Here is a 72,089-nt window from a genome sequence, read left to right as displayed (position 1 = left end):
CACAAATCCCAATATTTTCAGTTACTCGAGAAAGATTGGAAATCCCAATTTTCTCAGTTGGCATTCAGCAAAGTGGCACAGGAGAACATGGCTTTGTAAGTCATACAAATATTATGACCGCAGCGAACATTAGCCTAACAGTTGTGGTTTTTACTACTCAATGGCATAAACCATTGAAATTGGATGTCTGCTGAGTCATTTATCTGGTTAACACACCTCCTGCCTTTGCTACAGAAGATTGTACTGGTAAAATATTTGTTCACTCATTGCATATTAACCACAAACCTTAAGTCAAATTGTCTTCCTCAATCCCTAGTTACTCTCCAGACAGCCTTTTGCTTCAGGCACTATTAACATGGCACATATATAACTAGAAATTGTATTTCATATCATTAATTACTCAATGGATTAAACTGGATATTTTTCTGTCGATGCCTGCCAGTCAATCACCGTTCACGCTGACATTAAGTGCAGTCTAATTGGTGCTAGCAGATACTAGATAAGAATGAGCCTGAAGTAATATCTTTGCAAAGTTAAGTATAATCCTCTACTTTTCCCCAGTACCTCCAGTCACTTACGGTTGACATTTCTTCATTAACCACCTCATTTTTTACTCTATCCCAGTCCCCAGACATTGCTGCACTTGCTAAATCACATGCTAATTTACCAAGGATGCACAAAAGAAAGATAAAAATGGACACATTATGTCCATGAAAGGATGCACACCTGGGACCCAGCATAGCAGGAGGCTGGACCTCTGGACACATCCTCCAGTTGAAGCGCCCCCACCAACGGCTGTCATTTTCTGAAGCCATGCCAGAATCGCTGCAGGAGCTCTGTAACTTTGGAACGTGGACTTTGGTGAGGCAGCCCACTGCAGGAGTCGAGCTCGGGCAGGCATGCATATAGGGCTCTACATCACACAGCACAGGCATTTCAAAAAGGGAAAGCGGAGAGGTCAAAGAGTCCGCCCTAAGAGAAGTGGGCCAGATAGAGGCTCATTTGAGGACTGAGAGGGCGGGAAGTGAGGCAAGTGTTTGAGGAAAAAAAAAGTAATGAAGGGCAATTATTAATATGCACAGAAAGAGTCTTTTATTCTTACAAACCAAGTACAAAACACTTCATATACATTTCAAAGACCACAGCGATCTAAAAGTGGCACATTTCTGTTACCGCCATATTATGCAGATGGAGAAAGGACAGTACTTGTCTCTATTCAAAGAGATAAAAGATAGCATCTTTTTCCAATATTTTACTGTTAATGTATTGTGCAGGAAATATGCAGTTTTACCTATTACTTGTAAGGCTGGGCAACGCATTGCTTTATCAAAGGTTTTAAAATATTTTTGCCTGTGATTCTCATGCAGTTTGGCTCCAAAATCTGTATTTTTCAGTCAGGGCCCCTATGATGTGGAATAACTAATAATAACTAATAATATCAGGATTGCAAAATGTGACTCTTACAACTAAACATATACACTTTAGGGCTCTAATGTTCACTTTAATTTTAGATGAATGAAGTTTTCAATTATTTGATGAATCATTTCCAAAAATTTTCAAGAATACCATCACTCACTATATTCAATTGCCAATTCATTTTCTGTCAATCAGCTACTCGATTAATTGAGTCATTGTTTCAGCTCTATACATTTTCATAACTTTTTTATCATGATGTTTGTATCCCTATTCTCATCTATTATATGCTATTCCATTTCAAATAAAAAATTTTTTTTTACAATTTAAGGTTGCAGTTTCCTTGATTTTTAAAAATCTTTCAGTAAGTCCTTTTGTTTTTGAAAAGCTGTCCAAGCCAAATAATTGGTCAGGTAGAACATATTGAATTTCTTCTTTGGTAAGAATTTCCAGCAACTTGCTGTTGATTTATCCTCCAAGGTTAAAGGTAGCCTTTGTTGTTATGACTTCTAGTGTGAAAGTTGTGTAACCATTTCACGTTGCATGCTCAAAGTGGGCAAACTATGAAATGGAAGCTGGTTTTTAGACCCAAGCAAACTGCCTCTGCTTGAAAACAGGCCCCATATGGAAACAATCTCCAGCCTACATTAGAGCTGTTCAGATTGGTTACCACAACGAATACCATTGCTGCCTTGGAGGGCTCCTCCAGAACTGAAGTGATGAATGACTGCTTCATGTGAAATCAGCCAACCTGAAGAAAGGTTATTGCACTTAACTCACCCTGCATAAAAATAAACACGAAAGAGAAATACAGTTTAAGAACACAAACATGGCTGCTGAGTGACCTGATGTTTGAGATTTATGTGGTTCATTTCTGCTGAAATAATTTCCTTGGTAAAAATCTGGATGTCAGATCTCTGCCATGTAGTCATCATGGATACTTTGTAGGCTGTCCAGTAACATCACATTCATCTTCAGAGAGAATAGTTTAAGACCTTAATGGCATCATGCAACCTTGCCGCTTGGCCTGAGCCAGTGGAGTAGAACAAGAAGACATAAGATGTGCAACTTGCAAACGGAGGCTTTAGCATCACAAATGAATAAGTGATTCGAATCAGCAAAGTGGTTTGCAATTTCCACCTCTCCAAACACTTAATAAATACAACGTCACAGAGCTGCAAACGTTGCTGTAGAATTTGAGAATTTTTTGCAAACAAAAAAGTGTACACAGATTGAAGGACAAGTAAGCCTACATCATTGTTGACTCTGGAAATACTGAGCTAAGTATTTTGTGTCTGAAATCTCGTTTCGAAAGCTTTTCCAAGCACAGCTAAAAGGCTGTGGGTTTTTCATTCTCGCATGGGTAGTTGAGTTTGTGTTCTTTTCTTTCCCTCCCTCAGCGGTGGTTTGAGACCTCCAGGACGTGTACATTTTATTTTCTCAAACCTCTGAGTTTGAGGCTTGGTCAATGAAAATATGACCATTGTGCTATATGTGAAAGAGGTCAACTGTGATGAAATGCAACTGCCTGGATGAATTCTTTCTCTAAGGTCAAGCCAGGCATTCCCACTGAGAGCAAACATGGTCTGACTCATGTTGTGCAAATGAGGCATTTGAAACACTTTGGCTATTCAGTTTTATCTCTCACTATCTCATTTTCACATCTCTTGCAGGACATTCAACACATCCTTGCTGGATGAGGCTAATGCTTTCTTTTGGCTGTGGCATTTCAAAACCGGGGATGAGAAATAAGCAACAGTATCCAATTATGTGCAGCTTATTCTTGCTAGTCAGAATCATAAGCATTCAAGCAAGATAGCGGTGCTAGATAAGACACTTTTCAATATCAAGTGCTACTCTTACATCTTGTGGGCAGCTGGTTGATGGACTGCTCATCATGCAAAAGGTCACATTCGTGAACCAATTACAACAGGAATATTTTCATGCAAAAAACAGAAATAGAAATGAGATAAAACAATTGTGTCATTCAGCCAGTTTTTTCACTTAGTTTTATGAAAGCTGATTGAGATGACTATCTCAACTATATATAGGCTATAAAAATATAAACAAAATATAAAAAATTATTCAAACAACATAATTCAGCAAAAAAAAGTAAGTTTCAACGACAATTTTTTAAAGAGAGTTCTGTCCACCTGATCGAAGGATCTTTTCAAACTGCAAATCAGTTATCTCAGTTTGACACCTCTTAATAAATCCAGAATGTCTCACTGAGTACCTGTATTTTTGCAATTTCCACCACAGTAGGAAAACATTTTTAATTTTAAAAAAATCAGGAAATTCGCATGTCTCCCTGTGAAGAGAGTGGCACTGAGAATAGTTAGAGATAGACAGAGGAAGCTATTTTGGGTGTTGATGATGTTAACTTCCTTTTTTCAAATGGTGGCAAATAGTAGCTGCTCTTACTGATGCCAGTGAATGCAGTTATAATTCATTAATTTAAACAAATTTGTCCAGTCAGAATTAGAGCTGACAACTAACTAAGTTATTTACATTGTTGATTAATCTACCAGTAATTCTCTGGATTGATCAATTAATTGTTTGGGTAGACTGATAAATTGAGGATAGAGACACTATAGGACATTATATAACATTAACTCTAACATAAACTATACAATGATGATGCCCAGTAATGTACTATAGATTAGTGCAAGTGAAATAGGTAATGCTAACGACTGTACAGTAAAATGCAGGAGTGTCTGTAAAGTCTATAAAATGTCACATAATTATGAAAAATGTATATATAAAATATAATTTCCCAGAGCCCAAGATGAAAAATGTCCTACCAAACAGATCACAACCATGATATATTCAGTTTATCATCATATCGAACAGAGGAAAATTCTCACATTTGAGAAGTGGAAACTATTAAATGTTCGTCATTTTCCCTTGAAAAATAAATGAAATGAATATTCTGTAATAATAAATTGTTGATTTTTTTGTCCATTTCGTAATCGATGAATCGTCTAATCATTTCAGCTCTAGTTGGAGAGTCAGTATCCTTTTGACTTTTACATATTGATCACTGGCCCCTGTTTTGTGAGCCCCTAGAGGATTCTGTCTTCCCATCTATCTGATAAAAATGCCTGCAGGTGGCACTCTAAATGGACCCTTTCACAATTTATGGTCTCCATGTTTGAATTCAAAAGAAAATGATCCTTCATCTGTAAATTTCATTGTTCCGTCCCAAATGAAATGGCCTGCGTGTGAAAGTGAGCCGCACTACCCCCTCCCATATCACCATATACCCTCAGGACACACTTTGACCAGCATGGGGGTAGAAAGGAAGCCCCTGCCTAATGCTTTGTGTAGTTATTTGAGTTCTTCCATTGATTACACATACAAAGACTACATAAGAGCCATGGTTTCACAAGGCCCCTTCATTATGCTTTCAGGGTGAGATAATCCAGTGAGCAGTTTCTCCATACATGTAGTGTTAAATATGCAAATATCCACATTGTTCATTTCCGAGTTAAGCCATTGATTTGTAAACACTTTTGTCCACACACAAACAACATTTGGTATGCAAAGGTTGTTTTGACCTTTTGATTAGTTATTTCAGTGTAGTTTCTTATGAAATATTATGGATAAATAAATAATTATCTGACTTTATTGTACATCCTAAGCTTTGTGCTACAGGCAGGGCCTCTTTTATTGGAGAAAACATTGTTAGTCATCAATATCACCTCAGGACATCATCTAATTACTAAGCAACATCTTGGCTGGAATAAACAATAAGCATATTATCTAGCGCTGGCTTCCTATTACAACGTCTGTTCACTAAATGGGACTGATTTTGCAGCACACAACACGAGTACACGTGTGCCACAACTTAACAAATCCAGAACTTGCTAGATCACTCACTGTGGTGTTTCATACACAATCCTCCAGAGACCAATCCAACACAGATGAATCACTGCATCAGGTGCTTCTGTCTATACAATGCAGCAGTGAATGTCTTGTCCTGGAAGTGCCTCTGAAGGCCCCCGTTGTCTGAAACGGAATGTTCCAAAAAGTTTCATGATTGTGCTCCGAGGTGCAAAATCCGCCAGGACTGAAAGTTGGATACGAGCACAAGCTGGAAATGTGATTAAGGCCTGAACCACTGTGGTAGGGGATCCACCCAACAAATCCCATACCCAACACCGTAATTCTGCTGTGGATCCTCAGGAGACATTTAGCATTTTGTTTCCATAAACCTGTTTAGTGTGACATGGGATGAAGGCCTCTGAAGTGACTGTTTCTGTTTAAAGTGATGGGAAGTTTTTTTTTTAAGATGGGGGAGGGGGAGGGGTACTTTGTGGGATTGAGTGAGAAATGCTCAGGTGGCTTCAGGCTGTTTGAAATCCTGGGCTGATCCAGTCTTTCTTGATTGAAAGGTTTGCATGCTGGTATAGATACACCTTCTATGTTTCAGCAAATAAACTGCTCCATCTCTTCTTCTTTCTTCTCCTCCTTCAGCATGGCAGTGGAGCATGGCATGGCATGGAGTCCACAAGTTATTTCAAATACTTGGGAGTTAAGGGTCATTGTAGCCTCAAGCAAGGTGCTCTCAAAATGAAATGGTTTCACATACTAAGTAAAAGAGGGACCACTTTCTGCCTTTACAAAGAAGAACTCTAATATGCAGTCTGAAATTGGTTTTAGGTTCATATGAGTAATTTGTCCTTAAACTTAATTGCTTCTGGGATTTGTGAAAACACTTTTTAGCTATTAAACTGCCTTGAATGAAAATAGCCTCACTCTATGTTTCATGATGATGCCCCATCTTCATCTGCTAACTGCAAGAATTGGATCACAGATTTTGCAACACTGCAGTGTTTGTTCAATTGTAATGGGACAGCTCGAGCATTGTAGAGGAAGAGAAAAAAAACAAAGGCCTCTCTCATGAAGCTGGCGGTCTGTTTGTGCGGCTGGTTGAAGAGTCTTGAGACACCAGAGGGAAATCCACCAGACCATCAAAGGGACTGCGCAGCAGGGAGTGTTGGCAGACCGCTGGTTTGGACAGCTTGCATATCTTACAACACAACCACAGTTAACAGACCACTACACATAAACATAGCACTACCCACCACTATGGATGAGCAAGCAATGTACAGACTAACATACTTACATTTACAGCAGTGAATCCCAACCCACCTTATACCCAAGGGGTTAATTCCTCATTTGCAACAGAGTACATGGAAAGATTGTAGAGTACTGTGGACGGCTGTGGCTCAGGAGGAAGAGCGGAAGATTGGAAGTTCGGCAATTTGATCCCATGCTCCTCCAGTCTGCATGTCGAAGTATCCTTGGGCAAATACTAAACACCAAATTGGAGTGTGTGAATGTTAGTTTCTCTTCTGATGAGCAATTGTGTGAATGGTTGAATGTGACATTTAGTGTAAAGAACTTTGATTGGTCAGAAGACTAGAAAGGCATTATTGAAGTACAATACATTGACCATTTACTTTCTAATTTGAAAAAATCGAAATTACAATTTATGAGTCAACTGTAACATCTAAACACTGAGCAGAGACGTCTAAACAGTTATCCATCCATCCATCCATCGTCAACCTGTTATCCTGCGTACAGGGTCGCGGGGGTCTAAACAGTTAGCTAAGCGGAATTGATCCATGGTTGAAATTGTTAATAAATGGTGAAAAAGCTAAAAGTAGTGGATAAATGGTTGAAATAATAAGCTAAAAGTAATGAAACAATACAAATAGTTAGCAAAAAGAAGGCTATTGGGTACAAAGAGCAAAAAGTATTAAATAAATTATAAAAGTATTGGATACATTGTGAAAAGGCTATAAGAAGTGGATAAATGGTTGAAAATTTTGCTAAAAATAATGAAACAGTTCAATATGGTAATATCCATGTGATCAAAAGAGTTAAAATTGCGTCCACTTTAAAGTCTATTAAAATGAACACATTTGATAAATGATGGCGCCAATGAAGGTGTACTTGTTGAGTCCATCTGACAGAGCTGTTGGGAAACACTGATTTACAACACTAGTAATGTTGAATGTTTTATTACACTTTATTCTAATCGAATACATATAATGTACAAGGCAGATATTTATATGAGGCAGATCTGAATTAATATACTTAATATAATATACCCATTTTTTTCCATACAAGTACACACTCTCTTGTACACTCACACAGGAAGCCACTGAATTATAGATGCTGAAACAGGAAATTCCTCCCTTTACCCTCTGTCACTCAGGCTCCGACCTTGCACTAAATCAATTAGTAGTGCTGCAGGCAATCAGCAGACCTCCCCGGAGACTCTATGAATGTACCCTTAATTCATGAGGGCCTCTTGGACCTTTCTCCACAGTCCGTACCTGATGGGTGGCCACTGCTCCTGTTCATACAAACAGGACAGTTATTTCACGCTGTGCAAATCAAAGAGCAGTCGGGGTGAAATCGTTGTGTTTCCTCTGCTGTGAAGCATCCTGTCTTGTACATAAAGGGTTCTCTCCTGTGCAGTCAGGAGGGTCTTGTTCCACTCGGCGACCACTGTGAAGGTCCCTCACTGATTCCTCTGTAATTTGTGTTTTCTGCTTTTTGTCTTTTATAGAGCTGCTTCAAGGCAAGTGCTTATATAAAAATAATTTATAATGTGATCACCCTGGTTGAAAGTACCAGGATATATAATGTTGATCATTATTAAAGCCTAAACACAATTAAAGATACAATCTCCATTGTTTTTAATTGATTATTGCTGAAACAAGTAATCAATGAATTGATAGGTATTGAGAACCAATTACTTATTTAAGTCATTAATCAAGGGAAAATGCCAATGTTTGCTGCCATTTTCCCTCGATGTTGCTGTTAAGTTCAGTATGTGTAGCATGAAGGGACTACAAACTTATTTGTCATTATACAACTTTGTGTTGTTTAATTACAAATAAACAACCCTGTAACCTTGTTATGCATAAGTTGTATGTTCCATATTTTTACACATAGTGATGGACCAACAGACAATTATCACTGGAATCCTTTTATAGGAAGTTTCAGCTCATTGTTTAGCCTGCAACTTCACTATGTTGGTTCACTCTCACTGCTCTCACAGTGTCTTTTTTGGCCGCAGCAAGCAGCTGTTTCCAGAGAAAAAGCTCTGAAATTCCACTATACTCTACCTGCTTAGCACCAAACAGTAGACAGACACAGTTAACGGCTAGCTAGTGAACATAGTGAAACGTTTAGCAGCTAAAGAACCAGATATTTCCCTCAAGAGTTGGTAGAGACCAAACACAGAGCTAAAAGAGAGTGAATATTGGATTTACATTCATCAGGTGAAACAAACACTCCAAATAAATGATAATGTTGCTCTGTTACTGCTGGAAGTGTAAATAAGCAATTCTTTGCAAACAAGCTCACCATATCGACTTAAAAGGTGATGATACTGTATGTCAATGCAGTGTTTACAACTTGTTCCTGCTGCTACCAAGTGGCAACAAAAGTTGCCTGTTAGGTGATTAGTTAATAAATTATATGATGAACAGAAAATTTACTGGCAACAGTTTTGATAATGTGAATCATTGTTTTCAGTTATGGATTGCTGGTGCAAAACATGTACTGTTTATGTTTATAGCAGGGTTATATTACATGATTTTTCTGTATTCATTAGTATGATCATTTATTATTTTCAATAATGTCTTATTTATTCATTTATTATTGAACAGTTTGGTTCTCCAAAGGAAAAAAGCAGAAAGTCCTTGTATTTGATAAGATAAAATGTATCAAAATTTAATGTGTATCAAAATATGGTAACATTAAAATGAACCATATATTAAAAAATATATATTTTTCCTAAAGGTTACAGTGCCGTCAATCAAATAAAAGTTGCAAAAGTCTACCTAATATTATTGTACAAGACATTCATGACTGTACAGGAAAATAAGCACATTATTAAGTCTGTCTCTCATTAAGAACATGTTTCCATCAATTACATTGCAATGGGAACATTACGTAAATGTTTGGCAAATAGCACACATTAGTTCTGCTAATTTGACATATATCTGCAAGTCGTCCATGCACCGCTTCAAACTTCATCCTGGGCTGTCTTGGCGTTTCCGTTTGGGGAACCTGACACTTACTTGAGCTTCCAGCCATTCAGTGTTTATCAGCAGGATCAATGCAGCATCTGTGTCTTTCTCCCCATGAGACTCTGTGGGATGTAATCCTTCTCCAGCCGAGCAGATTCTGAATCTTCCCATTCACGCTCACTCCCCAGAGGACACAGAGGCACATTTCCCATGGACCTGAATAACTCTGCATGCTATTTTCACAATGTATAGCAGAACGGTTGTAACATAAAGTGCGTTATTACATATGGCTCAGATTACCTTGCCTTAACATGAAGAGTGGAGGCATTTCTTGAGATAGTGATGCCAAAGCATTCATATCTTTTGACCCCTTACATCCCTCTGTAGCTTTTCATACTTGTGGCGCGCACAGTAGGGAAATAGATTCAAGCTCAGATCAAAAATAACTCTGCGGTTTTCTGCATTAAATTGGGACTGCACTGATTTTCCTTGGTCATATTTCCCTGACACACATCAATGTGAATTTGAGATGAGCAAATCACCAGGGCATTCCACACTGTAAGGGGACATAAACAGAGTGGTGTTCAGGGAAATTAACCCAGTTACAAATTTAGACTTAATAAAGCAAATGATTCAATTTCAATCAATCAATTTGTATATGTCAACAACAATATGATGACCTTTACACCTTCTGGTAAAACGTTAATGATTCCTTTTACTAGAAAAAAACAAAAGTTGTGTGTGGTTTATTTAATTTGATTATGAAACTTAGCTGAAATTTCATGTTTATAAAAAAATAGCGTAACATTTATTTTGACCCAACACAGTCTCCAACCTTCTTTCAATTCTCAACAACATAATGAGACCAATCGTCACCTAAGCTAATGGCTATTATAATTATCTCAATAAGCTTTGATTGTACCTCCACTTCCAACAAGCATCTCTGTGGTTCACTGAGGTGAAGGTGAAACCCTGGAAATGTGATGAATTTGTTCTTTTGCTTGTTGAAAAAAATCCAGTTTTCTTTAAAATATTTTTTGCATAAGATGATGCAAAATGGTGGGCTTTTTATCACTGAGTGGTCAAAGCCTATAGGACGGTGTGACACAAAGAAAAGCAAATACTGAAATGAACCAGGCATAGCTGACAACTATAAGTCATTGCTTTGACACTGTCCAGTCCTTTTTATCTTCGCTGGACAATGTCGTTTTTATGATATGATACATTACAATTTCCCCATAAGTGCTCCTTTAGAACTTTGAATACAAACCTTGAAGACATGCTTACTTTAATGTGGGACAAAAAAAAGTTTTACTAATATCCTTTTCTAAGAATGCAGAATCGGTAGAAATCTATCTTGTGGAAGATTATATAAGGGGGGACACCCAACGCTTATGGTGCAAGGTAGATTCTTAAGGATGTTTTGATTTTGATTGTTTCCTATCATTAAAATGGACTATTTGCCAAGCAATACCGGATTTCCGAGGCTGACACCAATATTTATCAGAGAGTTCAAAAAATCTGATCTGTTGATATTACTTTTTTTTTACAGCTCATAACATAAAGAAACTAACCTATAACGGACAAACCAAAGAATGGTGACACAGTTTCATGTCAACTATCAGCTGACATACATACATACATACAGTGATACTGATATATGTGCAATGAGCCAATATTGGGCTCATCTACCAAACAACTATGTGGTACTCAAAATGGCTGCTTAAAAAAAACAAACAAAACACAAATAGTGTGTAGTTCATGGTAAGTAAGTCAAATGCGACCCCTCACTGAATTGTACTGAATTGTTTTGTGGTAAAAAAGTAGAGCCACGGTATACTTCTTTTCCGAAAGACACTGCGTTATTTTGCTGGAGCCCCATGCGTTGGCTTCTCCACTGCATCAATAGACTGGTCTAACTCATTTATTCTCCATGAAGGATGCAAGGAAACCGATGGTGAGTGTTGATTCATACAACCCTTAGATTTGAATGAATGAAGTATCCTCATTAATCTAAGAAGCAGTGTCCCGTCCCTGCAGAATTCACTATGACTGTTTCTCAGTATATCATTGTGACTCAACCTACGTGTACACTCAGCTGATGAAATCTTTTTAAATTGCTGCTCTACACATCAGGGCACAGATGCACAAAACTCACGACTAAAACTGTGTGTTTGAATAAAAATAGAAATATGCATTTGTATGGTTTTTGTCTGATTGATAATGCCATACGTATACATGGTTCCGTTTCATAAATAATTGTGAATTATTTTTTTGTAATTTGAAAAAAACATGATCTCTTTGTGAAAAGACAAGTAAAGTGTGTTATACTGCAGTGATTTCCAGCTTAAATATGAAGTGTGTGCACTATGAGAGTAGTAGTTGGAGCAGTTATTTATTAAAGCAGGAGGGGATGACACCTACAGCAGATTGCCTTATTATTTATAATGCTCGCTGCACATTATGTGAGAGGTTTTACAATGACAGCTTATGAGAGCACTGCTGTGAAGAGAGTAAAGTTAAAATCATGACACGACTTCTCTTGTGGCATCCATTGACAGGTCATTTATTTAGGCTGTATTAGTTTAGAGTTTTTAAGATAATGTGTGCAACTTGTATGCTGTAATTGTAGTGCTGGTGAAATGCACATGAATTTTACTGTTAGAGATTCATGATTAAAAGAGATTATCCTCATGTGTAATCAGAAACAACATCTTCACTTACAAAGTAGTGTAATGGATCAAACCCTTATTAGTTAATAATAACTGATAGCTAAATAATAATAAGAACATACTTCCAATGTTGATAACAATATCACAACATGTCAACATTTAATTTGCTTGGAATCACTCATTTTAGAAAGAGAATTGTGTAGACTGACCATGTCATGTCCACAGAATGTTAATATACTGAATTTAAGTAGCTTATTAACTGAACATAAACTAGTGATTCTATGACAAAGCAATCACAACACAAGGTCATTAGAAGCCGTTCATAATTGTGTCACCCTAACCCTAACCTTCCTCAGCAGGCACAGTTTTCCTGTGCTGTTTTTGATGACTAGTAGTACTAAGAAGAAATTCTTTTACAAATGGGCCCCATTTTGTTAATATTGCGTTCCTTGTTTCACACAATGAAACAAGCGGTCTACTGACTGATGGCAGTAATGCACAAAGAAACATAGTACATAATGCACCAACACAGTCAAGGACGTGTTGGAGGAAGACTGCAAGCTGGCAAAAATAAATGTAAACAATGCATTTTTTATGCATTCAAAAAAATCAGTTTTGCAAATGTTTTTGGATAAATAAAACACATGCAGGCCTCAAGGGACACACACACACACACACACACACACACACACACAGATGATATATAACATAGTGTAATGCTTTCTTTATAAAAAATTGTCATGCAATTTCATAAACCTCTTTGAAAATATAACAACATTTTGCACAAGTCTAAAAATGACATAGTTGTATGAACATCTCTACTTATAGTTAAGAAGTTCTGTGTAGTTACAGCCTTACGTTAAGTCATACATCAAAGAATTGAAGTTCCATACAGTGAGGTTTACAGATTTTAAACAAATAAAAAGAAAGAAGAAACATTGGTTCTGTATCTGATCAGTGTTCAGTATCAACAATACACCTAGAATCGTTATTGGGGAGAAAAAGTGATCTGTGAATCCCTAATATCAACCACACTGAATGTGAGATATCCCTCTGCCATAACCTTCATCTATAATTCATAAAGTAATGGGATACACTGTATATGACATGCCGTTTACCATAGAGCATAGTACAGTGTAATATTCATGAATACCCCAGGCAAAGCATAGCACTGAAAAACCTATAGAAGTGAATAGTGCACGAGTTGAAGGATCACATCTCTTTGCCTCTGAGGCCAAAAGAGTGCATCACCACCTGATGAAGAAGCTGTCATATGCTGAACATACATCATACATATGGCTGAGACTACGGAAAATTCACATATGGAGACCAACAAATAATCAGCCTCTCAGTACTTTTAACTCACAACAAATCCCTTCACAGCTCCTCCTCGACTCACAACAAGCAGCTGTTAAATGCCCTGTTAACAGGAATAAACATGTAGTATTATCATTCTAAGGGGAAATGAAAAGAACAACAGCACAAAGACAGCTTGCACACCGACGTGTGAATATTCACAATCGCTTCCATCTGCACTGCCAAACAGCTAATTTCATGAGTAACTACTTGGATGGAGGCAGGGCTCATTACAAATTGCAAATTCATTTTCCTGCTGAAGACAGACAACCCGACTTCCACCACTCAATCTGCAGCCTATTAAATAAAGACACAAGGTAAATTGCTACTTCAGCTCGTTTTGAGGAGAAATGAAACTGATGATGACTTCAAAGAGTTTGAACTGTGTGTGTGCAACATAAACGTGTACAGTTTTGCATTTTTTGTATATATTCATGCATGTACGCTTGTGTGGATCGTTGACAAGCAAGAAATAGAGTAAAAATAAGAAAACTATATTCATATTCGAAGACACTGTGAGAGAAAAGTAATAGGTTTCCACATTAGACTCCTAGAAATAACACTTCTGCTGAGCTGTTTGCTTTACAACCAGCATGGAAAACAGCAGTAGTTCCCCTTTTGACCTTTGCCCTCACCACATTTTGCCTTCTAATTTGGCTAATTGTCTTTTTCCCTGGCGGCACACATACACAACCAGTATGGACAGTGTCAATGATCTGTGTAGGTTAGTCTTACAGCAAATTTCATCAGAAAGACGTGTGCCTAAAATTATGTCCATCTCTCACTGTAATACCAGAAATGCATTATTATGGCTACATGTTGACTGGAAACTGCTCTTTGTAGTGTTGGCCACTTCAGGCAGTCAACATATCACTCAGGTTTCGCCCAGAACCAGAAACACTTTTTAAAACTACTATGTATGCTTTTACGCCAGCTCTTTTACTTGCACACAACCCTTAATGCCTCTTCAGGCTTTCACTGTATATTTTGTAGCTTATAGAGATATCCATGCTGCTTGAATGATACAGTCAGTGTGTTAAAACTGCTTTGGTCTGGTACAGGGATCAGCCAGGTCTCTCAAGATCATTGGCTTTTAGACCCTTACTCTTGTGTTAACCAATCTGCTGTAATTACCTAAACATAGTTGCTTAATTAACCTAATGGCCGTGTCCTGCCCTGCATGAAAAAGCACAGCCCTCTCATTCATTTGTGTGGAGCCAGTCCACTGATGCAGCTGGGGATGCCAACACGGGACAGCAAAGAAACTGGCCCCTAATCACCTTTGACAAAGCTTTAACCAGGACCAAAGTGGTAACCAGGACCACTTACAAACAAAGCAACAAAGCATTATCCAGTTGGGGAAGTTTAAGGGAAGAAATTCACACATCCTATTAGCTAAAGGCACTTAACAGAAGAAAATTAAATATCGAATCTGCACTGTTACAAAAATACACACTTTTGTTGTATGAGCATAATCTTCACATCATTTATAGCTATAGCTTTGCATAGCAACACACACGTGTCAGACTTTCTACTCATTTCACAAACTTTTCTAACTTATTTGAAGTATTATGGCATTTTTCTGGTGAGCATTCCCAACAGTGAAACAAATAATTATGACTTAAGAAACTGAAAAACTTCAGCACTGAGCAGAAAGTGCTTCAAACTGTTTTTTAATTGCGTCATCGCTTCCCACGAACATCTGCTCAGTGCTCCTAGCTTAAAAAGATGTGTATGGTAAGCAGCATACATTGTCATCGAAATGTCAGAGAAAACCACCAAACAGCCATTTATAAAAGCACAAAAATCTGCACACACTCTTGCTCTCACCCACACATATTCCAGTGTGTGCACTCACATTCACAAATCACAGGAGATGAGTTATGGATCTTAAAACACAGAGCTGTTGATCCAGGTGCCATCTGATTATTTTTGGCCACCAGGAGTGTCAGGAAATCAGTGATAGATCTTCTCAGATAACCTTAACACCCCCTTTAAACCTACCCCAGAGACAGATAACCCCTGTTAGAAAAAAAGTCATGAATTTAACATGTCACAGCCAGCGTAACCTGATCTATTTGCTCTTTTTCAAAGTCTTTACTAATGTCTTATTAATTCCCTGACCTCAGAGAAAAGGAAAGGCGTTTTATAAAGAATATGCTACAGTGAAGGTAGTCGGTATTGGATACAAAAGAAAACTTCACACCTTTGTATTTGCAGCATGTGGTGGCAATCTTCACTGTGCTTTCCATTACAAAATAGTCATCTTTTCAACACTTGGTGCTTGATTAATTCAGCAGTGCCCTCTCTTTCCTTTCCATGTATGTGTCTTTTCATGCATATGTGTGTGTTTGTGTGTGTGTCGGTTTGGGTCTGCGCCTGTGTGGTCAAAATTAGGTTTAAGACACAACTAAGCATCTGCAGAGAAGTAACATAACCTTCCACACAGTATGCATGAGACACACCATCTGCTGTAGTGAGAGGTAACGGAGTCACCGTCTGTGCAAATGCCCGCCATGCAGTCTGGCACCATTTGAGCACTGCTCTATTTGGCATGGCACCGGCTGTGAAACACCGTCATCAGATTGCCGTGACTACATGCACGCAAACTTCCCTGCATGTTTGACAAATACCGGAGACCCTCTTTGTCAAACACTGGAGATGAGGAGTTAGATTTTCTCCCCTGACATTTAAAAGGGACTCCTGCCAATGTCGACTGCCCTGCAGGAATTAAAGCTTTATTAAACCACATTAGAAGAAGTTCTTGTAAGTTGTTTCAAGGCTGTCCCAAGCTGTTAGAGAGAGGGGAGGAAAGAGAAAGAGGAAGTGTCCCAGGGGTTCACGCCGAACAACTACCACTCTATTCGCAATCAAGTACGGACATGACGTCACTATTGTGGGAGCAGTGTGTATGGCTTGCTACTTAGTCAACTCTGCTGGAGATGTAGAATGAAGTCGTGAAACACATGTCACCAGACTCATTATTGCTTACTGGAACATGAACTCTTGTCTCTACCTCTAACCCACCTTTCTTCCTTAAAAGGAGGAGTATGAAGTTTTGTATTTGTGTTTTTCTCTCACGGCCAAAACAGATGTTTCAAACATGATGACATGGAAAGAGATTACAATTTATCAGATGACACGCGTTTCAGGGAATATTTCTTGCTGCAGAGTTTTAATTTCGATTTCCATTATTCTCCTGTGAATGCCGCATGAATGACAGTAGCAGGAGTGTAACGTAATGCAACATTCAAATCAAAGCTTTATGTTTACATGATGGATTATCCTGCCTAGGAAAGTCTGTGAAACACGAATGAATGGCAGCCAAAGTTTTCTTCTGAAAGAAGCGCAGGAAGCTCAGATATCTCAAATTACAGTAAAAGCTAAAGGAAGAAAACAATTAAGACAACAGCCACCTAATTAAAAACAAACTGGTTAGGACGGATAGCAATTTAAGGCAATGTCAGTATTTAAAGAGACCCATGGTTCGCCCACACAGGTGTTTTCACTGATCTCATCTGAGCAGACCTCCTCTCAGGTTAGTGTAGGTGTGAACAGACTGCTTGATTGACATCTCTCTTACTATCCTGTTTTGTGTAAATGTTAAGGCAGGACAACTTTCACCTCTACCATTATTAAGCTCCAGTCAAGTCAAGTCAAATCAATTTCATCTAAAGCCCAATAAAGCCCAATATCACAATCACAATTTGCCTCAAGGGGCTTTACATCTGTGCAGCATCTGTCCCTTGATTCCAATGAGGAAAAACTCCTTGAATAGGGAATAAAATAGAAGAAGCCTCAGGAAGAGCAACAGAGGTGGGGTGCCCCTTTCAGGATGGACAGACATGCAATAGATGTAGTGTGTACAGAATAGATAAACAACAAAAAATCATTGTACATACAATTATGATGACAAACCACCAGAAAGTGGCAGAGCTAAATTCACCTAAGATGTAACTGATGCAAAAGATTTGTGCATAATTACTTTGTCCCCTCGAGCGAATACCCTGATGGCGACAAGTGACTGAAATGAATGGATTCTGACAGAAAATGTCACAGTTTTAAATGCTGGCGTGACTGGGCCTTTATAGATGTTTTTCTGTGGCAGAGTTGAGGCATAGTGCGTGCATGATCACTGTCATGGCTTACTGAGGCACTTTACTGGAACAGAGCCATCGCAAATGTTATACGTTACACCTGTGCCTGTTCTACTGTACCAAGACAAAAAGTTTTTTTTAAAAAGAAAAAAAAGTTACAGGCTATTTGGTGATGTCATGTAAATCCCAGCCTGGCTCTGCCCAACTGCCACCTGAATGATGGCTTAGTGTAGGAGCTTTAAAACCTCCTAGAAACTAAGCAAAAAAATCCCCCAAACAAACTAGGTGTGCATCAAATGGGATGCTCTACTTTGAAGCAGAGGGAAATGAGGCCACTATTCTTTGGTTCGTCATGCATGTATGTTAGAAGTCTGCATTTGGCAATGAGTGTAGCTGTTAAATGGCTTCAACAAATATTTCCAAAACCTCTCTTCATTCACCAGTTCTGGCGCTTTGACATAGCAATGATTATGGGTACATTAACTAATCCTTCATTAATGTTGTGTCCACACTGCTCCGGCTCACAAAGATAGGAAATCAATGTACCCATGCCTGAAGCAAGAACTGAGAGCTGTCCTTCCATGTTTAAACAGCACCTCCTCTCTATATTGAAAGAAGTGAGAGATCCTGTACCTATTGACAGCAGCTTAGTATCCCTAGGACAAAAGAAAATGTTTTACGTGGAGGGGCTTTGGTGTAAGACACTGATCTATGCTACATTTCTACAAGAGAAATCACAGCTGAGGTGATTCAGATCACGTAAGGTTGGTGTTTGTTAATTTGAGGGTAAGAAAGACAACCCCCCTGCACCCACAGCCCGCTGGGAGGCAGCCAAAGACTTTAATGGTTTGGAAGAAAATAAACATTTTCTCTGTAATTCTCCCTAAACCATTGACCGGGCTTTTTCATTCTTGCAAAATTGAATGTTGATTTGAATTACAAATGCAGATGCACATTGCAAATATGTACCCTACCAAAACATTCCCATGGCACTGAGTTGCTCTTTAAAGATTCATAAAGCATTTTCAGAGCCCATCTCGCCACATTTAAGTACTCTAAGTCCCAACAGAGATGGTAATGTATTGTTCCAAATGTTCTCATTGCAAGCTTGTTAGGGAGTAAAAATTACAACTACTGAGGCATAAAGACATTCTACAGTTACAGTCTTTCCAATTTGAGGCCTCAGCAAAAAAATTAAATAAAAACTTGAAACAACTTGATTTAATGTTGTCAGCTCATGTAAGAGTCTATGGTAGAGCAGCCATGAATGGCAGTAAAGATAACACCAGCAGGCTGAAAAGGCTCTTCATTCAGTCTACCGTACGCAGCTGGATGATCCTTTTGGACCTCTGGGTTGCTTTACAGACACTGACATACATGCACACACACATGCAGTTAAGCACACACACTGAGTCTGGCTGATCCAACATGGTGACCCTTTCTTATCTGCTGCTCGCCAGCTTTGTTTGCATGGATCATCTGGAAACTCCATTTGTTGTTACCGTTTTGGAGACACACTAAAGGGGTGAGTCAACAAACTCCAAATGCACATCCTGACCCACTGATGACGAGAAAAAGGGCTTCTGAACCATAAAATGAACAGATGGTGTGGAAGTTGAATTCTTAACAGTGAAGAATCAATACCTGCTTGTTTCAAAACAGTGAACAGCTCTGAAAATGGAGCTGTGCAGCTCTGGTAGTCAGTAGTGACCAGGAACTGGATCCACCTCTCTGGAGGTTTGCACATGTTTTTGCTTTTGAATGGAAGAATAGAAAAATTGTTTAGAGTTGTGGATACATACAAGAATCTACTTTTTATTCAAAATATATGTTGCCTACACACACAAAGGCTGTCCAGTTCCAAATGGACTTTGGTCTTCATAACAGTATTTTCTTCCTGTTAACATTAGAAATTTGGTCATTATTCATATGGCCAATTTAAGTGTCTCACCACCTAAAGCTATCTGACTTGGAAAGGAATCTAGAAGGGACTACCTTGCTGTCTGTATAACCAATTAGAGGTGTGCTGTCGACATGAATTTGGCCTAAGAGCTCTCAAACTTTGTGCACAGGAAACCAAAATGAAATAGGTTTCTTGTGGAGAGTGCCCCAAATCTACCTCCTCTGAGAGTTCTGCTGTTTCTTGAATTGATTTTAATCTTTTGTTTAACTTTCTGGGAGAACAGAAAGGAGAAAAGACCTCCATCAGCGCAAAGTCGCCACTTTCAGCATGGACATAGGCTACGCATTGATCATGAATACTTCCCAGACATGCTGCAAGTGTCAGATGTAGGCTTGTAACATATTTGATTGTGACTGACCTGAGTCAAATGGTGACATTTCACCACCATAAAGAATGAATAAATAAATAAGACCTGACTTAGTTTTCATCACTCACCCCAACTTCAGTTCAAATGCCAAATCACTTTTTAAGTTCTATCTGCATTCCTTTATTAACTCTGTTACAAAAACTCATATTTTATATTGAATAAGAAAATGTGTGTTGAACCTCGAGCTGATAATAGAGGACAAGGGAATAAATTACACAAATTATACAAACCTTTATAATCCCTCATGAAAATCGAGTACAATATAAAGTAATTTAATATACTGATAATATTAATATACTGTATTTGTTGAGTGATGTAATATTTAATGGAATATTATTGGAGCACCAGTGGATGCTATAACATCATAGAAGAAAATACAAGACAGCAGGTTAAGATCATTATGAACTAGCAACACTATGTGTAGGGATATTATTGTGAGGTTTTTGTTGCAGAATTAACCTAATACTTATAAACGCCACAAAAGCCCTGGTCGTGTAACCAGGCTGTTTAATGTCCTGTCCTGCAAAAACAGATCTCACTCTCTCCCTCCCTCTTGGCAGTGGTTGTTCCCGGCAGCACTCAGCATCTCTCCAGCAGCGGACTCAAGCACTTGTGCGACCACCTCGACGCGCAACAGAAGGCTCTCTCACACAGCACCGGACCATAAGGCGCACAGGACAACTTTCACTCGCATTATTACGCGTGGCTCTGGCTTTGAGCAAGTGAGCGACTGTCACACCGTCTTGGAAGAAACTGATGGGGTTTTAAGAAAAAAAAAGACAGCAACAACAAGCTGTTATTCAAGAGATTATTCTCCTTGTGCCAATAATGACCTCCACATGCATAACAGGATATCCTCTTCTTGCCGTGTAATTGCACAGCTGTACGTGTAGGTCCGACGCGTTGTCTGAAATTCTCATTTCACATCGAGATGGATCTGTGGGGAGTTTATCTGTTTCATCTCATAACTTTGGGTAAGCAAAGACTTATGTTCTTCAAAAATAAATTTAGCTAACATGGGAATTATCTGTCTTTATACAATCTGTATAGATATTTTGTAGAAACTCTTTTTATTGTGTGTCTTCCTTCTGCCCTTTGGGTTAGGGTACCAAGCTGCGTATTCCAAATCAAAATGTATAAAAACCTGCTTTTTTTTTTTATCACCTAATAATAATTAAAGTACATCACTTTCTTGTCAGAGCTCAGCTGGGTTGTGCAGCATTGTGTGTTGTGCTATGCAAAAAGAAGCTTTACACGTATGCGCACGTGGTTAGGTGTGTGTATGTGTTGGCGTCTGAGTTTGTGTTTCTGTGTGTGCGCATGAAAAAACTGCACAAGAACGCCCCCCCCCCCCCCCCCCCCCCCATGGGTCAGTGTGTGAATATATTTTTGGCGTCCTGTTTGCATCACACAATACTTATTAGACATTAATGCTCAATTTTCACCCTTACACCAAATAATATCTGTCACATTTGCCTTCTATCTGCATTTAAAATTTATACAAGACTTGCTTTAATGTTTATTCTAGTAAACCTTCCAAAAGTGACCATCCTCAGCAGTACATCAGTCACTGCAGTGAGTGTCACTGAGCTACCCGTTCTCCATGTAATTGAATGGAGCTGTAATATTGAATTCTGTGGCAACAATCCAGTCTTTAGAGAGGAGAGCTGTGTGTTGTTAGCTCACAGCGTCTCTTTGTCACTATACACAAATGTGACAATCTCAGTCCTGTTGCAACAATGCTAACTGTAGCTAACATAATTTTACTCATTGATGGCAATAACACCAGTGAGAATGATTCTCATTTTAATTGGCACCAGCTTTCCTGCTTAACAAAGACAGGGGCATGCATTATATCTTACCTCTTTATTCATTATTAAAATCCTCTTTGGAGAAATAAATGGAGATGCCAGTAAGAAATGTAGGATGGAAAAGAATATAGTTTGCTTTTTGAATCAGCCTCTCTCTATGTGTAATAATATGTGTCGGTCACACATTTATTTGATGTGATTTGGCCGGTAATGGCTGATTAGAAACATACAGAGACTGTGATGTACTCCAGCCATATGCCTGAAAACAACTCAAGTTTCTGTACTTACCTGTACTGTATTTTTGCAAACCTGCATATTTAAATATACTAATGAACTGAAATTTGTTTTAAATATAACACAGTTCTTTGTAAGTTAGAGATTCTAGACTTTTTAGCCATCTGTCCACATCAATTAGCCAAGAACAAACTGCAAAAGGTCAGAAACTACAGGCTGTATGGGTGTCTCAAACCATTTATGTGGCATTCTGTGCAATTTCAAATGGACAGAAAACTGAGCTCACACATCACCCAGCTCCCTTTACTGCTCCATACCTGCAAGCCAACACAGAGGAAGAAGCAAACATTATTTCTCAGCTGGGAATAGTGGCCATTAGGGTTTGGCATTGTTGGATTATTTCTTGACTTTTGTTGTCTTTGTTGGGTGAAATCATTTTTACAAGAGTGAGAAACGTCAATGTTTTATTTGCGCTCACTGGTTACCTTCTGAACACAGAGCCAAACCATGTTCAATTGAAGAAATGCCATTAATGTCAGACAGTTGGGCAGTCCTTGTACTCGATGCAGATCCCAAAATTATGAAGATGCCAAAATTATAGTACAATAACACACAAGTATAAATTTTCACTGTTTCTTGCTCTCAAGTGACAAGAGATGTGACAATTTGCTGCTTTTTATGTTTAATATTATTGTGAGTAATCTTTAGTTGCATCACTACAATACTTAAAGGATAATAAGGACAAAATAACAGCTAATTACAAATAATCATGTTTCATCAATGTAAAATCAATCAATATATTTAAACCAAGCTTGCTTTATTAAAGCATGCTCATTAGGTGTCTGACTCTGGCATGTTGGTCTGACCTAAGATATAAACCTTGAGCAGTGATGATGTTCACTACAGGCTTGCAGGTCCTGGGGGTCAGTTTATGCATTCAGAGGAGTTGTGGAGTTTAAACTGAATCCCTGTTGCCTCCAGTGAAAAATAAAAATGAATCCCAGGCAAGTAGTTGACTGTCCAAGCTTTGATCTTATCTGCATGATAAATGTGCACCGGGGCTGACTTTGACAGATCCTCACAGAGGCTCAAAATTATATAGAATTAAGCACAATTGTGCAAGTTTTTTAGGTTAGATAAGCAGTTTCCTGCAGTATTAACTTGGATTGGTAAAAAGGTCACATCATGACCGTTTTATATGAAGGCCCCAATTGTAGCACAAGGTGATTGCATTTAATATGAATGGGTCAAACTGAAAGCGTAAGGAGTGACCTCTAGTGGAACCCACACTGGTAGCGACTGTAGTGAAATATTTCTGATTTAGGCCTGTCATAGATTTTTAGTTTGCCTTCAGATTGTTTTTACTGTATAAGATCTACTATTTTTGACCTCCTTCCTCCATCAGAGCTGCTTTTTAACTGCAAGAACCTACCAGCTTCAGCCGACCATCAAGCTAAATTTTTTTATTTAATGGTTTTGACATTGTGGGATATGACCTGTGTCTTTAATGGAGACAGATAACTACTGCCAAGCATGCTATAACCTAACATATTGGCTGGCGTCTTGCAGGGGATTTGTCATGAATCTCATTTGAAGCAGGTAGCACCCATGGCGAACACAGACCATCACATGCACATGATTTAATACTGGCATCATCGGTGAGAGGAGATTGTGTAATCTTGATTATGGGAGTTTCAACAAGACGTTAATACCACTTTATACCAACCCCATGTGTGACAAGATGTATTTGACCCTTTATACTTACTGTCGGTCAGGATTAAATCACTGTTTAGTTCCATACACAGCACTACATACACATTATGAAGTGTTAATGCAACAACTGCCTTTCTACAATCATTTTTAAACACTTTTGTTATTGAGAAGATTAACATTTATGTCTGAGAGAGCTAGATCCTGGTTTCATGGCACTTTCGTTTTTTTTGCCCCATGGTTTCCAAATGAGTTCCACGAGAGCAACTGATATTTATTTTTTCTTTATTTTACAGGAACGGTCATAGAACAGATTATATAATTTGGTACTGATTGTAGAGATAATGTAGCTTGCTCATTGCCACCCACATCTCTAATTTCTTCAGCGATTCAAATGAATGAAATCAAATAAAATGGCAACTTAGTCTGATTATTAGGCAAGGGAAAATGCAGTACTCAATTGGTACTCTCTGCACATTAGCCAATTCATTTCCAGCATAGAGAGTGTTTTACTCAGTGGCAAGATGCAGAAAAATCAACAAATATGGAGCTTAAACTTTCTAACTAGATCCAGTTTATATCAATGAGGAAAAAAAAGAAAAGAAACCCCTTTCAGTATATTGCAGTACAATTCTTAGCACCACCAACTACAGTCTCTAAAATTACCATAAAGTCAAAACTTCTCTAAAATGGTTTCAAAAATAAAAAAAGAACATTATAGCCTTTGTGAAAGTAGAATTTACTGCAGGACTGTTTTATTAGACTGGTTTATTTATTTTGGCTAGATGTAACCGATAACCTGGCAACTGAGTATAAATTAATATTAACTCAGTCACCAAACTTATTTCTGTCAATACTCTGTGATTCTGTGATTAAGAATTTTGCAGTTCTGGAAATTAGCTCCTTATAAAGGTCCTTAAGTGCCTTTTTATGAAATTATTAGGAAACTAAAGGACATATAAAATACATCATATGTTAGTATTTATTATTGTGTTATTGTTATTCTGAAGTGATTACAGACATCCATGTTTACATCCATATTAAGTTGAGCAGTTACAAACAGGTACTGTAACTGTTATAGCTCAACCAATACAGATATTTATACAGTCTTTTTTAATACATAACATTGCAACATTTTTGAAAGGATTCCTTAAATTTTATTATTAAATAAATAGGATCAAGATACAATATGTGTATATTATACATTATATGTATAATTTCTGTACCGAAATTTCTTGTTAAAAAATAAATAAAAAATATATGATACAGATATATCTGCAATGAGCATATATCAGCCAATATACCAAGCTGATACAGATAAGCTTTAATAACTGGGTTAAAGCTCTTTAAAGTGTGAATCTTAATACGATGTAATAAAACAGGTAAGAAAACAAAGAAAGTATACTATGGATTTTAGCATAATAAATGATAGCTGCAGTCATGACTTAATGCATCTGTCCTAATGTTACCTTTACTGCACTTGTGTCAAAAATAACTGATTATTAGTCCCCAAGAGTTAGAGCTGCATCTCATGAGCCTCATTGTCATCACGAAATAAAACCCTATAAAGGAAATGAGTTTTCCATCTAAACCCTATCAATATAATCAAGTAACATTCACTTGCTGGCAGAGCTGAGGGTTAAAAGCTTTAGAGACAGAATGGCTGTTACACTTTTCCTGTAGGCTGACTCTGTTCTCCAGCCACTGTCAGAGCCTTTGTGTTTAATTAGTGAGTTTTTAAAATCTGCTGTTGAACGGGCACATTTCCATTCATCTGATGCCAGTCACTCTGATGGCTCTGACCTTTAATGATGACTGTATTCCATTTCTTACATAATCATCTGGCTTTAATATCAAATTATAATAACTTCAAACAGTATATAAAGTTTGGAGTAAAAGCTGCTCACAGTTGAAGTCTATAAGACTGATGCAAGCAGTGACATTGTCAGTGCCTGCTGGGGGAGGGTTAAATCCAAAGACGTACCATTGATTAGGCGTGATGAATGTGGGTGAAAAATAAATGAGCCTGAGTTTAAAGCCCTAATCCATTATTGTAGTCAAGTGCAAGTCAAGTTATATCACTATTAACTCTGTACTGAATGTGTTTACATTTGGGGATTATGTGACAGAAGGCATTCTGTCTGGACAAAATGACCAAGAAGAAGTAATGGGGAGACACAGAACATGACTCCTGTCTGTCATACATTTATATTCATGTTGTAAGAGGCTTAGTTGCATAATTTGCCCCCAAAAAAAATTATAAATCCTGATTTGGAGTTACAATAGCTGGTAGAAGCTGTAAAAACCTTACTGTCTATCAGTTCGAATTATAAAATTTCCATCATAATGTGCAACTGTCTGCATGTTGGCATCTCTTTAGGTCCAATATTTAAGCAATTTTATTATGGGAATGATAATTACGAGAACATCTTTCCCCAGTATATTGATATTTTATTAGGTACTTAAAGCTGCTGCAATTAATATTTTTATGTTAACACTGGATAAAATTACTATTATTAATTAAGTGTATGTGAAAGTTCTTGATTTTAGGGATGAACCCACATATATTTTCCCCCAACTCTGCACTTCCACTCAGCTCAACAGACCATTTCAGCATCTTTCAGCCCATTTATTAGGTTTTCCGGCCCACAGCTTAACTGTTTTGGTGCACTCTCACAGCTCTCATTATTATTATTAATGAAAAAGCTCTAAAAATTCACTGTATGCTACCCAATGGCAGACAGACAAAGTTAGCCACTAACTGATGAACATGGTGGAGCATTTAGAAGCTTAAGTTTTAGATATTTTAGATATTTATTTTGCACTAAAATTGCTACTGAAAGAGTACTGCACCGATTTAGCAAACACACTTCGATAAAACTGTGGGACTCAGAGTGGACTGTTGTTTGCTTTTAAAAAAAAGAAGCATCAAAATCTGTGCAGAATCAGCGATATTGTCTTTTTTATTCCATGCATTCTTCTTCCTTGTCAAAACCCAACGGTTACATTTCCCACAATGCAACTCCTCTGTTTGGTCGAGGATTCAAGTTTATGTTCAGGTTCTGCTAGTATCTGCTGGTCAAGCTCCATAGGTGTCATTTACAGTAGGGACGCTGGGGACATGTCCCCACCACATTTTGAAATGGGTGATTTTGTCCCCATCACTTTTTGAAAGCATTTGTTAAAAATGTTCTGAAAAGTATCTTGCACCAAAAAATGTTAACTAACAAATTAAAATACTTTGAGGTGGGTTTATTTGAAGAAAACATGCAACGCAATTTAAATATAGAAAAAAGTAACTTAAGCTAAAAAACAAGCTGCTGATTACTGCATTATATTTATATACAGTATATATGAATTGTCATATGCCAGCTGAATTTTTTGTTTCTCATTATATAAAAGAGAAAGACATTTCCACCGTAAATTGGAGCAGAAAATGTCTCCAGAATCCAGGAACTTAAGTGTTTGCTGTTCCAATTTAATGGGGGAGCACATGCTCATAAATTTCAGCATTTCATATTTCTTCAAAATAGTGTTAAAAATCTTCTCATCTTGCTCTCGTGCATTGTCACGTCTGGTGACCCAAGTGTATCATCACACCCCTAATCCGAGCCCTTTTGTCCCCACCACTTTTCAACACAAAGTGGCGACCTTGTCTATCTCACTTCTCTCCAACTTCACATCCACAGATTTTCTTTGCGGTCTTCAGTAGCATCACTTGAGGCAATTTGTCAGACCAGTTCCCTCTGGAGCTAGAAAAGGCACATCGTGTTGTTAGTATTGCATAGTACTCCACAATATCTGTAAAAAGATTTTGGTGTGTAAGATGGGCGCTTGGTATTTAAGATTCTGCATTTTGTACCAGTTTACCCTCACTCATAACGCATAATGATAATGTAAACCACGGTGGATATATTAAATGCCAAATTGAGGTTTGCAACAAAAAACAAATATAAAGTTTATGTATAAACAATATCCTACAGTGGCCCTTAGAGCTAGATTAACATCTTCCTTTAATTTACCTTTTCCTCTAAATGTGTTTTAACATTAGTAAACACTGAAATTAAGTGGTTGCTTTAGAGCAAGAAATCTTTGTTAGATTAGGTCAGGGCCATGCAACAGCAACCACTGACAAATGTTTTGGCAAGAAAACCCCCACTGTGGTTATAGTTGGAGGAACAGTCTGGCTCATGGCTAGATGCTTTGTTTTTGGAGAAAAACTTGACACTTGGTGGTTGTAATGAATCTTCCCAACAGTAGATTTGGTTTTGTTTGATTTTTTGAAATGTTTTCTGTGAACTGCTGAGCAAGCAGTTAGTTTCCCATAGTCTACTAGTTCCATTATTGGATGAAATGTTGTGGGTTTAGTGAAAGAAAGCACACTACAAACAGCTATAGAAAGATAATGCTATTCAGTTCCTTGGAGATGCTTCACGATGAACTCAATTTAACATCTGGGATGGACATGGACTTACTATACATTGCTGATAACATGCAGCATTTGCTTTCACCCAACCCACCTGCTTTTGGCTGTCACAACACTGCACTCTATTATCATCTTTCGGCTCAATATCTGAGATCTCAGGTCTGATTCTCTGCTAAATGTATTAAGATGCCCTCTATTACACTTGTAGGTTATGTTCAAAAGTGAGACAGGGAAGCACTACAAACTGACTGAATAACAGCCACTCGTGTGAAAGACAAAAGCATCCGTGGTCATTATTCTAGCTCAAGTGACTGATATATTCACAAAATGGGTTTACTTTAATCTGCACATTGGTTGAAAACTACATTCGATCACCAGGTTTAAAGATAGAAGGTGAAAATGATACAGTACTTGAATAAGTATGGCTTCTGATCAGACTAAAAGCTGCGACTGCCTCACAATTAGACCTGTTAGGAAATCCAGAAAATGGCTCTGAGGTTATAGGCATACAGTGGCCTCTAAGGGCCAAACAGAGGCTCATTAACTCAGAGTCTGTCGGTGGTTATCCAGAGAGAAAGACTGTTCCAGACAAGTAGGCACAGCCCCATTGTGACACAGTTTCAAATGGAGGGCTTAAGCTCCACTTCCTGCCTTCTTGTTGTATTTCTGGGACACTGCTAAATCTATTTGGGGTGAATGAAGTTTCATGAAGATGGATGGAAGCAAATCTTGGAAAAGTGCATGCGACAAAGGTCCAAGGACACATTTTTCGTTCTCCCTCCTCCAGTTAGCCAGAGTGTGAAATTAGTATTTTCATTGCACACAAGGTCTACAGTATGGTCACTGAGTGGACACAAGTTATTTTACTCAGATTTGTAATTTTTTCAAGGGACAGACAGACTCAAAACACCGGTGACATCAGCAATAAGCTGGAAACAGTTTTCTAGACTTTGGTGAGATTCGGAGAGATGTAATCCTCTTAAAAATCACAAGACTAGCAGACGCAGGCTTTTTTGATGTGTAAATAACTGTGCTCTCATAATCTGATGTAATAACCTTCAATTTTGAACTTTTTTAAAATTAATATAATGAGTTTTCTTTTCCTCTTTGACTTGCTGGCATTAATAACCACAAAATGCAGACAGTGAAGTGACTTTTTAGGGAACCAGTCATCTGTTCTATGCCCCCCTTCCTCCAAATAGAAATGACAGCTGCTGATATTCATTCCCCTTTTGCCTTTCTAATTTTCCGGCAGTAAAGAGCTACTGTATCATACAGTGGTCAGCTTTTTGCGTAGCCTTGTTCAGCAGTCAATCAGAATCAGAATCAGAATCAGAATCAGCTTTATTGCCAGGTATGTGTACACATATGGAATTTGACTCAGGATTGTACAGTAATAGCACTATTAACTGCTTATGAAAGTATTCTCTTATTTATCTCATTCTTGCCGTCAACACTGACCTATTGTGTTCCCCCATACGTTTTCAAATGTGTCCAAGTCTCAAATGGTGTGAGGCAAAAACTGAAAAAAAGTGAGATAAGTTTTAGAAACCAACTTCAAAGCCAGAAAAGGAGCTTAGACAACGATGTTTGCAAATGATGGATGAAGCAGCCTTGTATCATTGTGGTCCCAACACAGGTTTTATGACAGGCAGGATGAATGAGCTTACTAACTGAATGTTTTGATATCTGTAGCTGTGCATATGTACTATATGCTGTATTATTGCTATTATTAAATAAGTACAGCCTCAAACTTTATAGTATTTAATTACTTTTTCATTGTTTGTTTACATGCACTAGAAAGTGAATTACACTGCAGTTCAGCCAGCAAATGGAATAGTTTCTTATCAGTGTTCCCAGACCAGACCATATACCAGCTGAGCTATGGCACCAAACAGTTTCTCAATGAAATTTATTCGGCATCTTTATGCCTAGGAGGAGCTCTTCAGTTAATCAAATCAGTGAAATCACTTTGTGGCCTCTTCGTAGCCACAATAAAAAGGAATGACTGGAAATACTTGTTTGCACAATATAAATTGAATTATTGTCTACACGGAGAAATATGAAATACTGGAAATGGCAGAGTGGCAATAAGATCGCAAGCTAGCAGCAATCGGTGGACCTTCTCTGTCCTTATAAACCATGTCATTCCTAGTACATCCCAAGTAGTAGTCTTTACTGCTGTCCAGCATTCCAGGTGACCAAACATTAGATCTCATCTCAGTGACAAATGAAACAGTCCAACCTATTCTTACTGTATCATAACCACAGACCTATGAAATTACCATTGTAATTGGTAAATCACTCAAAGAAAGTCTGTCTCCCAAAAGAAATGCCTTCAAAACCGGGCAATATAGCTAGGATTCCCATCAGTTTTCCGAGGATAATAAAAGCATTGTCAAATCCAGATATGCCTGAAGTATCAAAAAGGTCATGAATGTTTGAATCACACAAAAATGTGAAGAAATTTGCCAAATTGTCCAATGCTAATGCCAATGGTCATCCATGAGAACTCTTTGTGGAAAGAAAAAATGAATGTATGCCTGAGCTTTATTGATGCTCCCTAACATGATATAAACCCAAATATATGCCAAACATACGCTAAAACATAATTTGCAATGCATATTTTATAATAAATGAAAAAAATCAACCACTACTGTTTGTGGTAGGGACCTGTAAACTTACAATTCAAGGATCTTTAACTAATACTGATAATAGCAATGTGTTTTTCTCAGCTCATCATCTGTGGTTACTACCGCAAACACTTGTGGTTGATTTTTCCTGACTACATGTTCATTTTGCAGTTGCCGGCATGCTTTGCAGTGCATGCTGTGTGCAAAGCTTCCTTCTATTTTTAATATATTTTATTATTATTTTATATTTCCATTATTCCAAATTTCACCTGCTTACTGACTAGCACCAACAAGAAGATCCTGGCTTCAAATCCTGGTCTTAGTCCTTTCAGTGTGGAGTTTGCAGTTTCCTCCAACAATACAAAAACATACGGGACAAGTGTAATGGAAACTAAATTTCCCCCGGCTATGAATGCAAATATCCATGCCTTAACTGTATATATGAGCCTTGTGATGACTGACCTATCCAAAGTGGGTCGAAGACAGAAGGATAGATGACAATTGTCACAGTGGAATGCTACTAGTTTGGTCAAGGTGCATCTCCATCCTAAATAAGATTAATAAAAGGCGTAGGGGTACATGAAAAGGAAAGTCATTCATGGCCTACATGTCTCAAATATAGAAGAATATGAAGTATTCAGGTTACCCACAAGCGAACAAACGCCTAAAATCTGAAGTCAGTCAAAACACTGAAAGTGTTCAAACATGTCTATTCATGTGAGACCGATGCGGCATTACACCACAAGTGGCCTTTAATGTTGTAATGTAATGTATTTGCAGCTTTATCGATAATTAAAATAATCATTAGTTACAGCTCAGTCCATAAAATGATAAAATTCATACCCACAAACAATACGATATGCTAGCCGTAATGTTCTGCCATGTGCATCAGCATCTATGAAGCCACCAATGCTTGAGTCACTTTAGATGGACATTTAGATTAGAGTATAAGAGAGCTTCTTGGTGAATGCAACCTTTTATATTTAGCACTAGGAGATAATAAAAGTCTCTTTGGATTGACTATAAACTGGAATGTCTTATTAATCTGAGATACTGTATTTATGTTCTGTACATTTTGTTCCACCAAGCACCCTGCTGGTGACTATTCAACTTGTGTTCTTCTGTATAACCATGTAATTTGGAGATGATAGAGGTTAGTCTGAGTGCTGCTGGATCCCTCCAGTGTTCCAGGAAAGGAAACACACCATTACCAAGGCAGCAGACAGGAACCGGCTGGAGGGCACCTGTCTGTGTGAGCTGCAGTGGATTTACAACATCTGCTCCATGCAGGCGAGGATGCTACTTCTGATCACCATTACTTGATTAATTATTTCAAATGCAGGGAATGATGCAGCCAACAAATTGCAAATTCTGTGCACAGAAGATGGCCATCTCATGTCGAGCTCAATAATACTTATGCGGCATCTCAGGAAGTTATTGAGTCATTTTGTTTGCTTTTCTCAACAGTTGTCATTGCCATTATCTGAACATTAATTATTCTGTATTATGATGGAGCTTGGCAGGCTTTACTACATGTTTATTTGTGGCTAGAAACCTAAGTGAAGATGTTCTACATTCACAACTTTCTTCAACACAGCAGTATTTCACATGTCTCATTAACAGCCAGTGTGTGACGAGATGTTGGCCTCGTTTGTAGAGGCTTTTGACTCTGTCACCACCCTGTAGATCCAAATCCCTATCCCTCTCCATGCCTTGTTAGGCTCTAATTAATTGGATCAAGACAATGCCACTAAGCGTTTGACAACTCTGAGAGTGATAACTGTGAAACTAGAGCCACATTCCCATGGATATGCCTCTGGAGAAGAATCACTCCATTTTAGGTCCATTGAGTCTCTGACACACACATCCTGGGGGATGGGGGAACACTGCTGCTGTGACAAGAAGCAGGAAGACTCTGCTTTGAAAGCCAAAGTGAATGTTGTTATTTTTAGAAACTTATTTTCTGTGGTACTGTGTCATGATAAATACATCTTCATAATGGTTGCCATTATAGAGCAAAATGGACAGTATGTCTTCAAAAATATCTCATTGATATCAGCTAAACTGCTATATTAAGTTAGTGCAAATGCAAATGGAACATCCTATTGCTGCTGCTTCACATTAAAGCGTGCAACTGGCTTTTTATTGCTAATTTTCATAATTTATTTTGACAGTAGACTAATTTCAACTTTTGCATGGGCATAATGGCACAAGATGGAAAAGCCACAGTGAGCTGTTAGATGAAGGGTTACAGCCAACAGGCTTTACACCTCTAGCTCCTTAGCAAGCTAGCCAACCTTACTGTATCCTGTGTGGGGAAACTTCTCGAATGTGCACGTGCAGCACAAAATGAAATTGTGGTTGCTTGTGAAAAAAAAACCCACACCAATTATTGACAATGAGAGTTTGTTTGGCTGCACTGTAAACAGATATACCAGTTGATCTTCTCTTGTATTTTTCACAAAGTAGCAGCATAATGAGTGTTTCTGTAGCAATAGACCACACTTGCTGTTATCATGGTAACCACATGAGTCCCCAAATCAACCAGGACTGAAATGTCAAGGATTACAACTTTTTGGGCTGCTTAAACTCTTAGCACTAAGGGTGGTATGGTGATATTAATCTGTGGGTTTGTCACTATATGTGACAGTTTTCACATTTGATCAACTGTTTATTTAAAAACATTGATTAGAGCAGCTTTAAATATATATATATATTTCCTTTCAATTTTGTTGAAATCAATGTTTAATACTTTATTTATTCTAGTACAATTAGTAATTGACACTAACGACAGCTACTTCTCGGACACAATTAACAACATTAAAATCTGCTGTAAAACTGATGTAAGAAAACTTTTTTATTAAGATGTAGTCTAAAATGAAGGGGGGTTCTGTTGAGAATCTCTCTACAGAAGCTCTATGCATACTGTCTGACGGTCTAATAAACCAATTATAGAAATATAGGATCCTTTGCTCACTAGTTGAGAAAGATTTAGAATCGTTAACAGTCTGGGGCTGTGATCTCATGCGTGGACATTTCTTGGGCCAAATTACTCATTAATGTGGCAAAAAAAATTGTAGTAGAAGGTAGAGAAGCAGGGAAGTCTCAGCTTTTGGCAGCATTGTTATTGCGTTTGGGATGCTGATCCATTACCCCACAGTTCTCATGGTCTGCATCACAATGAGATTCAGCTTAATATCTCTTACAGCATCACAAGTTTGGCCTACGGTAGAAGAAGAAAGCTTCAGAGCCAGGTTGGAAGGGAGGGGGCAAGAGGAGGAGGGTGTCTGTACGGCAGCTGCTGCCTGAGATTACCTGCCTCAGTACTTTTATACATGCCCTTCGAACCTGGGATGAACACCTGTTTGGGGTTACAGAAACAACATATGGTGATGTTGTGCAAAACAAAAGGTCATGTAAAAGCTGATGTTGCTCCTTTCAAGTCATTACAAGGCCACAAGGCTATTTTAGCACCAAAAAAAACAAACAAAGGTTGTTTCAGGATTAATATCACTTCCTAAGTATCTCTTGAATGCTGTTTGAAAAGTTACGCAAAGGGTCAAAACAGAGGACTACACAGAGGACTAATTGCAATCAGAAGCTTATCCACTGTCTCAAGACTCTTGATAAAACGAATTTGGAAATTATTTTATGGTATTTCATGTGATGAAATTATAACTGAGTAACCTTTCGAGAAATTACACCACTGAAGTCAACTTGACATTTTCAAGTTTGAATATTGTAAATTCAGAAAGTCGTCTAATTGCTATTCTCAGGTCATGTGTCTTATGTCCTTTATTTATTATTTATTTCTCCTGTGAATATTCTTAAGACATTTAGGTCTAGCATTCCCTGAGTCTCAACTATCAGTCGGGGAAGTATGTTTTTTATCAAGCAGGTTAATCACATTAATGGGCCAATATACATTCATTTTTAAACAGATTAACACACCAGGAATCCTTGAACATGCTGTTGGGGAATGACACACATTGCATTCAGTATGAGCTAGCCTTGGCGGTCTTGGTATTCAGGGACAATGGATAACAAGGAATGCAATCTATGTGATTATCATACAAATGATAGTAGCACATAATAAAATCAAACCATGTAACCCACTGTTGATAAAGTTCCATAGGTTTTAAGTACAATCCCAACTAAAATGTACTGTGTTGTAAATATCCATTTTAATTTCTGTCTTACTTCCCTTCCATGCTTCCTTATTTGTCTTTTTCTCCATCATCATTCCTTGCAGTTATTGAAACCCCTTTCAAGAGACGCACATATGATGTGGGTCTACTTAATGTGCATTGGACCCGCTCATGTAAGACAGCAAATTAATCTCTGGCTGTCACTCTTAGCAGAGGCTCAAGTCTGCAGTATAGCTCTGTACACTTCATTGCTGAACCATATTTATACTTAAATACAATGAAGTTTGTTTCACCTCTTTCTTGGAAACTGCAAAAAGAATTAATTCAAAATTGAACCACAGTCCGAAACCGAATTCGTTTATGTGGCACAATGTGTCAGTTTTCTCTGTTTTCCAGCTTCCACCTGATGTTAGTGACGCATATAACAGATATTTAAGCTTCAATTTGATGTTTCTTACTGAAATGCAATCTCTTACATTACCTTTTTATGTACACAGGCTTGTACCTTTTGACTTTTTTTTATCAAAGAACAAGATGAACACAGTTTTTCATCTTTTGTGCTGATGATTCAACCAGGAGAGTTTCATGTCCATCCAAGCTTAAGGTGCTCCAACTGTGAGTAAAATTTTCTATGGAGAAAATGAATGTGACTTTTACTTCTGTATGCCTGGCTGAAATCCCTCCTCTGACTTTGCAACTTTATTCAGATAGATGACTGATTCCTCTATTTAAATAGGATATACGAAAGCAGGGGAGAAACACCACAATAAAGAACACAGCTGCAAAATATATCAGATGGTGGTGATGTGATATGGCAGTATAGCTCCCTCTGTTACTACCCTTAGAGGAGGATTCTGTTCAATGTCAACCATATTTTCATAGTTCTTGCCATCAACATTATTTTTTCACTTAAGGCGGGCTAGCTGGGAGCGCTTTCCTCTTTTTGACACTTAGGTGACTTCATAAACGGTAAAATGTGTTATGTTGAAAAATTGTTTTCAAACACTGTTGAAATGTTGCAACACACCTGTCTATACGTATTTCAGAGCACTTCTGGCAAACTACAAGTGCATAAAAGCTGTACAATGAAGTGGGGGTGAAATTTTGATTACAGGCCACCATTATGATGGCAAAAACCTAGGAAAGGCCTTGGATGAAAGCAACTGGAATGATGCTGGAATTACAGTGCCTGTCATGCTAATTTTGTCATTCCTGAAACACAAAGCTTGTTAGTCTGTCTCTGAACATTTTTGGATTCTTTGCCATTACCTTTACAGAAACACAGCAAACATGGTTAATGAAGCCACTTATTCAATTATACTTTAGCTTCAGACATGTTCGCCCTGCAAGCCATAATCCAGGCAGTTTGTTTGACTGAGTAACTATGAATTTGTTAGCTGAAATTAATTAGGACATTGTAATGGTTTATTGCCAGTGGAAGTTAAATTGAAGTGACTGAAAAATAAAATTTTAATTATTTCATGCACAGCATTGCTTTTGTTCTACAAACTGTGACAGAAATGTCTAATGAGTTTTTGTCCAAATAATGGATAGCTGTTTCAGTGAGACTGTTGACAGTGTTTCTGTTTACAAGACTGAATAAATGATAAAGTTGTAGAAGCTACTTTCAGAAATAATGTTCACCAGAGGATTTTGAGAACCAAACAAATATAATTTTATATTTTACATTTAAGGATTGTAGAACAGAACAGAACCTAAAATAATACTGAAAAAATTATAAAACACATATCGACCAATTAAAATGCACATAAATAATGGAATAATTATCATATAGATTAGCAGTGACTCAAAGCTTCTCCACAACCATGCAAGGCCACACGCTACGGTATGAATTACTCCTGTGGTATGCTAATGAGGAGAGGAAAATGTTGAAGCTTCACTCCAATCTTGTGTGTATTCCCAGTGTTTTTGCACACACTTCAGAATCTGACTGTAAATTCTATTGATCCCTAACAGTGTTGCAAGCATGACTGACAGCTCTGAAGATGACAAATAGGTGCCCAGGTATTGAGATTCTCGAGGAATGACTTTTGCACATCCTTTGTAATCATATTCAGATGTCCCAATATGACATACTAGCTTAGTTTCGACAAACACTGAAGCACTAAAGAAGAGGGTTTACAAGAAATTGTTTGTTTAGTGGTGGCCGGTGTCAGATTTGTGACTTCATACTTTTGATCTCTAGGTCATGCCTTTTGGAGTCTGATCCCTTTGTGACCTTTCATCTGAGGCTTTAAAACTGTTAATAACAAAAGGAGTCCAAAGACGCCGTGTAACTGAGCTACTGCAGATCACTGTTATAGTCTCCGGGGTCCTACATGACTGACAGAGGGCTGTGCTCTGGAGTCTACCATAACAGGTTAACATCTGGTCATGCTGACCCACATTTCACATTCTGTCATGTTAATGTTGGCTCTGGGTGAATGATTATTTCCCTCCACTGATGTTCTTTTATAAAGGGGTTTCTATGTATGAGTGAAGACACCAATTAAAGATAATGGAGGAAAATAGAGACACAAAATCAAACTGAGATTTAAGGCAGTTGTGCTTTACAAAGGCCATGCAACACATTTAATTAATTTATAGCTAAAACCAACTAGACAGTTGTTTCACATCACCAGTGTAGTATGCATCTGGACACATAAAACTGAAAAATACAGCAAAAGCCCCCTAAATTTATTACCTTAAAAAACAACACAGTATGCAACCCTTTATCGCAATGAAGGCAAGTGGAGGCAATCATCTGGAAAGCCCTATCTCAAGATTCATGTGTGGCCCTCTCATTGTGGCTGCTTCTGGTGTATTACAACACACAACAGACGCGTCTCAAGGACTGGGGGCATGCTGGGAGTCTGAGTAACAAAGAGGCTGTTAAGGAGTCTCATCAGTGAAAGTGCCCATCAATCATCGTATTGGAATGTGTGGCCCCTCCCCCCTCCTGGAATGAGTCTTGAATGACAGCCACAGCTGGCAGGTACTATGGCCTTGCCACAACATCAGACACGACAGAAGGTTAACACTTTATCACTTTGTTAAGGCGGTGCTGCTACTGTTCTGTAAACAATTACCTATTATTTGGGTGAGTGCTGGGCAAAGGCCAGCTATTGTTCTTCTGTTGGGCCATTTTGTTTTGGTACATTTGTTGGCATCTAAATAGACCTACACGCGTTGCGCTACAAACTTCATTCAAACATTAAACTGTTCAGCTCATTCAGGAGATGTGTGGTTGTATTTTTGGGGGGATTTTGAAGCATGTATCATGATTTTATAATGGAAGAGGAGTATTCAACCTCAACTGCAAATGCAACCTCAACTGCAAATGCAAATTAGGAGTGTTTCAATTAACTGACTAGCAGCGAATAAACTAGGATTCGCAAACATAGTTTCATCAGAAGTTGATGTTAAGCATGGCTGTAATAAACAAGAAATTGAGGTTGCAAAGCGGAAACAAAACCAGTCGCATGGATCTGAGGACCATGGATCTGAGAAAAATGGTGAGAGGTCAGTGCAAAAGCTGATCAGTCATGTGAGTTAAATGTTCATGACATCACAACTTATTCGGCAAAGGTGTTTCCATCTCCCATCTAGTGCATCAACTCAAAGGCAAAAAACACCTCAAGAGAGGGTAAAACTTTTCTCAAATTTTGCAGTTTCCATCAACCTTTCTAATGCAACACTTCAAAATGATTAATATAAATAAAATACGTGGATAAGTAGCGCACAGTCATGCTCTCATTCACTGCCATATGGACTGCAGGCTGTCTCCTCCATCACCTTCCACTTTCTCCAACAAACAATTTCATCATGCTCAGCTTCTCCTGCGGCCACTAAGGCCCCATCCACACTACTGCGTTTTCGAATTAAAACGGAGACCTTTTGCTACGTTTGCACCTCTCACTTCCAGACTACAACGGCGAAAACAAAGACCTAAAATGGAGAAGTTTAGAAACGCTGCCGACCCCATTGTGTTTCAAAACTCCAGAGGGCGTTTTAGTGAAGACGGGCCAAAACGGAGGACTTTAGAAATGATGCCGCTCACGCTCGGCTCTCTGATTGGGTCTTAGAAGTCATGCAAAGCAGAAACACGGTGCTACTGACGGGGCTTTTTGACATGGTATTTTTATTAAAATATTATGTACCGTGCAAATAACACTTATCTGCCTACACTTGTACTGTGCATGTCGCTGTATTTACTTTGCAATGACTCCAAGTCTGTTTTCCACCGCCACACTCCTGTGTTAATTCAGTAACAATCCCAGCTCCTTAATGGTGCATGCAAAAAAAAACTTTTTATTTTTTCTTTCGCCAAATCTTCTGTAACCAGGATGAGGCCATCTGCTTCATGTTTACACCAGCACGCGCATGCCCAGTGTACCTGAACTGCCAATAGATGTGCGTTTTCATTTTAATGTAGACGGAAATCAGCTAAAACGCTGGTGTGGACGGAAATCGTATTCGTTTTAATACTCCGTTTGTAAACTAAAATGGAGTAGTGTGGATGGGGCCTAATATTGTAAAAATCTTGTAAAGCTAGCCTATACACCAATTAATTTCTCTTCAAGAAAATGTCAACTTGTGCTGTTAGTTCCAACCTGGGATATGTTAGAACAAAACATTGTGATCTTACCTTTCTTATCATACTTACCAGAACTACTGCAGCTCCACACTGGTAAAAAAATAATGCTGTTCCTTTTTTTCCACATCATCCACATGTATCAATCAACTAGTCAGGATGCTGACTTTTGCCTGGGACATGCAACATTAGCCTCAGTCTTTAAGGACGATTTAATGTATTAAGCCATCAAGTGCATATTCAATACTTTTAAAAGAATTTTGTTTTATAAAGAATTAACTGATCGAATATTAGCTTGATTATACCAGGTAAAATCTGTCAGCGACGCTAGTCATTTTAGTTGGCAAAAACAGTGATTACAAATAAGAAATCCGCTTATGTCCAGCTCTGTTTAAAATAAACGATAAATTATTAAAAAAATGTTTAAATCATCCACTGTAATAAATTGCATTTTGAGCCACCTCACTAAGAAGGGGCGGGGCTCAGCGAATGCTTCTAAAACAGATATTCTAGAAGATGACAGTAATATTCTAATCATAGATGATTAATAGAAATGTTAACAAGGTTGGTCCCTTTCTGATCTTATATAAGTGAGATATATTTGGTGCGAGTGCTGCTCAGCCAGCACTTTCACACTGAGAGAAAAACATGATGTGTTATGCCCCCCCCCCGTAAGCAAAGGATGATATGCTGATAAGTTAATTGCAACTATTACATAGCAATAGTTGATGCACTCATGTCACCATTTTCAATGAAGATAAATCAGTCTTTGTTGTGTGACATTGAGACTGAACTTGACAAGCCTTCACAGTGACATACAAATTAGCACGCACACACACACACACACACACACACATAGAACTTCATTCCTAATTTCTGTATTTATTTCTTACTCACAAATGGGAAAATAAATGAAATTAAACTTGATGGAAACTATTCTGCATATCTCAAGAAAACCTTTCATAATTGAATTTTAAGCAATATCTCCAATAATCACATATTTCAACAAAACACAATTAAACCATATTTCTATTTGATATCCACTGCCATTTCTCTTGCAAATACAGAATATTGTTTGTATGTTGATGAACTGCATGATGTCTCCTCAGACCCACAACACAATGAGTCAGGTAAATTGGACAATGCATTTTTTTACTTAAAGAGGTGGTACTATGCTTTGTGGCTTTTTCCTTCTCCTTTATTGAGTTACATATCTTTTGTGTGCATGTAATAGGTTTGTAAAGTGAAAAAGCCCAAAGTCCAGCCCACAGGGAGTTCCCATCTCCCACAGAAAATACTGCTCTGAACTGCCTAAAAACAGCTTGTTTGTAGTCCGGCCAACATTAAATGTTGACTTTTTGTTTCACATAGGGAACAAACACCGGCCTCCTTACTGAAAGTCCGTTTTTGGCCCACCAACCGTCCACACCAACCACCTCCTTAATCAGACTTTTCTGTTAAATATCCTACACCTACCTTTAGAGTTAAAAAATGAAGCGACATGCCTTCACCCAGTGCGTTACTTGACCATGCCATAGTCTCTGTGCAGAAGCACTGAAAAGAGCAGTTCATAAAATATGTAAATTGTGTAAATGAGGACAACAAAATTGTGAGATTGGCTGTATTAAAACAGTACAGTATCTATGTTGTATGCCAACTTAGAGTAAGAAGTAGAAGGGATTTGGCTGTAGGGATGTATTCTTAAATGGATAGTCTTAACTGTTGCACCTTGTTATCAATGTAACTGCTTTGTCCTATTGTGTGTGCATGTGTTTTCCTCAGTTGGAGAGAGATTTTTGTATTGTTACTGTTGAGATCTGCTCCCTGTCAGTATCTGATCACTGCCCCAGTCATAGACTGTATATAAAGATGGATGACATGGCTCCACTTCCTCCCACTGCACAAAAACTAAACCAAAATATCCCAGAGACGAGCGCTGCCGTCTTGCACTGGTGACCTCATTTGGAGCCATCATTTGGAGTCACTGACTTGACCCATGTCCCATCCGCAGACATAAAGGGGGCTGGTATTTGTGACCTATACTGCAGCCAGCCAACAGGGGCCAGGGGACGATTGAGATGTTTTGGCTTCCATTTTGGGCAGCTGTCATGTTGTCTTCATATCTTCATATACAGTCTGTGGTTTCTGTTAGCAAATTGTGTTCCACCAGTGAGCCTATTCCAACAGAGTCCTTGTCCTGTGTCACTCTTATGGCTCAAAAAGAAGAAAACAGGTAGTGGATTTATAGTTTGCTCCTATGTGTGTGTGTGTCAGCAAGTGAGTGGTGTTGTGCTGATTTGAATTTTGGCACTTGGCCCAGGGCTTTAAGACTATATAAGCCTCAGGTAGTTCAGAAAGCTTTTAGAAATCACCTGAGGAGGAATGGTTAAGGCTTTTACAGAACATACACACATTGGTGGAGTATGTTGCTTCCATTTCACTTCAGTAACAATAACAAAGAGAGGCAAGCAATGGAGTGCCTCTTTTTCAGGTTAGCTTAAATGTTTTTCAGGTATCTATCAATGAAAATATAAATTGTGTTTTTTCCTCATGATTGGTTTTGGCAAGTAATGTTTCCTTGTAAGTAGTGTTTAGCCAACCAGAAGCCACATAAATTAAGACTACAACTGCACAAGGAAGGAATATGCATATTCTTTCTATCACATTAATAAAATGTGTTTTCACGAATATCAATTATCATAAAATTGTCTCTTTGTATGTAAATACATACATGTCCTCCACCAGTCTTCAGATCATTCAATGAAAAGAACGGAAAAGATGAACCACAGTTTCACATTGGCAAGAACCTCCTACTGATTGATAATCTGACAATTACGTGCAGATTTGGCTATTCACAGCACACAGTGTCATCAATTCATCACACGTAACCTGTAAATCAGTGATCATCATCAAAACATCAAATAAGCAGTGATAATGAGTTGGTGATAATGATTTAGTTTATAGCACTCACTGAATGCTGAAATTACTTTATTAACTTTATAAGCTTCACAAATAAAAAAGGACACCAATATGTGACTAAATAAAGTCACTAAAATTGAGCACACAAAAGCAACTTATAAATGTGCATTATGTACATGTTACAGGTGAAACAATGTAAAATTATTTTGTTGCATATTAGATTCAATCTCACTTTATTTTTTTTTCATTTCCACTTATCTCGACAGATATTCAAATTTACCAAATGTTGCAACACATAGTGGATGGACTCACTTACCTTTCAGGATGAATTGTAATAACTTTGCTGATGCCCCAATTTTTTTATCTATTGCCATCATCTGGTCAGTATTTTAATTTGTCTAAGACTTTGGTTTATAATTGAAGTCCTGCAAAACTGCCATTCCAATCAGCCTCAGCTGTGTTTTGTGCTAATTAGCAACTATTACCACGCTAGCACACTAAACTGATGATGTAGTAAACGTTATACCTGCTAAACATTAGTATGAGTTCACATTGAACCCCATAATCAGACCTGTAAGCTCCTCCCCTACCCAGTCACAATTGCATTAAGTATTTAAGGCTTTAGCCCTGTTCTTGAACAGCAGACTGTGCACAGCAAGGACAAAATCAAACAGAGCTTCTGTCGAGAGAAATGATCTTCACTAAATGTCTATTGCATTTTTCTTCTAAATATTCATTGTTACCCTGTGGCTATGACAACACTTCATCTTGGCAGTGATATGATCTCATGTGACTTAAACTGAACACTACTGCCTGGGTCCTGTCAGAGTTTTTATTTTTTTGGATTAATGTCATAAATTACTTAACTCGCCTTTAAATCTCAAACCCCTTAACCTCCAAGCTGCCTGTGCACACGTGTTCTCATTCAAGGGCTAAAACTCAAACTGGTTCTCAAAAGGATATCACAATGAGAACACGCACACACACAGACTCTAGCTGTTCCTAGCTCTTACTGCAAGAAAACAAACAAACTTTAATGCTACTAGACCTTTGCAACTGTGCCAGTCAGTCTTACAGCATCTAGCCCTCGGATCAAACTGACACTGGTGTTCACTTGAAGCAGCGTTTCGAGTCATGAATAACAACCACCAAACAACCACCATCTTTGGTGCATTTAGATATAATCTTTTGTTTACAATTCGCTCCCTTCACACAGCAGCCCTTGCATTACAGATCAATCTGTTTGTTTGTCTTTTTTCAAACTGCACAGTGGGAATGTGAAATTCAAAAATATAGGTGCAAAGTAATGTGAGAAAAAAATAAACACAGAAAAAAGTGAAATGCACATGCCTATGGTGAGAACATGACAACATCATGCTGCTGCCTCTTGTAATGGAAAGTGATTAATCCAAGTCCATTTGTAAGCGCCTTGAGGTAGAGACGTAGGCATGTGTAGCATAATTAAGAGGCAGTTTATTTATTATGAGTTCATTACAGTGGACTTAGAGTAGAGATTATGTATATTTGTTACTGACTTACATGTCCGTATGCAGTGTTTGTGTCCATGTTTGGAGATTGGGAAAGCAAGGTGAGTTTAGGTTTGGCTTCCGACAAGCGGAGGACCATGTCCTTTCCGGCTGAAGCTCTCCTGAGTCTAAGCATTGATTAAAGACAGGGGTGGTGGTGTTGGTGGAAGAGGGGAGATGGTTATCAGGAAACTAAATGGTTTCTATTCGGGACATGATGCTATCTTCAAGACATCTCTTAGAGGACCTACAGACCTCTCTGTCAGTCTCAATAAAATGAGATACTTGGTTATATGTGCGAAAGTGATTCCTTGGTGTTCTCTGTATTACATCTAAGCTTTGAATTAAAATTGTAGCCTAATCTTTAAGATTTCAGTTCTGGTTGATTAGGTTATTGGTGGAAACATAAAGCGCAGTTCAATACTACAGTAAACACTCCCTGGTCAGCTACTTTATCAAAAATATAACGGAAAAGCAACGAGTCTATCTGTTTACAGTACAGCCACACTGTTTTAATATAGAAGTCAGTCAATAATAACTAGAACTGTGATTTGATTTCATGCTGCACCCTGTGTGAAAACTTTACAACACAACAGCAGGGAACATGAACAGTTCATTACCTTACTGAGGAGTTGTAATTGTGCAGCCACCTTCTTGTTCTGTTACTTCATGCACTATTTAAACTGATCTGCTGACAAAAATACTGTAAAGGCCACTGTCATTTTTTGAAGACGGATTTTTGGACACTAACCGTGGTGTCAATTACATTGTGCCCCAGTAGAAGCCACCCCGTGTTTCGCCAGTTGAATGGTTTTACAGGCAGCAGCTGTAGAAAATATTTAGTTTGACTTTGCAGTAACTTAATACAGCTCTGATACAGCTTTTATGCAGATCTTATGGCTTATAATTTTAATGTGGCACTGGACCTGTATGCATATATTGGCAAACAACAAAAGTGTTATGGGGCAGGTTGTCTACTCATGAGGTTGGTGGTCCGATCCCTGGCTCTTCCACTCTGCATGTCAAAGTGTCCTTGGGACAGATACTGAATTGATGAATGTGACATGTAAAGTGCTTTGAGTGGTCGGAAGACCAACACGTCCTCATACCTAAACGACAAAATAGGTCAATTGTCAAGTGTCCCAAAAAACATTTAAGACGTTTCCCATACTAGTCCAGCGACAGGAATACCTTAAGTACGTTATACAAGTCACATGACGTATAACAGGTGGTAAATGTTGTGAAACATTCATAGTTTGGTTAAGTTAAGAGCAACAAAACCACTTTGTTATGTTTAGAAAGTAGTGGTTTGGCTTAAAATAAAAGTATTTTACAAAATATTATTTAATTTTAAACATGTCACCTTTGACTTTCTTTCATAAGGGTTTAGAACCTCAGTCTCCAGAGTTAAAGTCCTGAGTTTACTTGACTCTATCCATCCATCCCACAAACCTCTTACATGGACTTTGTCTCTCGGACTTGTCCCAGCCTCTGCTGTCATCTGAAAAACTTAAATATACATCGCAATAAGCTATATAATGATCAACCTATATGGCCATTTTTATGGTGAGGATAGGCTGGGAAGACTTGAGGCACTATACAAGTGCAGTCCATTACCATTTTACTCTTCCTGTCACATTAAATAATTTGATTTAGACCTATGTTCTACATGTATGATCTATGATCTATGAAACTTCTCGCAGCAGACATTTTGAACTTGCTTGTATTAGTTTGATTGTAGTTCAGCTCTGTCCTACTGTTGTGAACCACAGTTCACTTCATACAAACATTTTGGAAGAACAAAATTTTCCAGCTGATTTGAATTAATTGATCCAAGTAATATGGTAGGAGGTCGATTCCGGACATAATATACTCAACCTATTAAAGCTTCCCACTTGACTTGTGTATCACTCATAGACGATCTATCTCATTCGACCAAGCAGAGCATTTAATTCATACATGTCGTGAGGTGATCACTATTAGTTTACTTCTACAATCAATCACATTCAAAGATGTCATACTACTACTGCTATGAGTTGTTTAATATTGGTTGTCCCTTCATCACCTGAGCATCCTCTGTTACCTTTTCTTACTACCTGCTTTTGATAGTTTATCTAGTACAGTAGTGTTATTGAATTGAATTTCTGAATAAACTGTTTGCTAATGTGACAGCTGGTTTGGTCTGAAGCTCTGAGCAAATAATTTATACAGGCTGCATGTTCTCTCAGTAAAAGTTGAAAATGGTCATTTTTCTGGTTTGAACATATCTATTTTTAAGGGGCATATGCGAGTGCAATACTGTAGAGCCCTGATGTGTACCACATATGCAGAAGCTACCCAGTGTATTCTGATTGAATGCTTCTCTTTTCAAAACTTTGAAGCTAAATGACTGTGCTTTTCCTGGTCTTAATGTGCTATTTGTTTGATGTCTAACCTGAAGTATGAGTGGAGCTGACACTGCTTTATTTTGAATGAAGATGGATATTTTGCTGTCTCATTTTGCCAAATTCAATCTACTCTGCTTTGATGTCTGAAATTGCTGATTTTGTGCCATAAAAGCAAATAATGTTGTCCTATGCAGAGTATCACATAGCAACAATGTATAACAGCAGATCTACAGGCTACATCTTCACAAAGATGATTCATACATTGGTAGAAGAATTTATATTCTCTTATTCCAATAAAATGTTAAGCTCCTATAAGTTGTCACTTGGAAGTTGCCAACATTGCTTTTACAAATTGATGAAAGTGCTTTGCTTAAGAAAAATACCAAATTTAATATTCACTTGTGTGCCACTTCTAACCCTTCTCGTTTTAATGTCTTTTGATGAATGTCCATCTCCTCTCAAAAAACTCCCTCCTCTGGCGCAAGGTAATATTTCAAAAGTTTACACATACACCATTACAGCTTATATTGCTTGAACAGCTTGACCTGTATGAAGTTACAAGTACTTTGAAGGAAAACTCACGACTAACCTATAACATTAACTATTGAACATGACCAGGCCTGCTACCAGCAAATCTACAATATACAACTGAATACTTTCAGAGAAGCTGAAGAATAGTTTTATAATAACCATATAGGAGATTTAAATCCTAAAACAATGTGACAATGTCAGAAAGGTGTGGCTTTCAGAGATGAACCAATGGCAGCCTAAATCTTCAGGAGTTGGTAGACACCAAAATTTTTTTTAAAGAAACAGAGTGAATATCTGACTTAATTTACCACGAGCCAGAAGCATGACTGCAAATGACTGATGAAGTATCTCTGTAACTGCTGGATGTGTTAATAAGCGACTGTGCGCTAACAGGTTCACCATATCAATGTCAAAGGTGATGTCAATAGCTGCGGTGGACTTCATGCAGCGCTGTGCAGCGCTGACTTAATGTGATGCATGCTGGACTTAGCATAAGGCATGCGGTTAGAAATTGTGTCCGCTTAGTTACATCTAAGCTACTTTTGCCACATGGCTGTAGCTTAGCTTGCTACATTTCAGTGGGGGGTAGCTTCTGTGTAGGGAAGCTTCATTTAATGTAGTGTAGCTAGTAGCTTAGCTCACTACATTTTCCAAGTAGCTTTCCCAACACTGTCAGTTTCATTAGGGAGATTGTGTTGAATGCTGAGCTGAAATCCACAGCGTTCTGTTTTCTCAATTTTTCTTAAGTGTACCAATACATTACCATTCCCCCAACACCAACTGCTTTGTAGTTATATAGAAGGGTAACATTCCAGCTGACTTCATTAAGTTTCATTTTCCATTTTATCTCTCCTGAAGTGGACCATTAAGTCCGTGTGCAGGGGTAACTGATCAGCTAATCTGTCTGTGATTTATGTGGCAGGCAAACTGAGGACTTAACTGAGCTTCAGAACACATTGATTACTGACATGGTTAATTGGCTAAACCCACTGGTACACTGAGACAGGCTTATTGGAAATGTCAAATCAAGCGGCTCATTTGCATTCATGATGTATGGTGTCTATTCCAGCTTCTGCCCAGGCAGCACAAACTGACACACATAGCAGGAAGGGCCTGGGAACTCTGCCTTGAATTTGCAACTGACCATCTGGCCTTCCAGGACGTTGGCGTGGGTGGTAACTTTTTTTTTTCTCCTAGCATCCACATGTCTGTATTGGATGCACTTAGCTAACATGTGCTGAATAGAGGATGAGAGCTTGGATAACTCCTGGTGCGAGTGAGAGTCAATTCAGCTGTGGGGTTTGAGTAAAGATCCAGCTTTGAAGGCAAAAAATGGAAAATATGTTGGTATTACTTTCTTTCTTTCTTCTTGAGTGTGAGTGTGTGTGTGTTTTGAAGAACAAAACAATGGCTGAGACAGAAATACCTAAAGTGTAAGCAGATGAAAGCAGCGTGAAATTGAAATTTTTTGATTTAAGCAGATGGGGTAAGAAACAATACAAGAGAAAACAGAGGTGGTATGAATTTACAGTGTTTGGATAATGGGATCCTCTTGGCGTATTGTGGGTCATGTTTTTAGAATAACCTGAGAAGACAAATATAACAACAAAAAAAACATACTTCAGATGCTATAGAGATGATTCTTGGACACAAACGTAAGGTGTAAAACATCATGTAAACATGTCATACAACACAGTAATTATGGAGAATAGTACTACAAGCAGAACATCTGTTTTTCTTAAAGCCATTGTACTTTTTTCAGTTAAAGTATAATTTAAGCAAAATTGCAGGGAGGTCAACAGAATTACACAATTACCTCCAGCAAGCATCTGTATTTGATGTGGCTTACGAACTCTATGACAGAAACAATGAAAATGTTATACTGCTATGTAAGAGCTCCTACTGCTGGATGTTACTGGGTGTACTGTAAAGGCCTGCTAGTGCCCATCTGGTTGCGGGAGAGTTTGTTTTTGAAGTTACAACGTGTAGGATCCTAAATGCAACATTGTCTTCTAGAAATTAAGTTTATACACAACTACATCGTAAATGCCAATACGTTCTGATGGAAAAGTAATGCGAGCTGGACTATGTTTTCTAGTAACATAAATAGGAAATATTATTAATTAATGTATCTGGCAATGTATATCCTCTGTTTTCTGCTAAAATATCAAATCTTATTATACAATATTGGCTTGTAGTAACACACACCTATTATTACTAAGGCTCGCTAAACTGAAGTAGCATGGTTTAGCATCTGTATAATCCAAGGAGGGTTAAATTAAGGGCAACTAGACTCGACTGAAGATACAAACAGAACTTCAACTAAAGTTGATTTCACCTTGACCTGTTCTGTATATGCCTGCCACTAAAGATAAGATCTTTCACACAGTAACCGCATATAATACATAAGTATTCAGAATGCATTAAAAATACAGTATTTCTTAACTTATACTCCTTAACTCACATGAATATCCCAAGCAAATCAGCCTTGAGGCTGTTCTCTTCACAATAAAGCAGCAAAGGCTGCAGCCTGCAGGCCCAATTGTAAGATACTGGATAGTCACAAAACATGTTATCCATTGTAATGAATTCAAGCAAAGTTATTAACAACTTAATAGAGGTTATGTAAAATGCTTACATGACATGCTTATACAAAAAGAAGAGAAATGGAAAAAACAATCTATCTATGCTTTATACAATAGTTTTTGGGCGGGGCAACCGGGGTTTGAACCCACAACCTTCTTGCTGTGAGGCGTCATTTTGGGAAATCCAGTGGTGTTTTCTCTCGGCTCATTTCTGACGATGCCGGTAGTTTCAACGGCACAGCTGATTCTTCGGCGGCAGCAACAGGAATCAGTGAAGTCGACTTAGGATGAGAAGGTAGAAACGGAGTTTATCCGTCTTCTTCTGTAGGCATGAAACATTATCTTGTCTATAACAGTTTCCTTAGGGATCCAAAACACAAAGAAAAAATAATAGAGGTAGAAAAAAAGAAGACAACAGAGTAGCTCGTCCAGCGAGTGGAGTCTGCATTCATGAACAAAGAAAGTTCAGCGTTGAGAAAGTTGTGTCTCCTATCACCGCTTGTGCAGTGTGGAAAGACAGGGTTTGGTTTACCTCCTTACAGTCCGTTGAAGAACTGGGAATAGCACAGAGGGGTTTGAGGTGTTCGGTTTTATACCTCCATTCACAAAATGGCTGTACTTCCTGGGATTACTCTGCCCCCTGAAAGCTTCAGCCAATACAAATCTTTGGTTTGTTTTTAAAATTAGTTCACAGGTAGGTGAATTAACTGAATAGGGGCTGTCTGGGCTTTCCATTGTTCTCTGACCCCCTTTGTGTAGACAAGCCGCATGGCCAGGCTCCTCAGTGACATGCAGGCCCATCTTTGTCTTTAGCTCGGCCTTTGTCTACAGACTTACAGACAGGCTCCTCAGTGACCATTTTTGTTGAGGCCCATCAACTATCAACTCCACTTCTTAATGCTAAATATTTAATCAAATGTCTGTCTTTCGGAGCAACTGGAAACCAATGAATTGGAAGTTGAAGCCTCTGCTGGCCCCCTGAGCCTTGTAAAAAAATCCCCTGAAAGCAGACCATTCAGAACTGCTTATCCTCTACGCAGCCAATAACCTAAAGGCCAACCTGATGGCCAGCGTAACCCTGAGCCCCACTGACACGCCAGCGACTGGCAAGAACCCAGCACACCCTTGCCAGCCAGCAAGACCCTTGCAGACAACCCAGGCCAGCGCCCCCCTGCCAGCAAGACAATGGCAGTGGTGAGACCCCCACATTAAGAGGTAGTTAAAAGTATGGGACTAGGTTTAAGGAACCATGCAACTAAGGTGTTTATGCACTTCAATAAAAACTATTAACTTGACAAAAACCAAAACCAAAACAAAAAAAAGAATCACTTGTCTCCTTCAATCATAAAATTGTTTTGATCAGAATGAATATACACATGGGTTTTAAGGGCTTGTCTTCTTTCTACTTTACCACCCGCTAGCTAGGGCGGCTCTGGCTCAGGGGATAGAGCGGGTCCTTCTTCCTCTCGAAGGCTGCCTACATGCCTTCCTCCCACAGGACAGTGAGTTCAGCCATGTTCACCGTCATGGCAGAGGTGGACCACAGGATAATATCTGGCCATAGGGAATTTTTCAGTGATCTCAAATGGGAATGTCAGCTGTTAGACAAGGTCGACTCACTCATGTTCCACTTAAATACAGGACAGACCATTCCTTCTGGTTGTATTCTGTGCTCTAGCTCCTTGGCTGATGGAAGGGTGTCCACCATTGGACCTATTCACATCAATTCTGCAAGCCTCTAAAACCTGCCAGTTTTCACAGGACCCAGTCATGGTGCCATCCATACCGGCCCTGGGTCAAACCTTACTTGCAGCCCGATAGTGTGCTGCAAGCTGTGTTTCTGGGCATCACAGAGACGGCAGTTCACTTCCAAGCCATACTAGAGACTAAGGTTGGGCTGATAGATGGTGCCATCGTCCATCAGCGATGGCTCACAGATGGTCGATGGTTGAGCAGGCATTGTGATTGTAAAACCCTGCCCCCCGGCAAAAAATAATAATTTTTCACATAATACCTCTATGTGAAAGCTGGCTTTAATCAGCACGAACATTCTTATAATAAATTTTAAATATGCTTCGCACCTTCCTCGGAATTTTCACTGGCTTGACCCACCTCTCTCTGTCTCCCCCCCGCCCGTCTACTCCACTTTCTCCATCAGCAGTGGGTTTTATAAAGTCACCTAAAAGACTCAGAACTCGCCTTTTCCGTATTTTTCCACTGACGATCCATTATCACGGCAGCAGGTGAGCCGCTTGTGGGCTTGTTAATGACGCAGCCTATCAAACAACCGAAACCAACATCTGCACCCTGTGTTCACTGGTGTGTTTACCTGCTCCGTGCTTGTAAAATTTCACTGCAACTTGTAACGTCATAGGCAACCAAGTTTTTAACTGAGGTAACACATGCACATAAGACGACCGCTAACCCCCCCCCACCGATGCCATCGTCCATCCCGATGTTTCAATGTAGACACCGTCTGATGGAAATTTTGTAGATATGACTTCCACATGTTGACCTTGTTGGTGATTGCTTCCCAGTTTGTCCACCTGCATTCTTGCCATTGGCTCACAGCTAAGCAAGTCTTGCTTGTCCCTCACCCTAAAAATAGTTGACTGAAAACAGTCCATCCCACAAAATATCTTTGATGCCTACTAAGTGTTTCACCAAACTTCAAATGCATGATGCCTCTCAAGTTTTGAAGCAACGTAGCGATGCAATGCATCACCTACATCCATTAAAATGTCACTGGTTGGTATGCCGTAATGAGCGAGTCTGACCTGTCCATTCACACAGAATTAAACAATAAGTTGGTTTCACTTTATACTAAACATTCCCTCATAATTGTTCACATTTCCCCCCTTAAAATGTTCTTTCCTGCTCTCTTCCTTTTTTATTACTGACATTTATGTCTGACTTCAGCTTGCTTCTCCTTTATTCCTCATTTCCATCTAATCTCATAACCTTACACCTCAACTGCCATCTCAAATCCCCTTATCTTTCTGCTCTCTGTTGTGCTCTGATTTCCTCTCACACAGCTCTGTTAGAGGTTATACTGGCCAGCAGAGACTGCTTGGTGGCTGGAGACTCATGCTCGAGTGATGAGGCTTGCAGCCCACGTCTGCGGACTTTGCGTCAGTGTGTGGCAGGCAATGGCAGTATGAAACTGGGTCCTGGTGCCAGGAGCCAGTGTGCCAACGCGGTGTCAGCCCTACTGTCCAGCCCCTTACATGGCTGCCAATGTAAACGGGGCATGAAGAAGGAGAAAAACTGCCTGAGCATTTACTGGAGCCTTCATCAGTCCATCATACATGGTCAGTGCTTATTGGATAAGAGCTGTCTATAACTGAATTTTTACAAGTCAGAACTTTGTTTTATTTATATACGGAAGCTGAAGAACCACATTTTGTCAAAAATAATACAGATGACAAATTAATAATAAGGCAAACTTTTATCTGTGCATAAATTATGATTTCCCTCTAGGGCTGGGTGGTATATCGGTATATAATGTATACTGATATAATTTCAAAAAAGATGACAATACCGTTTATACTGATATAGTTTGATGTTGAGTTAATTTCTGTAAAGTCCTGCCAGCGTTTGCTCCTCTCTCTCTTCCTCACTGGGCAGCCACCCCCCTCCCTCGGCGTCTGCACACAGCCGTCTAAGTTCAAGTTCAATCTTTATTGTCCCACCAGGGGAAATTTTATTTGCAATAGGATTAAAACAAACATACATGAGGCATAAACAAAGATAAGAACAGCCGTTATATACAACCTCTTTTGTTCGTCTAAAAGTACTCAATAAGTTGAAATGGTAGCCTCAGCAATCTATCGTTCTGTGCAGCAGCTCAAGCTCAGTGCAAACTTAGGGCATTAATTGCCATGGGTGCAAAGGAAAATTTGTATCGGTTAGTTTTTATTTTGGGCAATCTGTATCTTTGCCCAGAGGGGAGAAGAACAAATTCCTCCAAGAGAGGGTGGTCAGAGCTGGCTGTGATAGTCTGAGCCTTATGTATAACTTGTCTTTTATAGATGTCTGCCAAGGAAAGTTGTTTAGTTCCAATAATTTTGCTTGCTACCTTAACAATGTTAGACAGTTTATTTTTGCTTTACCACCTTAAGATTCCCATACCAAGCTATGCAACAAAAAGTTTAAATTGATTCAATAAAGGATTTATAAAATAGTCATCAAAGTTTTGTCCACATTAAAAGTATTCAGTCTGCGCAGGAAATGAAGCCTCTGAAGACCCTTCTTGTAGACAGCAGAAGTGTTAAGGTCAAAGTTCAAGTTTTTGTCAATAACTGTTCCTAGGAACACTCTACTGTCTCAATGGGTGAGCCCTTGATTATTGTTGGAGAGTTTGAGTGGGGAGTTTTCCTGAAGTCTATGACCATGATTTTAGTTTTAAGGACATTTAACTTCAAGAAGTGGTGGTCACACCAATCAACAAAGTCGTTCAGAACTGGCCCATGGTCGACCTCTCCATCTTGGAGCAGACTGAATAGAACTGTGTCGTCCGCAAACTTCAGAAGAAACCTGTTTTTGTGGTGACTCCTGCAGTCATTTGTATATAGGAGATACAATAATGGGGACAGGACACACCCCTGGGGTGAGCCTGTGGATGAACGCTGACTGACTGGGGCTTAAATGTTCAAAAATCCGGTACCCATTTTACTATACCTGGATCAAGGTTAAAGGTGGACACAAGTTTCCTTATTAAGAGGTGAGTATGGATTATATTAAATGCTGATGAAAAATCAACAAATAAAAGCCTTGCATTGTTTTTTTCCCCCTCAAGATGCTTATAAAAAAGATTAAGTAAGGTAGTAGTAGCATCGTCATTTGGAGTGAGTGTGTGTTTTATTATAAGTATCTTACTGTCACCAGGATGGTCTAATTATACTCAGTTGATAGGAACTACTTTCCCTTCCGCCTGTCAAAGTCATGCCTGCGCTACGGCTCTGTGACGGAGCTTCTTTGACGTGAGCCATTGCAGCCCTTTACATTTCCCACGATCGAAAACTGACTCTGGCTGACTATAAAAACAGTCACATCTGGCTGTATTTTAGCTGTGAAGGTAATAATGTTGCTCTGTGTGATGTGTGTGCAAAGACAGTGAAATACTTTGGCAACACTGCAAACTTCGCTAAACATCTGAGATTAAGTCTGTCACAATAATAGGATGATGTTATGAAGCAGCAGGTCTGAGCAGGATATTTTTATCATAATTAAAGAATATGACAGTAGGCTAGTTTGATGTCTTGTCATTATGCAGCTATTATTTTGAATTGGTAAGGCTACAGGCTACTCCTTATTTATCTCATAAATACAGAAACAGGAAGGGGGAGGTCACATTAAACTAGAAATAAAATATGTAAAAAGTATTGGTATTGGTATCGGTATCGGCAATACCAACCTGGGTATTACTTGGTATTGGATTGGATAGGAATTAAGTGGTATCGCACATCACTATGGAAAACGGAGGACGTCCAAACCGAGTCGAGTCGAGGCGAGTTGAGCTGGTAAAAAACGGAAAAACGGCATAAGAAGTAGGGTAGGCTGACATGTTTGCAGCGTCTGTGAGTGGGAAGAGAACTGAAGGAGGCAAATTCAATAAGTGAGTGATAAGTAAGATGTAGAATGAAGTAGGCTATAATTAAAACAGTGAAATAAGAAACAAGCTAAGTTACTAAAAGTAGTAAAAACCTGACCGCTAAAACCGCCCCCAGCCTCCCCACCTCGCTTAGCAGAAAGTACCGATATATATTTTATACCGGAATTCTGCCTAACAGTACCGGGATATGACTTTTTGGCCATATCGCCCAGCCCTAATTTAGTCCATTGGAGCCTCAGTGGCTAAAAGAAAATTATTATTATTTATGTTCAGTTTAAACAAATTGTGATGTTACAAAATTCAAGCCAATGTTTCTTCCTGTGTGTTTTAGGACTCAACCTGGTGGAGAGTTTTCCTTATGAGACAGTGCACAGGGACTACGACTATGTGCGCTTGGCCTCTATTACAGCTGGCAAGTTCACTGACCTTCATTAACTTTAACCTAATTTTATACCATTTTACCCTTTGAAGATGTTTTGTTCTAGCACTAATACACAACTAGACTGAATTTTCCCTGGAAGCATGCCCAAGGCTCATGTTCTTCAGACAGTTACACAAGTATCACCATTCATCTGAACACAATTCCAGCATCCAAAATGATATATTATTCTTCAAGATGTTGGATGGCAACCTTATTCATTTGCCAGACTCAGTTGAAATAACATAATCCATGACTGCCAATGAATACTAATGCAGGCATAGTTTCGTATAGCCTCAGGCTCATATAACAATACATTCTCATTTTATTGATTAAAACAAGCCCAAACTCTGAAAAGCAGATTACATCTTGTGGATATAAAAATAATAAACCAACTTTTAAATACAAAACTAAAATTTTGTTTTTACATCATGTGAAAGGTTTACTAAAGCATATGTTTTAGAAAGTAAAACATTAGTTTAGGTTAAAATTAGGGTAAGGCAACAAAAACATAAGGCTAATGTTATGATAATTATTTGTTCATGGTTATATAAAACATTTAGAAATGAAAAAGTGACTCGCATTCAATTCAACCCAGTCAGTCAAAGGCACATGTAGGCTATTCATCCATCTAAAAGTATGACCAGAACACTGGTCAGTGTTACAAAACTATAAACACATTGCAGAAAACTGACGACTCATCCATGAAGCAAACGGCTCAAATAGATTAGCTGGTTGCTCTTTTCCCAGGCAACATGTATCCAAAGGTTCATTCAGATGTTGCCACACCGAGGACCAGGGTTCACTCTCACACCAAACATGACCATTCATAAATTCTGCTTTATGCATTGATACAATAGAGGATAGGATAGGATGTCTTGATGGTTTGCAGGTCACACAACACTAGCGAGTCTCCAGTTACACTTCTCTTCACTTCTGATTCTAAAGATAATCTGATGTCCAAATTGTGACTGTTTGTGCATCTGCACTATTTCACATAATACATGTGATGGACCGCTTATAGTCCTCTTTGAAATAAATAATGAAGGAATAGCCATAAGTACATAGTGGAAAGGCAACTTTATTTGTATTGCACAATGTAATTTAATGTGCTTTACAGGGTTTAAAAACAAACAAAAAGTATATGTTGATTGCAGAGGAAAAACAGGTTTCAAAAAGTGCAAAAGTACAGGCACACTTTACAAGAGATAAAAACATTTTTTTATAAAATATAAAATAATTAAATTAAATAAAACAACACAGCAACCTGACAGCCTGGCCCACACACATTTAAACACACAATTTAAAGAAATTAAGAACTTTTTAAAAACAATAAAAATTATAGTTGTTTAAAAGCAAAGCTAAGAAAGATTAAGCCTATACTTGGTGGAGTAGGCAGTATATAGAAATGTTTTAGCTTAGACTTAAATGTGGTCAGAGTCTGCACTTATTTTATATCAACTGGGAGGTTATTTCAATTCTGTGTTGCACGGTAACAGAATGCTACTTCACGTGATGCACATCTTACAGATAAGAGGACAACAAAGTGCTATTGGCAACATCCAGTACGTCACTCTACTGAATACCAAAATGCACAGTATGCTTTTGAAAAAATGAAGTGTTGAAGTTAAGAGTCTGGCAGTACAATATTCCAGCTATGATGATAATTTTAATTATTAGGATGGAAAGGCATAGACCTTAGACATCCAAAATATGCAAAGAAGCCCAATTTGTTACACTTATGTCCTTATTAGAGAGAATTTCTTCTCTTATCATAACATAAAAAAAGAGACCAGACTTCTCTCCTTATATTCATTTTAATATTTTGGTCCTCAGGAAATGAGCCTCCATTGTTTATTTACATACACGTCCACATTGAAGCTGAACTTTATTTCCAAACTACCTATCTCAACTTTTGAACCTCTTAACAAGACGAAATTACATCTCAGCATGTTGAATAAATAAACAGAATGTATACCACAGGTCACATATGCTCTTATTCATATAAACACAAAATTGTTTTCGCTCTATTGCTATTATTTTCCCACTGATGTCTACACTTGTCTCTGACCTTACTTCCATCCACAGACTCTGATGTTGGCATGACAACTGTGAATCGCTGCCTGGATGCAGCCAAGGCTTGCAATGTGGACGACTTGTGCCAGAAGCTCCGCACAGAATATGTCTCAGCTTGTATCAAACCCACTGCCAAGTCGGGCCTGTGCAACCGGCCTAAATGCAACAAGGCTCTGCGCAGGTTCTTTGACCGTGTTCCTGTCGATTACACACACGAACTGCTCTTCTGCCCCTGTACGGACACGGCGTGCGCAGAGCGTCGAAGGCAGACTATTGTACCCAGTTGCTCTTATGAAAGCGTGGAGAAACCCAACTGCATTACACAGATGAGGATCTGCAATGCAGACTATGTGTGCAGGTTAGAACAGAGCTAAATGGAAGCTTTTAATTAACTCCCATTTATTTCAGTGTCAGATATAACAGATATTAAAGTTATTCTCACAGCCATAGTCTGGATACAATAACATATTGCTATAATATGATCCAAATCCCCAGTTTTGTTTTACGTAATGATCAACCTCTTTACTCAAGGTATGTTCCATCATTCCCAGTATGTTCAAGTATCCCTTGGATACAGATTTTAAATATACTCACCATACATATTTGGGCCAGTGCTGTTTAGTATTATGGCTCTTTGAAACCAAATAAACAGCCATTCAATCAACAAAATGGCCCGCTGATTTACCCTAAAGCTTTCTACCACCCCTGGTTAGAACACCCCAGAGAGCCTGTTGGAATAACACATTAAATATTTAGCACAGATAAAGAGCCAGATGGATCAGAGTTATCGCTCATTGCTATCTCTGGTCATGGCCATTATTTTTCACAGCCCCATTACACTCAGAGGGCTTTACTAATGATCCCAGGTCTGGGGGATGAAATATATTACTCTTTCTATCACTTTCACATTACAGTCCAATGCTTTCAGTCTTCACCACGGCTAACAATATTTCTTCATGTCAGAGTGGCAAACTCTTAATTAAATTACCAAGTTATAGTAGAACGAATGTATAAAAAGAACCAGCAAACTTTTTATATTAAACAATACAGGGAGCTATCATGATTTTCCTAACCAGTGCTTGTTGCTTCTGTAGGTCTCGCCTGGCACAGTTTCAGTACGACTGCGAACCCTCCGAAATGTCTGTCAGTGGCTGCAAGCAAGGGAACTATGGAGCTTGTCTCGTTGCCTACACAGGGCTCATAGGTAGGTGCACACCTGAGAAATAACACGCACAGATAAAACAAATAAAGGAGAGGGAAAAATAAAATGAACAGGTGGAGGCAGAGAGAGACAGTTTTTGAAAGAGAAAATGTGCCATATGCTGTGTTACAGAAGGAAAGAGAAAATTGTGCAGTGACAAAGCAGCAGAAGGGAGTGAAAGTAAGGTACAGTGTAAATTTAAAAATACAGAACAGGTTAAGAGTGAGCAAGACAACGGAATCAAACTTCTCATTCTAAACAAGAGAAAAAGTTCAGCATGGTTGAAGACACAACAACACATAAAACGCATAAAGATTTCTCATTGCAGAAAAACAGAAGCTTTTTACCCAGGGAAAGTTGTGTCCGAAAAAAAAGAAAATAAAAAGAGCAACCACTTCTGTTCCACACACTGGAGAGGCTAACCTAATGCATTTCAAGAACCTCAAATGGTGCCCCTCAGCACAAACACATACTTTTCATTCCTGTCTTGTATTTATTAAAGCACTTGAAATCCCACCTCCACTATGTTGAAAAAAGAAAAAAAAGAAACAGCCACAGAAAAAAAAAGCTTGATGCCAGTGACTTTCGTGACCCAAAAAAGAGAAAATTGGAGTATTTCTCAGTGACTATTATTTCACATGAGTCAGTGCACAGCCATTCTAACCAACAATACTAGAACATAATCAGCCCTGTGCATCAAGTCAGTGTATTAGAAGTGCATTTCCCATTAATGTTTCAGATAATAAAGCACTATGAATACAGCGTAACAACTCAAAGGAGAATTAATATTTAATACTGATTGAGGCCTGGTGCGGTCTCTCTGCAGGAAGTATAATAACTCCCAACTATGTCGACAACTCCACGTCCAGCGTGGCTCCGTGGTGCTCCTGCTCAGCCAGTGGGAGCCGGAGAGAAGAGTGTGATAACTTCCTGGGATACTTCACCGACAACATCTGTCTTCGTGAGTATCACTGAATCCACAATGTACTGACTCAGGTTTTTGGGGTAGGGTTTGTGTTTGTACAGAGGTACTGGGGGGGTAAAAAAAATTAATTTGACTGCTATTTTGGCGTCATGTTTAACTGGAGTCATGCAGTTTAAGGGAAAGCGCGGAAATGTTGTTGGGGGTTTTATTTGGGCATCTTTATGTATGTTTTTTACACATTACATTTAGGTCTATTTCTGGTCAGGATTCTGTCAATTTAAAACAACATTTACAGAGAAACCAAATATTTCAAAATGTACTGTAAATGTACTCTAGATTCTATTTAGCACAAACTGCATCATTATTTGACAGGTTTCTCATAACTGTTATTTTCCAGTTTCAGCTTCAAAACAGCTCCCCTGTCCAGAATCTGCTTACTAGTACTTCTGAAGCTCACTAATTAACACATTATGTCTGATGTTCAATCTGAACAAACACCAAAGTGTATAAAGTTGTGCTTTCACAGATGGTTATGTGACTATTTCTTAATGAGGAGCAGTGACCATTTATAGACGTTGCTCAGGCTGAAAAAATGAAACTTGAAGTAGCTTTTTCGCGTTATGGTTCATGAGAATCATCACATTTATATCACCTGAGATATAAAAGTAAACATATGGACACTTCTAATCTCAGTGTGAACATAGCACAGCTCTAGAGTATAAATAGGTATATAAAGAAAACCCTATCACTGTAGAACGGTTCCTGAAATATCTCAGGTGTTTGTTTCGTATAATTTCAGCTTTCATTGAAATAGAGATGAAATGGAGAGACAGTGTTCCCTAATCCGAATAATTTACACTGATAACCTGTAACAGGGGACATTAAAAAAGACTTATCTAAGTAAATAAGTTCCATGATGGAAGAAAAATGCAGTGAGACAGATGTTTCCCAGCATGCTTAAACAGCAGCAGAGCATGATGTGTTGAAATCAGAGATCCTGGGCCTTTTGTAGAATTAACAGTATGCTCCCTCTCTCTGTCTCAGTGTGTCTCTCTGCTTCTTTCTCTCTCTCTCCCATTTACTTGCTCTCTTCATCTTCTCTCATTATTAACCACCCCCTTCATGCTGTTTCCTTGGTAATTCTTTCTGGATGTTCAGATAGTCACTTCTTAGTGAGTTATAAGTAAGCTGGCTCTGTGATTTTTAGGTAATTGCATAAATCTCCTCCAAACACCTGATGTGCTGAAAACATTTTTTTGTTCTTTTTCTTTCTTTTTTTCTTTTCTTTTCTTTTTTTTTTTTTTTTTTTACAATTGATGGAATAAGTTAGAGAGCTCACTCACAAAAACTTCCTTCAGAGACCTGCTGATTATTTTGGACACTTATATCTTTCTTTTAATCCTTAAACTGTGTGGGTATTTTGACAAACATTCCTTCATACCTCGGGTCTGTAGTGGCCTGTTAATATCGTGTAACACAGATTGAGCTACTAACTAAAATGAGTATAGCTTGTGTGACATGTAGGCTACTGTAACTGTACAGTGGTTGTCAAACTTGCCCCCATCCACCCCACACCAGAAGCCAAGGAAAGTGCATGCCCCCCACAATGAGTGCACTAAAATGTGTGTAATATGTACCCAGTAATATGTTACAGCCACTAATAAAATGTTCTTACACCTAACTGGTGGGGGGCACCTGCTACAATAAGACTAAAGATGTCAGAAAGTTTAACACTACTAAAAGACAAATTTAAGAAGGTAAGCTTGGCAATTTGGGAACGGTAGAAGTAGTAAATCATAAAATTACATAAATAATGCACAATAATGTGGATTAAAGGTGAGCACATATAAAATATAATTCCATAATAGGGTGCTACATCAGCCTTAATCCAGAAGTCCTACATGGGTGTCCTTTAATTTATTGTGGCTTCTATTCTTTTGCTGTGTTCAGTTGTTATAATTCTCACACTAATACCATTTTCCATTTCTCTTATGACCTCTGCTCTGATCATTGAACCTGTACACACAATGAGTATCATTGCTTGGTGTGTGCGGCGAGGTGAATCTTTGGCCAGTCTGTCCTCGGGCCCCCTGCCTAGAAAAAGTACAGAGAGAGGTCTCAGAGTTGTTTGGCCAGTGCAAATGGTCTATGAGTTAATGAGGTCGATGTAGAGAGGCAGGTGCAGTTTGGATACTTGAAGAGAATACTGAGTATTTTCTGTTTTATTTTTTTCTCTCTCTCGCCTCTGCTGACCAGATCCAAAACTAGCTCTGGCCCAGCAAAAGCGCTCATGCAAAATTTACGATTCAGAATCAGAGGCATCTGCTATGATTGACAGGTGGAGTGGCTCGATAAAAACATATCAAGATGATGCATCTAAAGTCTGATAACAGTGTTTTTTGTGTTTCAGGAAATGCTCTTATGACGTTTGGAAGTGAATCAGACCAGCAGCCGACTCTCAGCCAGTCCAGTACACCCAGCAGCAGGGAAAATATCAACACTGTTTCTCCACCAGAAACTATTGAAACTATGAGGAACATTCTGGATACAATAATACCAACACAGGTGTGCAATTTTCTTGTCATGGCCAGTGTTCAGCAGCTTCACAAAGTCATACATCCAACAGTGAGCTATCTAAATATTAAAGCTACTATTAGAGCCCAACTGACCAATATGAGCTAATTGCATTTAATCGGCATCGGCTGTTTATAACAGCAGATATATGATTATTAAAAAAGAAACAGAGAGTCAGATCCTTCACTCATGTCATGGGTGTTGCATAGTTTGCCCACCAGAGGGCGACCAGCTGCAGCTCCCCTGTTAACTACACTGCGTCACCCTAAAAACCACAGAAGAAAACAATCAGCTGACCGGAATTTAGGGAGCTTACAGGCAGCATGGTAGTAACATGCAGAGGGCTGTGTGAGCAGTGAGTCGGTCTTTTGTCACGTTAATTACATGACTTAAATAATTATAATAAAAACAGACCCAGTCACTTCTCTCCTGAAAACATTCATGACTTGCTAACCCTCCCTTTTTTCACTGCCATCTCCCGGCTTCCTACCAGCTCACAGCAGTTTAATGTTACGGTAGCTGGGTGTTGAAAGCTACGCTGCTGACAGATGTAACTGTACATTTATTTCAAACAATGTGGCAGTTGTAGCGAACGGTCTACATTTGTCCCTAGTTTATCACTTCTAAATATTCTCTACAATCACGTAACGTTGCAGCAGCTAACGCTGCCTGTTGCTAAATTAGCCACAAAGCTAATGCCGTGTTTATCAGTGGCGGAGTGCTAATGTTGTAATGAGCTATTAAACTATAGTGTCTGGTGTATTCTAAATATATCAGCGAGCCGCCTGTCTGCAGTTAGTCGGTATGTCTGAAATTATTAAACCAGAGCAGACATGTAAATAAACGTGAGAATCTAAAACGGCTTCCTGTAGCTCCTCTTTTTGTGATGTTGTAGATGTGAAACGCTGTAGTCAGAGCCGTAACGGCTCTGGTTGTAGTTATAATGTTAGTTAAATGAATCTCGAAAAGTTGCAGGTCCTCGTTTTAGAGAGTCATGTTGTATTAGATGCATTCATCAGCAGCTCACTGTAACGTAGACTACATGAATTATATCGATGATGAGAAATGGTTTCTCGTAGCTTTGGTCAGAATTAAAGAGTGCTGGCAAAGGGATAAAGTAGATGCGAATATGCTACATTGAAATTATGGCAGATTATGTGTGTCTCTCTCTCACTCTCTCTGTTTACAGATGGCTGAAAAAGTTGCACCTTCCAGCAGCAAATATTTATTGATGTGCATTTGTTTAAATCAGGGATGCAAATTAACACTAGCCACTTGCCAAATGCGGGTGGATTTTCCGTATGGCTGCCAAATGTCTTAAGGCTACCCGCCACATTGGCGGATCATATACGTATCTTTCCGTCTTTCTGTCTCTGTCTGTCACCAACTTTCCCTACCCAGAGGGGGATAAAATCTGCTCCATACCTTTCATTAAGTGCAGCGAGCCGGAAGATTGGCGCAATACCCCCGTGAAATAAGGCAGCGTGAAAGCTGATCATGATGTTTTTGAGGCTAGCTATTAAAATCAGAATCAACCCTGAGACAGAGCACTCACTAGCCTGTTTTTACATGATAAGTATTGATGATGACCTGAAACTCAGTTTGTAACACACTATAATATTAGCAGATCATCAGCATTGGACTGTCCCAAAAAAGGAGTGGCCATAAACAAATCTCTCTGTCTCTTCCCAGGCCCTGAGAAATGATCTACTTGTGGGCCAGTCCACCCTGCCATCCAACAGCCTCCCAAACTCAGCTTCACCTCCCAGCCCAATGCTTCAAGCTGCCTTTGGCCCTCTGTTGATGTTCCTTCATCTGCTCATCAATGGATACTAAAGACTGCAGGGGTTTGTGCTGAGGACCCTCCAAATACCAAGCAGATGGGAGGACCAGCGCAGTTCAGAGGAAAATGGACTGTGTGGCGTTACTCCTCCCTCTAAATATGTACAGCAATTCTGTTTTTCTATTTTTGTGTCTATGTGGTCCACCTGCCGGTGTTCTTTCTCAGAGTGTGGGAGACTTGTGCAGGCCGACGGCCAGTCTGTGCATTTGTACATTGTTGTTGCGATCAAATCAAGCTGAAATGAAGTCTGAATACCGCTTTTGTGGATTAACCCAGCTCTCAGCTATCCAACTGTATCCATTTTCAAGAGTTATTAAGAAAATATAATGCAGATATGTATGACACAAAGAGATGAAGTATGTCAGTACCTGTGAAGATTTATATTATCAACAGAAGCTCTTATTTGAAATATTGTAAGAGGATATGGTTGGAGAAAACCAGTGAAATTTGTGTGTGCTCTGAACTCAGTGATTGGAAAGCTGCTGGAGTATTTGGGGCTACCTCTTTCCTCCAGTGACTGAAAGAAGACCATTATTTCCTGATCAATACTGGAATAGTGGAGATACAGAGAGACAATAGAGCTACATTTTGCTCGGACATTTTTGGCAAATGCCCTGATTCTTACTCTTATGTATCCACTGGCACAATCTAGATGAGATGTGGCAAAGCAGAGTATATAAAATAAACCCTGACATAATAATCGTTGTCTCCATTAAAACTGTTGCCCTTCGTCAAACTGTCTCACACCAGTTTATCTGTAATTGCTAAAGCTACAGCAGCTGGTTATAGAAAAGTCCTTGGTCTTTATCAGCATTGCCAGTTTCTTGGACTTGAAAGGAAATAATCAGACTAGCAGTAACTCTTACCTGTAGCTGCTGTATTATGTGTTTGTGAGCTTAATACCCTTTTATTTCTCATTGTGTATGTGAACATTGCTATTAGGGGGCTCCTGAGTTTTTATGCCAGAGAGGGAAGTGAATGGTTTGACTTATCGAGTGTCGCCAGCACCAATAAGGAGTTTGCTTGAGATTAGACAGTTATGAATGATTCAGTATTTCCTGTTATGGAAACATGCACGTGAATTCTGAACAGGACCAGATGTGCTGCAAATAAAAGTTCCCAGATCATTATGTTTACACATCAGTATCATTCAACCTTTTCTTTTATGACAAATGCTTTGTTTGGTGCTGTTGAAGTGGACGTTCTCAGTTAAGTCTTCTGTGGAGACAGAAGCAACACAACAGAATAAATGTTTACCTAATTTGAGTGTACAGCAATGCTAGTGACTCTGTGAGGCTGTATAATACATAGAATCAAAGTGGTGCTTTGAGCTAAATGCTTTAGCAGGTGTGTTATTTACCATGTTCACCATCTTAGTTAAGCATTTTTGAATTAACATTAAACACAAAATACAGCTGAACCTGATGGAATTGGAAGATTGGACAAATTACAAATTTGACTTGATGATGATGTTGTATGAAAAGTTAAGGTGTCACAGTTTACCCTTGGGGGAAAGTATGATTGTACCAAATTTAAGCAAATCATCCAATAGTTGTTGATTATTTCAGTCTGGACCAAAGTGGACAGACCAACATTATTATCCCTAGAGCCACACAGTTAACATGCCTAAAAATTAAATAAAAAGTGACTACATAACCTTTTCAAACACTGCTATATTACACACCAATTAGGACAGCTTTCATCAAACGGTATAAACTGCCGGTTGTTTATTTTCAGTGTTTGACCAATGTTCTTCTTTGGTGATGTACAGCAGTGTGTCTGGTTTTGGCATATTGTTATGATTTTCAAGTGTTCTCGCAGTTATTAAACTGATATACTTGCAGTTTGGGTTCACAGAATCCCCCTATTTCATCTCATGTTTTGAAAACTCATACCAAAGTGCTGATTGCCACACATTTTAGAACAATTTTAGAATAATTGTGATTACATTTTATATAAACCACTTAGAGCTGCACATACTGATTATTTTCATTATTAATCTGTACATTTTTTAATTAATCAATTGATCATTTAGTCTATGAAAATGTACAATATAGTAAATAAAAATGCAGATCACAAGTTCTGAGATCCCAAGGTGATACCTTAAAATGTCTTGCTTTGTCTGGATGTGTTGATTTGTCCAACCAACAGATCGAAATCCAAAAAAATTCAAGTTAAAATTATAAAAGAGACACATAAAAGCAACAAATCCTCACAACCAAGAAGCCGGAACCAGCAATGTTTGGATTTTTTTGGCTTGGTTAAACAACTAAAACAGTTAATTATTGACAAAATCATTGCAGATTAATTTTCTTTCAGTTGACTAATAAACCAATTGCTTCAGCTGTAAAGCCACCTTTGTAGCAGCGTTGGTAACCCCTTTAATGTTATGGTGGCATTTTGTTTAATTTTTTATTTATTGTACGGTGCGTCTCATGCTTTATAACAAAACAAAAAGAAATACGTATGCATGGGAATGCTGATGTCATTTCAAGGTATACATCACTTTTCAGTTAAAGCAGATAGAAACATTGGATAGGGCAGTGGGCAGGGCATATAAAAGTGATCAAGCTCTGCTCAAGGAGAAGAATTAGCCAGGTGAATCCAAGGTGTCTGAGGCTCAGAGTCATGACTCCAGAAGAGAGTCCTTACTCAGCTTTGGGAAAATGGTGGAGAAAGGGTTTACATATCTCTATATCAACAGTAAGTTAAGAATGCAACACTTTGTTTGCATCGTGGTGATATTAATTCATGGGCAGTAACACTAAAATCAGCAGGAGCAGTAACTTCCAAAATACAGCAGCACAGGGCAAAACTTTGCTCATTATACTACAAGTGTAGATGAGAAACAGATTGCTATAATGAATCTGAATGTGGAGAATATGATCTGCTCAGTTGATTTATACCAGACTCATCGCTCCATGAGTGATGCAATCTCATTTTCCGTGTACAGCATTCTGAAAAACCCCCCAACAGTGTTCAGAATCATTGCTTTTCTGTGATGACCCATGACACAATTTGTCAAACTAGAGGTTCACTCCCTTAAAATCTTGTCACTCCAAATGGATGAAGAAATTTAAAAAATCCCCCAAATGCAACTTTATGGAGCTTAAGAAATATACAAACAAGAAGGAATTTGATTTAAACATCCATTTTTGATGAAAGCCAAAACCGCATGTCCAGTTTTCCTGGATTTGTCACATCTCTTCTTTGCTAACACGTCCCTTCTATGTCAGTACATAAAGTTCAGGACTTTGAGACCAGAGACCGAGACTTGCATCCTGCGCGGTTAGGTTTAAGTGACAAAACTACTTTGGTTAAGGATCGGTTAGATGTTAATAAAGTAAAGACATCCTGTCTCATACGTCAAATCACTGTTGACGTTTCAATAATGAACCAAGAACATGATCTTTTCCTAACCTTTAATGAGTGCTTTGCGCTGCCTAAACGTAACCATAAAACATGTTAATAGTCTGTAATTCCCAAGAGTGCATATTGTGGGAAGAATATTTGTTCTTTCAAAACATATTTTGTGTTGCAGATTAGTAGAGCATAAATTTCATTTTCAGGTAGTTGCTTTTTTGTGTGAAACTTTATGTGTGTTTCGGCTATAAACTAGTGTGTATCCACAGCTGGAGCAGGAGTTATTTTTTACAGTCAAGACTAAACTGTTGCAGGCCAGACATAGCACAAAATAAGTAATAATGACCTGTTATAACAGAGTTGATAATAAGACCTCCAGAAAGACATTTAGAAAAAAAGCTGAATGAATAAGTGATTTTAGAGGCACAGTTTACATCCACTGAATTTTAAAAAAGTAGAATTTTAAACATTAATAACACAAGTACAAGACTGGATGTCACTACATGCAAGTAATAACGAAGCTTTTGGAAATGAATTGTCACCTTTATCAAATTTGGGTTACTAGGTTATCTTATAAAAGACAACAATTGCATACATTTGAACATCTAAAGCATGTTCTTAACATATATATACTGATCACCAGAGTAAAGCTTTTTCAGAACCCTACATGTATCTTCAGCTGACACATCCACCATACTGTCTGTGACTAACGCATCATGTTTTAATCCACTGGGTGAATAGTTGTAAACTCCACCACTCACTGGATATTTCATGGTATGATGCTAGTTTGGACTGATATTGCGAGGTGTAGGCTTTAAAATATTTATGAAAACAACCTGTGCTGGCTTTGATGGGCTACCCAGAGTTCTGTTTCAGATTTAATAGGATTTAGTGTTTAGGTTTGTCCATGACCTCGTTTGAGATCAAACAACTAATGTAGTTTTGAAGCAAAGATGGCTTGCTGCTTATTTAGGTTGTCAGCACTAGAGGAACTGGCTTATGAAAAGAAGAAATATGATGCTAACCACGCTTATTTCTTTGATTCATTCCTTTCTAGTATGCATATTCTTCTTTAATAACTTTCACATTTTAGGGACCATTCATTCAGCTCTGTCGCCCTTGCCCTTCCATTCACCGAAGACTTTACCCAGTGGTCACTCTGAATCCAACACAGATCAATACCAATAATCAAATGTTGCTCTAGGGTGTTGAAACCTCTTGACATTTACAGTACTGCGGGATCATTTTACCTGCAACATATCAACACACTTTCACCACTCGTATTTTCAGACTCAGACATGCGGTTCCTGTGTTTTTTCCATGTCTTGTGTTTGCAAGGAAGAATTGAAATCGATTCCTCCCACTAATTGCTGTAAACACCGCAACAAAGTACAGCTAGGGCTTGTGACATATGTCAACTTAATTTGCTCACTGCTTTCCTCTCCAACATAATGAGTTGTTAGTGGCTGTGACATGATTTCACTTTCAATGAAAAGCGTGATTAAAACTCACTGCAATCAACAACAAACAAAACCTATTAAACAGTCACTCTTAGAATGCTGTATGAGCTGTAAATCAAAAATATACTAGGGAAATGAGGATGATTATTAAATAGCAGAGCAACTAGAGGGTTTGAACTATTTACTCCAAGTGTTCTGCTGAAGCAAAATAAATTGATGTTGTTGCGAGATCTCTCATTAGAATGTCAATTTTAATAGTTTTTATGTAGAGGACCATGACATTTTCTGTAAAAATGAAAATACAGCATGATTGAAATATGTTTTGAAGCATACATCTACTTCAGCAGCATATGCTGAATGGTACCAGTGACAGATGAAATTAGCTTTAACCTATTTAACACGTGGCAGACATGATGGAATGAATATGAGTGACAATGTTCACTATAATAAGCTAAAGAAACATGCAGCAGGTTATAAGTGCTGAAAAAGAAACACCTGTGTGTAATGACTCAAAATGGTGTCTGCATATTATGTCTCTGTCTTGGAGCCTGTAATCCCCAGAAAGGGGCTTGTTTACTCAGTGTGGTTTTTAATCAGTGTAACTCAGTATTAATAATCTGTCTGAAGGGCATCAGTGTGTTTCCCCTGCAAGAGTCACATCCCGCAGCTGTCTGGTCCTCACATCGAGGCAAATCTAATGCATAGTCATTATTACTCTAAGTGTGACATTTACAATCCTTGCTACTATAAATGGATATCTTGGTTTAAACTTAGGAGGTAGAAATAGTACTCTGTTTGTTTTTTGTAGTAAGTAGACCTATCTTGGTGTAATGTTTAATTATGGCTGGAGATTTTGTCTGGTTTGATATAATCATAAAACCTCCTTGCCTTCCTACCATTGCTCCATTAACAGATTCCTCTGTTTGTACACGTGCAGTAGCGCATATTTGTAGAACAAAACAGTGTGCCTTTTAATCTTTGACAAGCACCTCCATGAGTTGAAAATAGTGTTGCATATTTTGTTTCCGATATACTCCTCCAGATGTACGAGTATGTTCACGTTTGTCTGCTCACATCTGTGTTTGGATGCAAGTCTGTGTGTTCATGCGGATGTGTGTGAAGCATGTAGGTGTAAGTCTGCAGACATCTGCTTTTGTGTCTGTTGTCTGTGTGTGTCCATGCATATCTGCATCTTTGTGTGCGTTTGCATGAACGCACAGGCACAAATTTGTCTTGTAAAGGTGATTTTTTGGTTCTAATCCTGCTGTTTCTGACAGAAAGAAGCCTCAGTATAACTGGATTAATATACATGTGTGCATGTATTTACAGGTTACAGTTTACAGGTGTAAACTTGCAGGTGAGTATAGTGTAATCACTGTGTAGGAATTCTTGTTATTTGCCATCAGCTGCACTGTAGAAGACACCTTAATGTCCCAGAGCAGGGAAGCGTCATAGGGGGAGCAGCTGGATGGTAATGACTGGGGTATAGGCCAGTGAAGGATTGGTGAATAGTGTTCACCAATCCTTCACTAGCCTTTACCCCTATGGACACAAACTGGGGCCCCATGGGAGCTCACTAGATTGCTATATACGTAACTATTTTCTGAGCAAATGCCCATCCTCCAGAGGCACTTTCACAATTACTGCCACAGTATTTCATGAAGACCTATTTGCCACTTTGTGCCATGACTCAGAATCACAGTGACATGTAGAGCTAATATCCTGCCTTTCAGTAATGAAACGAGGTAGTATTTTAGCCCAGTATTCCTAGGAATTACATTGATACTGGACAATTCTCATTCTCTCAGTCATTTTGGAGGCTGCAGTTTTTACTGCTGTTGAATTGTATTGAGCTATACTCTCTATTATTTTGTCCACACTATTTAGGTCAGCGAGGGTAGGGGAAATAACAGAAACACATCTTTGTACAATGCAATGCAGTTCAACAACTTTCAACAACTTAACAAACTACAGCCTCCAAAGTGATCAGACTATAAACTGACTATAACCTTACTATAACCTTCATGAACTGATGACTTATTAAAGGAGGACATTAGTTTTAGTTAGATGTGCCAAATAAACTGGCTACTGAGTGTACACCCAGTGCCATGAAGTGGTATGGCCTATGTAGCGTGGAAAGTAAGGATGTGGAGTTCAGGGTGATTGATGTGCATGGATTTATTACATTTTATCACCTGACTGAGCTGAAGCTGCAGTCAGACTGAGCTGAAGCTGCAGTCAGGTAATAATTCTCTGGGTTTATCTACGAGCAACAATTTTCACATTACAGGTAGTCACTTGATCAATAAAAATATAAATTAGAGCAGCTTTAATGATACCATAGCTTATGATTGAAGATATTGTAGAAAAACTGGCAGTGAAGTTAAAAAAACATTGTCTTGTAATTCGGGCTCTGCAGAATTGTCCACTGACAATGTTAGGATTGAGATATCCTTAAAATGCTTAGAAAATAAAGTTTCTAGTGTCAATTCTTACCTTCAACGATGTGAAGATTTGGGATTTTGTACTTCTTGAACAGCATGAAACTAACACAGGGAGTATGGCAGGTTGTCAATAATATTTTGATGGAACATAACATATAGGCTTTAGTCATACACCTGCACCTGTAGAAAAGCATCTCAAAATGTCAGGAGTTATCTGGATTCACACTGTTCACCTCACCTCCAGTCCAATCTCGTGAGTTTTTCTGCCAAACACCAAATAATAAATAGTGCTATTTTTATCTGAACGTAAATCTATACCCCTGATACAACAGTACAATGATGAATAACTGATAAGCCAGCTGGCATCTCTGCACTTCTCACCCCTTTTGACATTTCAAAAATGCCAGTCCCAATCATCCCTTGGCTTAAATCATGTCCCACCACCATGAAGTCACTGCCGCCCTATAATCTCTACAGTGCAGCTGTTTTACATAGGGGGATTATTTAGTAAGAACAAAATTTCAAATGTGTGTAGAAAGTGAGTATACAGCCACTTCTGTCTGTATTTTAAAAACCATACATACATACATACTGTACTTAAAAATGTAATACATATGATTAAAAAATATACAGTGAACTTAACATATATAGTAATGCGAAAGTGAAGTACATGAGTCCAGTGCAAGTTAACAGTTATCAGCAGGGCTTAAGTTTTATTGAGATTATTTTGACAGATATTAGG

General features: G+C 38.5%; 1 protein-coding gene across 1 annotated transcript; it reads left to right on the top strand.

Annotated features, from left to right (window-relative positions):
- The first annotated feature begins 20,493 nt into the window (after positions 1-20,493).
- gfra4b (GDNF family receptor alpha 4b) lies at positions 20,494-65,210 on the top strand. Its single transcript, XM_038698932.1, has 8 exons — positions 20,494-20,899; positions 52,465-52,740; positions 55,375-55,455; positions 57,550-57,895; positions 58,632-58,741; positions 59,565-59,699; positions 62,074-62,228; positions 63,930-65,210. The coding sequence occupies exons 1-8, from the start codon at positions 20,857-20,859 to the stop codon at positions 64,071-64,073; spliced, it is 1,290 nt and encodes a 429-aa protein (XP_038554860.1). The 5' UTR covers positions 20,494-20,856; the 3' UTR covers positions 64,074-65,210.
- The last annotated feature ends 6,879 nt before the right edge of the window (positions 65,211-72,089 follow it).

The sequence above is a fragment of the Micropterus salmoides genome, unplaced genomic scaffold (genome assembly GCF_014851395.1).
Source record: "Micropterus salmoides isolate LMB-PRFRI ecotype aquatic unplaced genomic scaffold, ASM1485139v1 Ms_hic_scaffold_5, whole genome shotgun sequence".
Classification (NCBI taxonomy): domain Eukaryota; kingdom Metazoa; phylum Chordata; class Actinopteri; order Centrarchiformes; family Centrarchidae; genus Micropterus; species Micropterus salmoides.
The sequence above is the reverse complement of the archived record's forward strand: the minus strand, read 5'-3'. Positions and strand labels throughout refer to the sequence as shown.

Excerpts from the sequence above, each read along its gene's own strand:
- gfra4b (XM_038698932.1), top strand. The coding sequence starts at position 20,857 with ATGGATCTGTGGGGAGTTTATCTGTTTCATCTCATAACTTTGG. Across the intron at positions 55,456-57,549 it reads CTTGGCCTCTATTACAGCTG|ACTCTGATGTTGGCATGACA; the intron begins GCAAGTTCACTG and ends TTCCATCCACAG. Across the intron at positions 57,896-58,631 it reads AATGCAGACTATGTGTGCAG|GTCTCGCCTGGCACAGTTTC; the intron begins GTTAGAACAGAG and ends TTGCTTCTGTAG.